Source organism: Notamacropus eugenii, chromosome X, assembly GCF_028372415.1.
Source record: "Notamacropus eugenii isolate mMacEug1 chromosome X, mMacEug1.pri_v2, whole genome shotgun sequence".
In the NCBI taxonomy this organism is placed as follows: Eukaryota; Metazoa; Chordata; class Mammalia; order Diprotodontia; family Macropodidae; genus Notamacropus; species Notamacropus eugenii.
The window spans coordinates 65,384,189-65,456,070 of NC_092879.1; the positions used below are offsets into that span (position 1 = coordinate 65,384,189).

At 48.4% G+C, this 71,882-nt stretch overlaps 3 long non-coding RNA genes and 2 pseudogenes across 5 annotated transcripts in view; 3 read left to right on the top strand and 2 right to left on the bottom strand.

Moving 5' to 3' along the window:
- Positions 1-2,956, top strand: part of LOC140515464 (uncharacterized) — a 4,122-nt gene extending 1,166 nt beyond the window's left edge. The window contains exons 3-5 of one of the 3 annotated variants that reach the window (XR_011971040.1): positions 804-885; positions 1,935-2,471; positions 2,718-2,955. This is a non-coding gene — a long non-coding RNA (uncharacterized lncRNA). Of the gene's footprint in view, positions 1-803; positions 886-1,934 lie in introns of all 3 variants that reach the window. The other 2 variants (XR_011971039.1, XR_011971038.1) reach the window with 2 other exon arrangements.
- Positions 2,957-27,994: 25,038 nt separating this feature from the next.
- On the bottom strand, positions 27,995-29,047 carry LOC140516352 (gamma-soluble NSF attachment protein pseudogene; annotated as a pseudogene).
- Positions 29,048-32,145: 3,098 nt separating this feature from the next.
- Positions 32,146-33,123, top strand: LOC140515171 (uncharacterized). The gene is made up of 3 exons (XR_011970865.1): positions 32,146-32,345; positions 32,443-32,535; positions 32,798-33,123. It is a non-coding gene; the product is annotated as an uncharacterized lncRNA (long non-coding RNA).
- A 4,770-nt stretch (positions 33,124-37,893) lies between these two features.
- On the bottom strand, positions 37,894-38,742 carry LOC140516354 (gamma-soluble NSF attachment protein pseudogene; annotated as a pseudogene).
- A 150-nt stretch (positions 38,743-38,892) lies between these two features.
- On the top strand, positions 38,893-42,968 carry LOC140515505 (uncharacterized). Its single transcript, XR_011971057.1, has 5 exons — positions 38,893-39,053; positions 39,389-39,471; positions 40,847-40,928; positions 41,978-42,246; positions 42,761-42,968. It is a non-coding gene; the product is annotated as an uncharacterized lncRNA (long non-coding RNA).
- Positions 42,969-71,882: the final 28,914 nt, after the last annotated feature.

Sequence of the window (71,882 nt, forward strand, 5' to 3'; positions counted from 1 at the left end):
GTCATCTTTGAATTGCTCCTAGAGGAATGTACCACCCAACAGTCTGAGAATTAGCCACATAGGATTTCTCTAGAAGAAAGGCTGTAGAAAGAGAAGCCCAACGGGCTTACTGCATAGTTGGAACAGTTCTTTATCTTTTCTCTGTAAATTTCTACATTACCCAATATCCATTTCAATTCATACAGATGTTTGGTTACCAGGTACAATCCTGGTCCAATTTGGAGGCAGTTTTCCTCCAAAATGTCTCCTCTCTGAGCTTCTGAAAAGCGGAATGCTCACCTATTCTTATAGGACTACCAAAACTCTTTGGAAACTAGTGGCTCAGAAATCATTTTTAATTCACTTATTACCTGTGCACAAGAGAAACAGCTGATAAACCCAAAAGAAAGTTTAATGTGCCCATGTTGGTTAAAAGTAATTGAAATCTCAGGACCCTTTCAGTGAAAGTAACATTTCTAATTACCAATCACTGGGCATGTTAGAATCGCTATAGTAAAGCTCAAAAGCCTTGGGCAAGAGCGCTTTCTGCAAATAATACACCACTTCTTCAGTCTGCACAAAGACTGCAAGGTAATTGACAGCTGCTCTGTGAATGTTGAGAAAATGTTACAATGTAGCTTTCTGTACAATGAAATGTACACTTAAGGGCTAATCAGGATCAGCATTTTGACTATACTTTAAATGAAGTTCCCTAAACAGCACTTCTGCTGAGAGATGTGTATCCAAGTTGCCTTAAGATTCTACATAACTAGAGAAGAATCTGCTTTCATATTTAATTGTTCTCTGTCCTTTTTTGTTACAAGGGTCCCGCTTAGATGATTCTCTTGCAATGGACAGCTTCAGATGTGCATACTCTATGGTATACCAGAGGGGCACAAATGTTCAGTAAGTGTATGAATAACACATCACACCCCTATGGGGTGGTGAGGGCATGCCAGTGAACCAGGACCGCGGTCCTTTGCAACAGCAAAGAGGTCACCAGGGACCACAAAAGGTCATGCGGGAGGGAGTCTGCTGGCCAAGCTGTTAGCCTGGCCAGGCACTACCCTCTATCACCACTGGCTCAGCTCTGCCAGCCTTCATAAATGGCTTTTAAATGGCAGGGAAATTTTTAAACATTAATTGTTTTAAAAAAGAGAGAGGAAAAAAATGACTCAAGGGTGTGCTTGGGGGAGGGAAGCCCCCAAATGCCCTGTGGAAACAGCATCACAGTCCTAGGATCACAGGTGTGGAGCTGGGAAGGGACAGCACAGGCCATTAAACTCCTCACAGGAGAAAATGCAGGCACAGAGGTTAAATGACTTGCCCAGGGTGACACAGCTACTAAGGGAGGCCCAATTCACACCCAGGTCCCCTGGTTCCACAAGTCCAGAATTTTGTCCACTGCACTGTGATGATATATAATGATTTTTAATAAAGCAAACTTTCCTGTAGGAGGTATATCCAACAACTTTTAAACTTTGTTGTTTTGCTAAGGCCTACCAGATCCCATTGAGAAAAACCTGAAAGATGGTTCAGAATCTCCCAAGCTTCTTTGGATGGGATTTAATCTGAATTCCAGGCAAAGGACTCAGAGAGCCATGAGCAAGAGGAGCTGATTATGGGAGAGGGATGTCTACCTGAGACAGATTTCTGTGTCTGGGCTGGAAGTTGGGGAAAAGATTGGGAAAGGAATCACACAAATGGTAGCGCCTGGGCCAGAAAGGCTTGGCTGGGTCAAGTCAAGGCTTGAAGGAAGAAGGAAGCTTTCAGGGAATATTGGTCAAAAACCAAGGGCAGGCACAGGATGGCAGGAAGAACAAAGAACTGCGCAGTAAGGCAGAAGCACATAATCCCTGAAGGAGACGAGTGGGGCTTTAGGCTGGAAAGATAGTATAAAGGCAGGCTACAGAGGCCACAAAAGCAAAGCTAAGCATTTCTATCCTGTGCTGCAGGTTCTAGGGAGGCACCCCAGAAATCTATCCACACATGGCCAGTCAGCCAGATCAAGTGTATACATGGAAAGCAGCAGAGGGGCCTGAATGACCTGAAATCCAGACCCAGGCAAACAGAAGAGGAATCTTCAACACAAAACGATAAGAGGGAAGTGATGTTTCACAGCAGGGGGTCCTACCCTAGGGCCCAGCAGCAACCTGCTGTAGTGATCCATGCACAATGACTGGCCAACAGACAGCCCCTGGTCTAAGAGGGACGTGACTACTAGGTCAGAATCCCCCAAATAACCTCCTCAGCTAAACAGAGAAGAATGTTCAAAAGCAAACCCAACCCAGGAACAAAGTGGTTAAAAAAATACGTCCAGAGAGTCTTTGGATGCAGGGCCACTGATCCTATGTCAGGGCCTATAGGTGAACCACCACGGAAGCGTTCTGCTCAACTATACATAAGTAGTGAGCCTGATTGCCTAGTAAGGGGGACACAGGAAACATCCAAGGTGCCAGCAGCCACAACAGGATGTCCTCCAAGGGGCTCTGGTGAGGGAACCCCAGAGAAATTGATCTGGGCACATGGTGGTTACTCAGAAAAGTCACCTGGGTTAGAGGGGGCATCTGTGGAATGGCCAGTTCCCTGCTAAGTATACCTTGGAACAAAAGGCGATGAATCTAAAGTTAGAGTTAGTCCATACAGCACAAAGGTTAACTTGCCCAGGGTAAGAGTTCTTCATAGCCTGACTGTCACTTGCTTTCTATTTCTGTCATCCTTGATTCTCTGTGTCTCAGGCAACATCTGAGGACATATCCAGTTACGTTTCACACTCAGACTTCTGAACACGGAGCGCATCACAGGTTATTCACATATATGTACCCATCAACACTTGGGCAAAGTTTGGGCAGCCAAGGTCAGATCCATCCCCAAGCTGGTGCAGTAACAACTTCTCATGCCCAGGAGACTGGATATTTGTCACCCTGATCATTAAAATTAAACATTTCTGTGCAACTGAGAGTGCTGAATTTCATTAGGAATCATTTCTAAAGAGGTAAGACTAGTGATAAGAACTCGAAAGAATTTCACAGTAAATAAACTAAGGAAAACTCTGAGTACTACACCTGCGTCTCCCCACCACCACCAAACAAGCTCTGTGAAATCCAGTCCCTCACAGTGGGGATGGGAGTCAAGATGAGCTGCAGCAGGCGCACCACAAATCTCTGTAGACTGTGTGTTGGCTCCAGACAGTTCCAGTGTAGACATGGAATGCATCAAAGCAGCCAGAATGGAATGAAATCCAGACCTAGGGGAAGAGAAGAGGAATCTGCCACACAAAAGGCTGAGGAAATTCATGCTTCACAGCAGGGGTTCCCAACCTGAGGTTCCAACACCAACCCAGTAAAGTGATCCTTGAACAAAGACTGTAGAGGAGACAACCTGTGACTCAAGAAGCACCCGAGTACTTGGCCAGATTCCCCCCCCCACACACACACACACCCCCCAAAGACAGGTATAACAGAACTTTTTTCGTATTTGATTAGCTTTAATTATATCATTGTTCTAGGAAGGATAGGTTAACAGATGGTACATTCCATGTAGAGAGAGAACACGTTCCTCTTCCTCCTCCTTTTCCTGCAATTTCTGCTCCCCCTCCTTAGTGTCCTCCTCCACCTTCTCCATCTTCTTCTCCTCGCCCTCCACCTTCTTTGTTATTGGGGCTGTTTTCTTGTGGCTGTCAGACATGGGCATGCATGTAGATGGAGGTGGCAAAACCCTGGTCCTCATGTTCTTGAGGTCAGGTACCTTCAGCATCACGGTCATCTTCTCATACTCCTTGTCAAGATGTTTGAAGACAGAAGAACCGCAGACCTCATCCACTCCGTCTTGGTTCTGAACTTCATAGAAATTCAGCAAAGTTACCATCGCCACATATTGGCTCCTGCTTTGGAAACTGGGAAAGTAGATACAGCTGTCTCCCAGGCAGTTGTAGGCAGCAGAGAAATCCAGGTCACACAGATGGGCTAGACATTGTGCTAGGGCTCTCTGGTGGCACATGGAGATGCTCTCTACCTCCACATACAAGGGTCTCCATTCCCCCCATGCCACCTTGCTGCCTGTTGTATAAGGGGAAGACAGCAGGCACTTATTCTACCACCTCAGCTGGTCCTCACAACAACCCTGGGAGGTGCATTCATTATCTCCAATTTGCAGATGGTGAACTTGAGGAAGTTTTTTAAAAATGATCTGACTAGGGTCACAGAGCTATGAATTATCTGAGACAGAACCTGAACTCAAATCTTCTTGATCCCAGGGCTGGCTCTCTATCTACTGTGTCTGCTGCCTAAAGCCAATATGTCCACGTAGAGGTACATGCAAGAGACATACAAGGTAGTTGGGAGGTGGCTTTGGAAGGGGAGGTTCTAGTGGCCAGGAAACTGGCCAGGGCCCCTTACAGAATGAGATGCTTGAATTGTTCCTGAGAGAACCCAGGAATGCTGAGAAGTAAAGGAGGAACAGGAAAGCACTTTGGGGCCTGGTGGGGTACAGTTGGTGTAAAGATAGGGATGGGAGATGATTTGAATTGAGAAGCTCCTTGCACTGGTTTAATCCAGGTGAATCCATGATGTTTTGGACCAAGACAGCCAAGATGTATTGGAAAGGTAGTCTGGGTTTCTGCAGCAGTCTCTTCTGCCTCCTCCAAATTGGGCACTCCACCTGTCTATCTAGGACTGAGTGCTGAGGGAACTGGAGATTCAGAAGAGGTCTCATGGAAAGTGAGCTTTTTCTTCCTGCTTAGTGATTTACCTGACTGAAGGAAGCTTCTGCATCCTGACTAAAGCCACAGATGATTTTCCCGCAGACAAAGGAATAGGTCTGCCTTTGGGATTGGAAAGGCATCTCTAGTCTTACTCCTCTCCAACTTGATTTCACTTCTTGATTGTATTTGGAATTGAAAGACCCAGAGGACCCATCATGCCTGTCCCTGTTCCCTGTGGCCTGTCCCCGTTCCCTGTGGCCTGTCCCCGTTCCCTGTGACCTGTCCCCAGTGTGTTCCTGAGCAAGTTAACTTCTTTGGGGCCCAGAACTACCTCTTATGTAAAATGAGGGGATTAGACTGGGTGGACCTATTCAAGTCCCATCCAGGTTGACAACTGATCCTGTTCCTTATCCTACACCTTAGCCTCAAGCTCAAACTGATTGAAAGAAGTTCATTTCAGTTTTCCAGGGAAAAGGCTAATTCATTTGCAGACTTCAAGGTCTGGGCACTAGGTCTTAGAATGGTAAGCACAGGGGAGGCATGAACAAAATCTAAGAATTTTTAGGTGTTCTATAATCTGACCCTGAGGAGTTTTGGCAGTTAAAAAGTCTATAAGTATAAGAAGTAGTTCTTGATGATCATTGGGAAAGGTTGGGGGGGGTGGTCTGGCAAAGCAGAGAGTAACCTCGTTGATAATTTTCTCCTGGAACCCATGCCCTGAGCCAGGAATTACCAGTCAGTAAAGGGAAAATATTTCACCTTGGAAGGAATGTGTATCTACTCTGGGAGGATGGCCCAGAGGGGTCATTGGGAAGGGGGAGGAATGCAAAGGCCTCCATTCAAGTTTGAAAAAAAAGGGTGAGAAAAGGTATGATGGGAGAAAGCACACCCACACACACACAGATACAAGACTGGTATAACAGAACGTTTATTTTTTTAACTAATTAGCTTTAATTATATCATTGTTCTGGGAAGCAGAGGTTAGCAGATGGTACATTCCATGGAGAGAGAGATCCTAACTTCCTCTTCCTTCTCCTTCTCTTCCAATTTCTCCTCCTCCTCCTTAATGTCCTCCTCCGGGTTCTCCACCATCTTCTCCTTCCCCCCGTCCTCCTTCTTTGTTGCTGAGGCTGCTTGCTTTTCGATGTTGGAAGGGGACATGCATGTGGATGAAGGTGGCAAAAGACTGGTCTTCAGGTTCTCGACGCCAGGTACCTTCAGGAATGGGGTCATCTTCCTGTATTCCTTGTCCAGGTGTTTGAAGACAAGAAACCTGCAGACCCAGTTCACTCCTTCTTGGTCCTTGTCTTCGTAGCAATTCAGCAAAGTTACCATCGCCATGAACTCAGCAGTGCTTGTGAAATTGGGAAAATATATACAGCAATCTTCCAGGCAGGTGGAGGCAGCAGCGAAATCCAGGTCACACAGGTGGGCTAGGCACTGCGCCAGGGCTCTCCAGTGGCACACAGGGAAGCCCTCCGCCTTCACATACAAGCGCTTCTCCTGGCCGAGGGAGATAGCAGCGTCCCCGTAGCGCTTGTGCCTCACCAGCACCTTGGAGGCTCAGCCAGTGAAGTCCAGGGCCTTCAGGAAGCAGGATTCCTCCTCAAATACCTGGGATGCCCTCTGGTAGAGGCACACCACCTGGTGAGGGATCTGGCTCTCCAGTAGCTCACTGAAGCTCCTCAAGATCCAGGCTGCGATGTTTGCCTCTCCACACTGCAGGTAGCAGGAGACAGCCTGTTTCAGAGCCTGGGCCATCTCCTGCAGGTGGTTGGACGTGCTCAGGTACAGGCCAGCTTGCTCATAGGCCATTGCCGCACAGAGGGGCGCTCTGTTTTTCTCATGGGACTCAGCTTCCTTGAGGAAGGCTTCTGCAGCCTCCTCCAGCCTCTTGGCCCTGGGGAAGGCTAAGGTGGCCTGCTTATACTTGCTGGCAGCCTTCCCGTAGTTGGGCTTCCTTCTCCACAGCCCAAAGCACATGTATCGGGTGGCCTGGGCCATATGCCCCAAGGCCTCCCTGGTTTCTTGTTCTTCCATGTCCCGCGGCTGCCAGCTGCAGGGGAGGAGGACCTGGGCCAACAGGGAACTGCCTGGAGAGAGAGAGAGGGAAAGCCACAGCTCACCCCAGCAACAGAACCCAACAGAGTGAGGAGATGAGCATTGTGGGGGGGGGAGGGGTTCAAATGGAACCACCCATTGATTGCATAAGCATCCCGACAGAGGTCCCTGGAGTCAGAGCCATAGTGGAAGTGGGGCTGGGGATATAGGGACTTCTGGGTCCTTGCAGAGCAAGAAGGACATCTCGCAAGCAATCTATCCAGGCAAGGAGGTGGCCAAACCAACAAGGAGGGAGTCTGGACAGCATTCAGCACTGGGTAGCCAAAGACCTGGGCCAGACTGGGGCCACAGAGAAGGGCCAATGGAGAGGCAGAGGGGAACACAGGGTGGGGGAGGGAAGGAAGGGGATCATTCCCAGGGAGAGCCACAGGGCTCAGGCCTGGTAACTAACACATCACACCCCTCTGGGACGCTGAGAACGTGCCAAAGAAATGGAGGGGAGGGGATCCTTTGGAAGAGCAAAGAGGTTGCTGGGAACCACAAAGGACCCCGGGAGAGCGCAGGTGCTGGGCAAACTTTTAGCCAGGCCCAGGGTTACCATCCATCACTCGATTCATCTCTGCAGTCTTTATAAGTGGATTTTAAATTTCAGGGGAATTTTTTAATCCTAATTGCTGAAAGAAAAGAGAGACAAAAAGAAAACACAATTCAAAGGTGTGCTTTATTGGGGAGGGAAACCCGGACATTTCCTATGGAAACAACGTCACAGTCATAGGATCACAGGTGTGAAGTCAGGATGGGACATCACAGTCCATGAAATTCAACGAAGGAGGAAACAGAGGCACAGAGGTTACATGACTTGCCCAGTGAGATACAGCTACTAAGGGAGGCTCAATTCAAACCCAGGTCCTCTGACTTCCAAGTCCCGAACTTGGCCCACTACAGGATACTGCCTATGATGATATATAATGATGTTGAATAAAAGAAACTTTTCTGTAGGAGGTTTATCCAATAACTTTCAAACTTCTATTTGGTTTGGACCTACCAGATCCCATTGAGAAAAACCCGAAAGATGGTTCACAATCTGCAAAGCGTCTTTGTCTGGGATCTAAGCTGAGTTCCAGGGAAAGGACTCAGAGAGCCATGAGCAGGAGGAACTGATTATTGGAGAGAGAGTGTCTAACTGAGTCAGATTTTTGTTTGGGGGCTGGAAGGTGGGGAAAGATTGGGAAAGGTAAGTGGTCAATGCAAGTGGTAGCAACTTGGCCAGAAAGGCTCAGCTGGGTCAGCCCAGGGCACTGGTGCTGTGCCCCTGCCTCGAGAGGGAACACACACTAAGGGTCATGCTGAAAGGATCACAAGCAAAGGGCCTCAGTGCCCTGAGAGGGAAAATACAGAAACCATCCAAGGTGCAAGCAACCATAGCTAGAGCTCTACCAAGAGCTTCTAGGAAGGGACAGATGGGGACACACAAACAGACAGACGGGGACACATACACAAACAGAGAGGGGACACACGGACCGATGGAAACACAGGGACAGACAGAGTGGAACACAGCACAGATAGGAGACACAAAGACATATGGGGACACAGGGAGAGATGGGGAAACGTGAACAGACAGATGGGGCACAAGGACAGAGAGATGGGCATGCATGGACAGACAGAGGAGGATGCAAAGATTGGTGGGGAAACATGGACAGACAGGTGGGGGATACACCAAGAGAAAAGGAAACACGGACAGACACATGGGGACACAGAGACAGATGGGGACACAAGGATGGGCAGATGGGGACACACAGACAGATGAGGACAGACTGATTGGGGAACAAAGTTGGAGAAACAGTGACAAACAGATGGGGACACATTCACAGACTGATGGAGACACTTGGAAAAACAGATGGGGACACACAGACAAATGGGAACACAAGAAGAGATATGAGAGACATGGACAGATAGGGACACAGAGCTAGATGGGACACACGGAGAGACAAATGAGGACACAGAGACAGATGGAAACAAGCAGACAGACACTTGAGGGACACACAGACAGGCAGATGGGGATACAAAATCAAGACGTTGGGGACACACAGAGGGGAACACTGGGACAGAGAGGAGACACGGACAGATGGGGACTCAACAGATGAGGATGCACGGATAAGCAGATGGGGACACACAGAGAGATAGGAGATACACAGATGGATTGATGGGGACACCCAGAAAGAAGGGGACTCGTGGAACAGATGGGGACACACAGAAAGATACATAATGCTTGAGGGAAAGCAAGAAGAGGACCAGAAGCTCCTGAAATGGGGACACCAGGATAGAGAAAGAGAATCTCCCACAAAATTTCATACGTGACAACGTCCTTCACAGCAGGGGGACACACAATACACTCTTGGCCACATTCCCTTACAACCATCCACCAACAGTGTGCAAAACTTAGAAAGTGCAATGGAGGAAAAGCACAGCCAGTACGAGGCTCAAGCAGCCAAAAAGTGTGTCCCTGGTCAAGGAAGGGAATGGACAGCCCCAATCCAGCCAGGATTCAATCATTCACAGTAGGGAATCTGTAGGTGTGCTCTGGCAAACAAAACAGAAATCTATCCACAGACAGTGTGTATGTCGAGCACAATTGCACAGAGTACATAGAAAGGACAGAGTCACCAATAGGGGCTGAAATGTAGGTCCAGGCAGAGAGGAGAGGAATCTTCCCCAAAGTCTCATCCCCATCTAGGTTCTTTACTACTCCTTCCAGACTTTCTGAGTGAAAATCTCAGTCCCTCTACAAAGACTGTGAACACAGAGCATATCACAGGTTATTGACATACATGTACCTGTCAATCCTTAGGCAAAGACTGGAAAACCAAATTCAGACCCATCCCCAAGCCAGTGTAGCTACAAACCTAGGAGACTGGATCTTTGTCACCCTGATCATTCACATTAAGGATTTCTTTGGAAATGAGAGTGCAGAATTTCGTTAGGAATCATTTCTAAAGAGGCAGGCTAGTGATAAGAACTCAAAAGAATTTCACAAGAAATAATCTAAGGAAAACTCTGAGTACTCCTCCTGTGTCTTCCCCCCCACCATAAACAACCTGCATGAAAACTTGGGGCCATGCCACATGATATCACTTTACAGCATGACCTGATTATACAGGGGTGTACCAGAGAATAGAAGACTACCAAGATGGTAAAACAGGTCCTTCTTCATTAGGTGAGCTGAGGCTGGCATAAGCATGACAGACTGGGTTTCTTCTGACTCGTGCTGCCTTCAAACCCAGAGTTCAGAGGCTTTTTGACGTCCTGACAGGGGTGGATGGCACTGGTGTACTCAGTGACGTTCATGAGCATGGCCTGGATTCTGATTCTAGGGGAATCTCTGAGGCCCAAGGTGGATAGCTACAGCTATCTCCAGGAAGTTCTGTGTCATGGGGACACTACTGTTGGGAGGATGGAGATGGAAAAGTCACCATTGGCCTTAGTGGGTTCCAGACTCCCCTGGTTCCTGCCCTGCTCCTGTTTCTGGAGGCCCTGAACAGTTCCACTGGAGGCATAGAAAGGAGCAGAGGGGCCTGAAAGGCTTGAATCCCAGAACCAGGCAAAAGAGAAGAGGAATCTGCAACACAAAGGGCTAAAAGGGAATTATGCATTCACAGCAGGGGGACCCAACCCAACTGCAGGCAGCCACCCCCTATAGTGATCTATGAACTGGAGAGTGGAAAGGCCCTGGTTCACAGGGGACCCAAAGACTTGACCAGAATCCCTGAAATGACCTCCTCAGTGAAAAGGAGAAGAATGGTCAGAAACAAGCCCAACAAATTGGTGAAGAGAAAATGAGCCCAGAGAGACTGTCAATGGAGGGACACTGATGCTGCATCACAGCCTGTAGGTGGACCACAGAGGAAGTGTACTGCTGAAGTGAACGCAAACGATGGGCCTGAGTGATCAGGTGGTGGAACCCAGGAACTATCCAAGACGCCAGCAGACAAAGCAGGACGTCCTCCAAGGGGCTCCTTTGAGGGAATACTGCAGAAAATGATCCAAGGCAATGGTGGTTACTGGGAAAGTCTCCTGAGTTAGAGGGAGCATTGGTGGAAGGGCCCATTCCCAGCTAGGAATGCCATAGAGCAAGAAATTATGAAAATGAGACAAAACCCTCCAGACAGAGCAGGCAGTCATTGTGGGGGCCCTTCTATGGACCACAGAACAGATCCTTCCAAAATTGTGGAAGGATATCCTGGTGACCTTCAGTATTCCCCGAGTCGTTCCTGTCAGGAGGATCTTGAACCAGATCCCCTTAATCAGCTTTCCAGGGAAAAGAAGTTTCCCAATGCTCAACAAGAAAATCTGTGTACAGAGAGAAGAGCAGGACAGGGATGGGTATGAAAGATGCTAGATTCCTTCTGCACAAGGCACTTCTGTCCCCTCTGGGGGAGGTTAGGCAAAGCTTGCATTACCATGTCAGTGGTGTTCCATGCCTCCCTGGTCACATGTCTTTCTCCCTTGTCTGCTCCCATTTCCTCACCAACTTGGTTTCACTTCTTCCTTGAATTTGGAATTGGAAGACCCAGAGGGCCCATCCTGCCTGTGCCTGTTCCCTGTGGCCTGTCTCCAGTGGGTTCCTGAGTAAGTTATCTTCTTTGGGCCCCAAGGCTACCTCCTATGTAAAATGAGGGGATTAGACTGGGTGGACCTGCTCAAGTCCCATACAGATTGACAACTGATCCTGTTCCTTATCCCCCACCTGAGCCTCAAGCTCAAGCTGAATGAATGAAGTTCATTTCCATTTTCCAGGGAAAAGGCTAAGTCATTTGCACACTTCAGAGTCTGGGCAGTAAATCTTAAAATACTAACCATGGGGGAGGCGTGAAGAAAATCTCAGAAGTTTTCCGTGCTCTACAATCTCATCCTGAGGAGTTTGGGCACTCAGAATGTCAATTAATGTAAGAAGTAGGTCTTGATGATCACTGGGAAAGGAGAGGGAGAGGGGTGGGAAAGCAGAGAGCAACCTAATTGATGGTTTTCCACTGGAACCAATGCGTCAAGGGAAAACATTTACCCATGGAAGGAACGATTCTTCTCTGGAAGGATGGGGCAGAGTCATTGGGAAAGGGGGAGGAAGCCAAAGGCTTCCATGCTCGTTTGAAATAAAGAGGCTGAGAACAGGTAAGATGGGAGAAAGCACACCCACGCAAACACACACACACACACACACACACACACACACACACACACACACACACACACACACACACACACACACACACACACACCCCAGGGGTAAGCGAACTTTTATTTTTTCACTAATTAGCTTTAATTAAGTCATTGTTCTAGGAAGCACAGGTTCTCCCACCAGGTACCTTCAGCAATGTGGTCATCTCCCTGTAGCCCTGGTCCAGGTCTTAAGAGACAGGGGAGGTGCAGACCTGGTACACTGCATCTTGGTCCTGGTCTTCATAGAAGCTCAGCAAAGTTACCATCCCATCATACTGGGGGCTGAACTTGAAAGTGGGCAAATAGGGACAAGTGCCTTCCAGGCACTTGCAGGCAGCAGGGAAATCCAGGTCACAAAGCGGGGCTAGACACTGCGCTAGGGCTCTCTGGTGGCACAAGCAGGAGCACATTTCCTTCACATACAAGTGCTTCTCCTGGCCAAGGGAGATCACAGCATCCCCGTAGCACTTCTGCCGTAGCAGCAACCTGGAGGCTTCCTCAGTCCAGTCCAGGGCCTTCCAGAAGGGGTCCTCCCCCTGAAATAGCTGGGATGCCCACTGGTAGAAGCACACCAACTGGTGCGGGATCTGGCTCTCAAGCAAGTAGGTGAAGTGTCTCAAGGTACAGGATGCCATCTCTGCCTCTCCACACTCCAAGTACCAGGAGACAGCCTGCTTCATGGCCTGGGTGGCCTCCTGCAGGTGGTCGGACCTGCTCAGGTACAGGCCAGCTTGCTCGTAGGCCATGGCCGCAGGAAGGGGCACCCGGCTTTTTTCGTGGGCCTCGGCTTCCTTGAGGAAGGCTTCCATGGCCTGGTCGAGCCTCTTAGCTCTGCAGAAGGCTAAGGTGGACTTTGCATACTCGCTCGCAGCCTTCTCGTAGTCCAGCTTCCATCTGAACAGCCCGATGCACCTGCGTTGGGTGGCCTGGGCCATATGCAACAGGCCCTCCCTGGTTTCTTGTTCTTCCATGTCTGGGACTGACCAGGGTCAAGGGGGAAGGGCTTGGGGAGAGGGAGAGGGAGAGCCACAGCTCACCCCAGCAACAGAACCCAATGGAGTGTGGGGGGCAGAGTGTGGGGGGGAGGAATGCCAATGGAACACTGCATCGATTCCAGAAGAACCCTGACAGAGGTCCCCGTAGTCGGAGCCACGGTGGAGGTGGGGCTGGAGATAGAGGGCCTCCTGGGTCCAGGGAGAGCAAGACGGGCCTCTCGCAAGCTATCCTTATGGGCAGGGAGGTGGCTGAACCAACAAGGAGGGAGTCTGTAGAGCATTCAGAGCTGGGTAGCCAAAGACCTGAGCCAGACTGGGGGAGATAAAAAGGAGAGGCTGGACAGAAACGGGCCAATGGAGAGGTGGAGGGGAACACAGAGTGGTGGGAAGGGACGGGGGTCAGTCCCAGGGAGAACCACAGGGTTCAGACCTAGGAACTGGGAGGGAGGCTGCTGGTCAAGCTGTTAGCCTGTCCAGGTGTTACTCTCTTTCACCAGGGGTTCACCTCTGCCAGTCTTTATAACACCTTTTAAATCTCCAGGAAAACTTTGAATGCTAATTGCTGACAGAAAAGGGAGGAAAGCAAACATGACTCAAGGGTGTGCTTTATGGGGGAGGGAAACCCTGAGATGTCCTCTGGAAACAACCTCACAGTCATGGGATCACAGGTGTGGAGGTGGGAAGGGACATCACAGGTCATTCAAGTCACCAGAGCAGGAAATGGAGACATGGAAGTTAGAAGACTTGCCCCATGTGACACAGCTACTAAGGCAAGCTCAATTCACACCCAGGTCCCCTGACTCCCCAAGTCCAGAATTTTATCCACTACACTATAATCCCTCTGATGATACAGAATCATTTTTTATTTTTTAGGTGTAAAAGCTACAGATTGATTATCATTTTGTGATTAAGATTAGCAATCCTAATTAACTAATTAATTAAGAAAGCCCACATGGAAACAATCATTGAACCAGTTCCTTGGGCTTTAGAAGTGACCCTGGACACATCTCCTCTGATTACACTGGGTCCCAAGGAAATCCTTCAGTCTAGAGGGAGAGCAGGAAGTGAACCTGAAGCAACTGAAATGGAGGCCCAGGTACAGAGAAAGGGAATCTTCCACCAAATCCCATCCTAGCCAAAGTCCTTCACAGCAAGGCAACCCACATTACACCCTTGGTAAGATTCTTTCACATCCATCCACCACGCAATGCAAAGACCATAAAAAGTCCCACAGAGGAAAAGCACGTCCAGAACCTTGGCAAAGTACCCATTAAGCATGCCCCGATCCAGAAAATGGAATGGACACTGGGAATCCAACCAGAATTCAAGCACTCACATTGGTCGGGGGGCTGATGATCAACTCTAACAGACACCCCAGAAATCCACGCACAGACTGCCTTTTGGCCCAGGACAGCTCCAGCATATACATGGAAAGCAGCAGAGGGGCCAGAATGGGCTGAAATCCTGACACAGGCAAACAGAAGAGGAATCGGGAAAACAACAAGCTTACAGGGAAGTAGTAATTCACAGAGGGGGTCCCACCTGAGGTTCTAGTAGCAACCCTCTAAAATGATCCTTTCAAAACCACTGGAGAGTAGACAGCCCCTTGGTCAAGAGGGAACACAGGAACTGGAGAAGAAAGTGCAGGAAGAAATACCAAATAGGTGAAAATAAAATAGGCCCAGAGAGACTTTGGATACAGGGACACTTAGACTGTGTCAGTGCCTACACCTTGAGCCCAGAAGAATCACAAAGACGCCAAAGTGTTTCACAGCAGGGGACATACATTACACTCATGGCCATATTCCCTCACATCCATTCACCAACAGTCTGCAGACCTTGGTAAGGTCAATGGGCCAACAGAAGCGGCAGAACCTTGCCAAAGGACCCGATATGTGTGCCCCTGGTAAAGAAAGGAGAATCGATGGCCAGAATACATCCAGGATTCAATCACTCACAGTGGGGTAGGGGTGAGGATGGGCTCCAGCACACTCCCAGAAGTCTATGCAGACTGCCAGAAGGGAACTCGTGGAAGAGATGGGGACACACAGACAGATGCATCAGGCTGTAGGGAAAGCGGGAAGAGGACCAGAAGCTCCTGAAATGGGGACCTCGGGAAAGAGAAAGAGAATCTCCCACAAAATCTCATACATGATAAAGTCCTTCCCAGCAGAGGGACATACAATACACTCTTAGCCACATTCCCTCACATCCATCCACCAACAGGGTGCAAACCTTAGAAAGTGCAATGGAGGAAAAGCCCAGCCAGTACGAGGCTCAAGCAGCCAAAAAGTGTGTCCCTTATCAAGGAATGGAATGGACAGCCCAAATCCAGCCAGGATTCAATCATTCACAGTGGGGAGTCTGTAGGTGCACTCGGGCAAACATAGCAGAAATCTATTCACAGACAGTGTGTATGTCGAGCACAATAGCACAGAGTACATAGAAAGGACAGAGGCACCAACAAGGGCTGAAATGTAGGCCCAGGCAGAGAGGAGAGGAATCTTCCCCAAAGTCTCATCCCCATCTAGGTTCTTTACTACTCCTTCCAAACTTTCTGAGTGAAAATCTCAGTCCCTCTACAAAGATTGTGAACACAGAGCATGTCACAGTTTACTGACATATATGTACCCGTCAATCCTTGGGCAAAGATTGGAAAACCAAATTCAGACCCATCCCCAAGCCAGTGCAGCTCCAAATTCTCATGCCTAGCAGACTGGATGTTTGTCACGCGGCTCATTCACATTAAGCATTTCTTTGGAAGTGAGAGTGCTGAATTTCATCAGGAATGGTTTCTAAAGAAGTAAAGCTAGGGATGCGAACTCAGAAGAATTTCACAATAAATAATCTAAGGAAAGCTCTGGTTACTACTCCTGTGTCCTCCCCCCCCAGAACTAGCTTTGTGAAATCTTGGGGCCATGGCACCTCGCGTCCTTTTACATCATGACCTGAATATACAGGGATGTACCAGAAACATAGATGACTAGCATGATGGTAATACAGGTCCTTCTTCATTTGCTGAGCTGAGTCTGGCATAAGCAGGAGAGACTGGCTTTCTTCTTCCTCGTGCTGCCCTCAAACCCAGCCTTCAGAGGCTTTCTTACATCCCCTAGGGGTGAATGACACTGGTCTGCTCAGTGATGCTCACAAGCATGTCCTGGATTCTGCCACTGGGGGAATCTCTACCCAGGGTGGATAGCTACAGCCATCTCCAGGAAGTTTTGTGTCCGGGGGACACTAGTGCTAGGGAGAATGGAGATGGGAAAGTCACCATTGGCCTTGGTGGGTTCCAGACTCACCTGGAGCCTGCCCTGCTCCTCTTTCTGGAGGCCCTGGACAGTTCCACTGGAGGCATAGAAAGGAGCAGAGGGGCCTGAAAGGCTTGAATCCCAGAAGCAGGCAAAAGAGAAGAGGAACTTGCAACACAAGAGGCTAAGAGGGAATTATGCATTCACAGCAGGAGTCCCACCTCAGATTTCCCCAGGATCACATGAGTGATCCATGAACAATGACTGGAGAGTAGAAACCCCTGGTTCAAGAGGGATGGGAATACTTGTCCAGAGTCCCCCAAATGAACTCCTCAGCAAAAAGGAGAAGAATGGTCTGAAACAAACCCCACCCAGGAACAAAGTGGTTAAAAAAAATGAGCCCAGAGAGACTTGGCATGGAGGGACACTGATGCGATGTCACAGCCTATAGGAAGACCACAGGAGAAGTGTTCTGCTGAAGTGAACGCAAACAATGGGCCTGAGCGGCCAGATATTGGTACGTAAGAATTTTCCAAGATGCCAGCAGACAAAGCAACAGGTCCTCCAAAGGGCTCCTTTAAGGGAATACTACAGAAAATGATCCAAGGACATGGTGATTACTGCGAAAATCTCTTGAGTTAGAGGGAGCATCGGTGAAAGGGCACATTCACCGCTAGGAATATCACAGAGAAAGAGATTATGACAATGAAACACAGCCCTCTTCTTCGAGCAGGCTGTCACAGTGGGGGCCCTTCCAGAGACCACAAAACAGATCCTCTCAAATCTGTCAAAGAAGTTCTTGTGACCTTGAATATTCCTGGAACTGTGACTGACAATAGGACCTCATGCAGAATCCCCTCCATGATCTGCTCAGAGAAAACAAATGAGAGAGCTCACCAAGAAAGCCCATGTGGAAGCAGTCCTTGAACCAGTTATTTGGACTTTAGAAGTCACCCTAGAAACATCTCCACCGATTAGACGTTCTCCAAAGGCAATCCTTCAGTGCAGAGGAAACGCAGAAAACGGGCCAGAAGCAACTGCAATGAGGCCCCGACAGAGAGAAAGAGAATCTCCCCCAAAATCCCATGCCTGCCAACGTCGTTCACAGCGGGGGCACGTACATTTCACTCTTGGAAATATTCCCTCACATCCATTCACCAATCGTCTGTGGACCTTAAAAAGGCCAATGGAGCCATAGCAGTGCCAGAACCTTGCCAAAGCACCAGATATCTGTACCACTGGTAAAGAAATGGAATTGGCAGCCAGAATATACCCAGGATTGAATCGCTCCCAATGAGGTATGGGTGAGGACAGACATTAGCAGATACCCCAGGGGTCTGTGCATACTGCCTGTTGGCACTGTACAGTTTCAGTGCAGACATGGAAATCAGCAAAGGGGCCTAAATGGCCTGAAATCCAAACCCAGGCAAAGAGAAGAAGAAGCTGCCACACAAAAGGCTAAGAGGGAAGAGAAGATTCACCTCAGGGGGTCCCAACACTGGTCAGGGGGGCACTCTACTGTGGTGATCTATGGACAATGAATGGAGTGTAGCCAGACCCTGGTTCAAGAGGGACTGAGCACTTGGCCAGAATTCTCCAAATGAACTCCTCAGGGAAGAGGAGATGAGTGGTCAAAAAACACCCCATCCCAGGACAAACTGGAGAAAAAAATGAGCTCAGAGTAATTTTGGATGGAGGGACACGGATACTATGTCCCAGCCTGCAGGAGGACCACAGAAGAAGTGTTCTGCTCAACTCAACGTAAGCAACAGGCCTCAGTGCCCCTTATGGGGGACGCAGGAAGCGTCCACCTGTGCCAGATGCCACAGCAGGAGGTCCTCCAAGGGGCTCAGTGGAGAGAACCCCACAGACATTGATCTGGGGAAAGGGTGGTTTTTCAGAAAAGTCTGCTGAGTGGGAGGGAGCATCTGTGGATGGGTCAAATCCCCATAAACTGTGTGATAGAGCCAAAGAGGATGAATCTGAAAGAAAGTCCCCAATTTAGAACTGGCTCTCACTGTGTGATTACGCCATGGAGTGCAGAACAGATCCCCTCCCATCTGTCAAAAGACATTCTGGTGACCATCCATATTCCCTCAGTCCTGACTGACAGTAGGATCACATCCAGAATCCCCTTATTCAGCTGCCCAGTGAAAATGAGTAAAAGAGGACAATTATGCCCATGCAGAAACATCAGTGAACCAGCCTCTTGGGCTACAGAATGACCCTACAAGCTTCCACTATGACAATACCTGGCCCCAAGGCAATCCTTCAGTCTAGAGGGAAAGCAAGAAGTGGATGCAAAGCTCCTGAAATGGATACCGGGATACGGAGGAAGGTAATCTTACACAAAATCACATCCATGGGCCAGTCCTTCACAGCAGGGGGGCCAACGTTGACCTCTGGCTCAGAATTCATCTGGATGCACCAAGAGGTTTCAGACTTGATAAAGTAGAATGGTGGAAGGGCACAGCTAGAAGGAGGCCAAAATGTTCCCGGAGTATGTCCCTGATCAAGAATAGGGAATAGACAGTCAGAATTCTCCCAGAGAGCAATCACTAACAATGGGAATGGGGGTGAGGATGGCCTCCAGGGGACACCCCAGAAGTATGTCCACAGTCTGTCTATTGGCCATGCACAGTTTCTGTGTAGATGTGGAAACCAGCAGAGGGGCCTGAACGACCGGAAATCCAGACACAGGCAAAGAGCAGAGGAACCTGCCACAAAAAAGGTAAGGTGGGGTGGGGTGGGACTAATGATCCACAGCAGGGAGTCCAACCCCAGGGTCCAACAGCAGCTCACTGTAGTGATCCATGAACAACGGTGGCCTGTCTAAGGTCTTGTTTTGGAATTGCCTGGCTACTAACATCCTTTTGTCATCAATGATAAATTTTAATGTGATGTCGTCATCCCTTTGTTTCTGTCCTTTCACGTTTTATAAGTTGAATTCAGCTTCATTAAGTTTGGAAGCCACCACTGCTGTTTTTATGAGCTTATAAATCTGCATAGGAACATCACAGTCCACGTCTTCCATGCTCTCCTTTGAAATCTGTAGGTCACTTGCCCACTTAGCTGTGCTGACTACTGGCACAATTTTCATAGATTTGGAGTGAGAAGGCACCTTAAAACTCAGGTAGTTCTAAGCCTCTCATTCGTGCCATTACCTTCCCAATAGAAAATCACCTTATTACTTTATCCTAGGAGAGCAAAAGCTGGAGGCAGCACAGCTCCCTCACTTGTAAATCTGTACTTCCACTCACGAACCAACCAGAAGTACAGCTTGACTGCTTGATTATCAAGGGCATACCCGATTGCAGAGTGTCATGCATGAAGAACACTAAAGGTGTGCGAGATTTTAAAGTCAGTAATACCTTTTGTGGTGAAAAACAGTCAGTGTCACCACTGTTGGTTTTCAAAACCCAGTAGGACTAATTTTGGTTAAAAAAGGCAATTTACCATTTTTATTCAAACTAGGACATTACAACCATATTTGGTAAAAAGGCCTCTGCTGTGACCAGTTGTTGAGGTGTCAAGCATTGTAGGGTCAAAGGGAGTGTCACCCCTACTGTGGGCATAAATAGAGGGCCAGAGCTCCGAGGAAAGCCTAAACCTGGTCCAACAAGTCTAAGAGGGAGGGTATCAACGTCCCTCCCCTGGGAAAGTGAGTGATAACCCAAGAGTCCCGACCTAACTGCAAGTTGAGGCTCAAGGTTGTGTACTGGTCATTCTAGGTATTCTGAGTTAAAATCTCAGTCCCTCTACAAAGATTTTCACATTGGAACTCAAGGTAGTTTACTGCTCTTTCTAGACTGTTGAGTAAAAATCTCAGTCCTTCTATCTACAAAGGTTTTCAAGTTGGAACTCAAGGTGGTTTACTGCTCATTCCAGATATTCTGAGGGAAAATCTCAGTCCCTCTACAAAGATTTTCAAAAACAAGGCTTGGCTTCCAGACTCGTAGAAGCATGACATTCTCTAGTCAGGTAAGCACCCTTGGCTCATTGATCCTCACCCCAAACCTTAAGATGTTAAGGTCATGCGTATCCTACACATTCAAAATGACGATACAAGTACACACGTATGGAGCAAGCAAGTTCCAACTTAATGTAGTTTCTTACGCTTCATGAATTGAACTTGTAACAGGGTGTTTTTTGATGGAGCGCCTCACATTTCCAGGGGTCAGGAGGTAGTTTTCAATCTATTCATTTTGCAGCAGCAGCAGCAGCACCACCACCACCACCAAGTCTCTCTAACCAAGATCCTTGTAAGACAAGATCTTCCTCAGCGTCAGGTTCCTGTCAGACAATGTCGCTGTCCTGGGGCTGCAGGTGTCCTCTGGATTCCAGGAAGCAAGATAGCATGACACCAGTGAGGAATATCTTCCTGCAGCCTGTTTCCAGCCAGTTGAGGACACCTCTGTGACGTGACGCTGATCATCCTAGATGCGCCCTGCATCTTCTGCATCGTGCACTCAGTCCTCCGTCTTTTCTTGGCTTTCCTCTGTGTTGGTCACTAAATAAAGTGATTGATTATGAACAACTCGAGATTTCTTGTGTCTTCAATAATCTTCATTTGTCAGTGCAACTGAACTATCGAAAATTCTGAATTAACTGACATTGTATATAAGAGTAACTCTAGACATGTTCACAGCAAAATTCAGAATAAAGCCACTCTGATAATGCCCATTGGGCTTCGCTTAATTGAGATTAGAAACTGAGGCATAACAAACACAAACGGACAAAATTGTCTCTGCAGAGAAAATGGTGTATTTGTAACTGTCAAGGGTCAATGATCATTAACAAAAAAAGCGATCTCATGTCACAAAAGAAGGAGGAGTAAGGGACATGTCATTCGAAACAACAAAATGGTTCAAAATTCAGTCAAGACTTACTAGAAATCGAAAGCCTTTAGAAAAAAATAAATGAGTGGCCACATGAGTTTATAGATCAAGTATCACTGAGGGATTATGCCCCAGGATTTTTCAACAGCAGAATTCAGCTGGCAGAAAGTTTGGAATTTCAAGGAAATAAAGAAATGCTGTGTTGTCCAAGGTTCTAAAGGAGGGAAGGGTGTGGCAGCATTTACTATGAAAGGTCCAAGTGGTGCCAGGAGGTATGTGTCAAGTGCCTGTTACTTACAGACCAGCCAAACTAAGGACAGCAGGCTGGCCACCAGTTGGTTTGTCCACCACAAATGAATATTGGATACAGGGAAGGAACGCAGGTTCATTAAAGGACTGCCTTGGAAGAAGTGCATAATTCAGAAAACTCAGGTATGATAATAGAAGAATCTGGGATATACTAATGTTGAGTGCTCCCAGCACAGAAGTTCCCTTCATAACTGCACATGCCATCCCCTATCTGTGAGTTTTAATGAGTCCCTACAGCACAAAGGTTACCTTGCCAAGGTTAAGGGTTCTTCGTATCCTACCCCTGATGCCTCCATGATATTTCGGTCATCTCTGATTCTCCGTGTCCCAGACAACATCCTAGGATTTACGAAGCTAATTTGCACACTCCAACTTCTGAACATGGAGAGAATCACAGGCAATACCGATACATATGTACCAAGAAAAAGTGGGCAAAGTTTGGGCAGCCAAGTTCAGACCCATCCCCAAGCCAGTGCAGCTACAATTTCTCATGCTGAAGAGACAAGTGGTACTGAGAGTGCTGAATTTCCTTAGCAAACATTTCTAAAGAGGTCAGACTAGTGATAACAACTCAAAAGAATTTCACAACAAATAATCTAAGGAAAACTCTGAGTCCTACTCCTGTGTCTCCCCCCCCACCCCCGACCCACCCAATGAAGCTCTGTGAAATCTTGGGGCCATGTCATGTGATGTCATTCTATAGCATGGTCTGACTATAGAGGGATGTACCAGAGACGTAGAAGACTAGCAAGATGGTAAAACAGGTTCTTCTTCATTTGCTGAGCTGGGGCTGGCATAAGCATGACAGACTGGCTTTCTTCTTCCTCGTGCTCCCTTCACACCCAACCTTCAGAGGCTTTCTTACATCCCCTAGGGGTGAATGACACTGGTCTACTCAGTGATGCTCACAAGCATGTCCTGGATTCTGCCACTGGGGGAATCTCTGCCCAGGATGGATAGCTACAGCCATCTCCAGGAAGTTCTGTGTCCTGGGGACACTAGTGCTAGGCAGGATGGAGATGGAAAAGTCACCATTGGCCTTGGTGGGTTCCAGACTCACCTGGAGCCTGCCCTGCTCCTCTTTCTGAAGGCCCTGTACAGTTCCACTGCAGACATGGCAAGCAGCAGAGGGGCCTGAATGGCCTGAAATCCAGACTCAGGCGAAAGAGAAGAGGAATTTGCAACCCAAAAGGCTAAGAGGGATTTCAACATTCACAGCAGGGGGTCCCAACCCAAGTTCGACCAGCAAACCACTGTAGTGATCCATGAGCGCTGACTGGAGAGAAGAAAGCCCCTGGTCCAAGAGGGACCCCAGTACTTGGCCAGAATTCCGCAAATGAGCTCCTCAGCAACAAGGAGAAGAATGGTCCAAAACAAACCCAACCCGGGAACAAATGGGTTAACACAAAAGGAGCCCGGAGAGATAGATGGAGGGACACTGATGCTACCTCTGGGCCTACAGGTGGAATACAGAGGAATGATTTGCTGAAGTAAGCAGCAGCAATGTCCCTAAATGCTGAGCAAGGGGAACACAGGAAGTACCTGAGGTGCCAGCTGACAAAGCAGCAGGTCCTCCAAAGGGCTCCTTTAAGGGAACACTACAACCATTGATCCAAGGACATGGTAGTTACTGGGAAAATCTCCTGAGGATTCTGAAGCAAAACCCAAAACATTTAGTCCACGCGCACAGCAGGGGGCCCTTCAGAGGCCCACAGAACAGATCCCCTGAAATCTGTCAAAAGAAGTTCTTGGGACCTTCAACATTTCCTCAGTCATGACCGATAATGGGATCTCAACCAGAATCACCAAAATCAACTGCTCAGTGCAAAAGACTGTCAGAAAGCACAACAAGAGAGTCCATGCAGAGGAAGTCAGTGTGCCAGCTACTTGGACCTTACCAATGATCCTAGAGATGTCTCCACTTATGACACTTGATCCCAAGGCCATCCTTCAGTCTACAGGGAAAGCGGGAAGTGGAGCAAAAATGCAGCCCGAACACTGCCAAAATACCTGAAAAATGCCCCCCTGCTGAAGAAAAGGGAAGAGTCAGCCAGTATCCACGCAGAAATCCATCACTCACAGTGGGGGACTGAGGATGGGTTTTAGCAGACACTACAGAAATCTATCTACAGAATGTCGATTGACCCAAGATCGTTCCAGTGTATACACAGAAATGACCAGAGTACCTACAATGGTCTGAAATCAAGACCCAGGACACAGAAGAGGAGTCTGCACAAATAAATCTAAGGTCTATGGAATGATTCACAGCGTAGGATCCCAACTGAGGTGCCAGTAGCAAGCCACTAAAATGATCCCTGAACAGGTACTAAAGAGGAAACAGCCCCTTTATCAAGAGGGACCCCAGGAACTAGGCCACAATCCCCCAAATGAACTCATCAGGGAAAGAGGAGAAGAATGTGCAAAAAAAAAAAACCCTCAATCTGATAACAAATTACTTAAAAGAAATAGGCCCAGAGAGATTTTAAATGCAGGGACCCTGGCCTTATCCCTCGGCCTAGAGAGGGACCACAGACATGCTGAAAGGAACACAAGCAACGGACCTCAGTGCCCTCCAAGGAACAGTACAGGAACCAACCAAGGGAGCAACAACCACAGCAGGAGGTCTTTCAAAAGTGTCTAGTGAAGGACAGATGGGGAGACACGGACAGATGGGGACACTAACAAATGGGCACACATAGATGGGGAGACTCGGACAAATGGGGACACAAAGACAGAGAGGTGGGAATACAAGGACAGAGAGAGACACAGGCATATGGGCACACACAAACAGATGGGGAGACATGGACAGATGAGGACACAAGCACAGGTGGGGAAACATGGAGAGACTGATGGCAGACACGCAGACTGATGGGAGTACATGGACAGATACATGGGGACACAAGGACTGATGGGAACAAGGCTCCATACCCCCCATGCCACCTGGCTATCTGTTGTGTAAGGGAAAGAGAGCAGGCGCTTATTCTACCACCTCAGCTGGTCCTCACCACAACCCTGGGAGGTATATTCATTATCTCCAGTTTGCAGATGGTGAACTTGAGGCAGTTTTTAAACAATGATCTGACTAGGGTCACAGAGCTCTGCATTATCTGAGACAGAACCTGAACTCCAATCTTCTTGATCCCAGGGCTGGCTCCCTATCTACTGTGTCTGCTAGCTAAAGCCAATATGTCCACGTAGAGCAACATGCAAGACACATACAAAGTAGATGGGAGGTTCCTTTGGAAGGAGAGGTCCTAGTGGCCCGGAAACTGGCCAAGGCCCTGTATAGAAGGGGATGCTTGAAATGATCCTGAGAGAACCCGGGAATGCTGAGAAGTGAAGGAGGAACAGGAAAGCACTTTTGGGCCTGGGGGCAGTTGGTATAGACCTAGAGATAGGAGATGATTTGAATTGAGAAGCTCCTTGCACTCGTTTAATCCAGTTGAATCCATGATGTTTTGGACCAAGACAGCAAAGATGTATTGGAAACTTAGTCTGGGTTTCTGCAGCAGTGTTCTGCCTCCTCCAAATTGGGCACTCCACTGGTCTATCTAGGAATGAGTATTGAGGGAACGGGAGATTCAGAAGAGGTCTCATGGAAAGTGAACTTTTATCTTCCTGCTTAGTGATTTACCTGACTGAAGGAAGCTTCTGCTTCCTGACTGAAGCCACGGATGATTTTCCTGCAGACAAAGGAATAGGTCTGCCTTAGGCATTAGAAAGTCATCTCTAGCCTTACTCCTAGAGAAGGGAACTGAACACTTTCTGCTCTATCACTAGTGGCGCTCCTTTTGCCTGCTGCCGGGAGTTTCCTTCACATTTTGTTTGCTACTTATCTTACTCCACTTTCTGACAATATTAATTACATCCCGCCATTTGCAGTGACTTCCTTTTAAACTTTCAGCTTTCTTGGCATAGCTGTCAAGCCTGGAGTTTCTTTGCCATGGAATTCTACGTTCCATGGAATGGTATATCGAATGACAAGTTTCCAGCAGATCCATTGAAATTAGCAGCCCATGCATCTTGTCCCCATTAAATCATGAAAAGAGAGACAAAATTGGGAAACAGTGACATAATTCAACACGGAGAACAGGTTTTCTCGAGATCCAGTTTCATCCCCGTAATAAAACATCACCGTTTTCGACTTTGTGCTTTGTTCTCCTAGGTCACCATCTTAAAATGAGTCAAGTGCAACTGAGGGTAAAAGGGTCATTTTGGCATAGATGGTGTATTTTGTTTTCTTTCAAATACATGCTCTAAGAAAAGACAATAGGAACATGGGCTGGTTGATAGAGGGGTCAGGCTGGCAATCAGAAAAGTGACTTCAGCTCTGGTTGGGAAGTCCCACCTGGAACAGCCAAGTCTCTCACCAAGAACCTCCCGAAGTCCTGTGAAGTGAGGTTCATCTGTGGAGTAAGTTTTCATCCTGAGAGTTCTCCACATCAGTGACATCACAGATCCAAAGGAGAAAAAGACAAAAAAAGCACTATCCAAGAAACACTCACCTTGAAGGCTTAGTATGCTGCTCTCAGTAAACTAATTCATGATTGTGGTGTTCCTTTTTGGTCAGTAGAAGGGAGAGCAGAGGTGGATTTCCACTGCTGTGAAAATCAGTACTCTGGTGCACAGTGACATGGACTCATAGGTCTTTAAAGGACTGGTAGACCCTGGCAGGGGTGGAGAGAGGGGGCAGAAGGGACGATGGATAAGAATGCTTCTGGTGGGCGTTCTACAGGGGCATGCACATCCACACCATAATAACATCTGTGACTGGAAGTGAACGTGAAAGCAGCACTAAGGAAATCTGTCTTTATGACCTCATTTACCTTGCAACACTCTTTCCTAGGGCAGCATCATTCTGATGCATTTCAGGACATCCATTACATATGCTGGAGAAAAAGAAAATACATCTTTATTTCAACATAATTAGTCCCCCTTGTAAGCCTATATATTTTTTGCATTGAAGGATATTTTTCTGAAAGTGTTCTGAGTCTTCACCAAGCTGCCAGAGGGGTCCAGGATACTCAAAGCAAGCTTAAGAGGACCACCCCTCCATGGAAGGAATCAGCATTTGTGTATTGCTGGAGAGGCGGTCATATTGATGGGAACTTGTTCTACTTTCAGTGTTCTTTTGGGAAGGAATAGAAAAGGTTTTTCCCTGATTCACATTAACATGAGAGCCAACACAATCCTGGAGGCAATTTTATTTTAGGGGCTATACATATAGTCATATCGTGTCATGCAGGGAACACTCTAGAGATGTCCAGGGGAGTTCCATGACTTCTCTCCCAGTTTTGCAAACAGTCTGCATGTCTAATGGGCTCCAAGTGAAACAGAATTAGACAGGTGCAGGGGCATTCCGAGGCCATTTCAGTCCAACTCCTGGACAAGGACCTCCCTTGCAGGAAACCAGCAAGAATTCAGCTGGTCTTTGCTGCCCAAGTTCCTCGGCCTGGGGATCCATTTTGTCTTGAGACGATTCATTCCACTTTGGGATATTTCTGATTATTAGCATGTGTTTCCTAAGTGAAGCTTCAAGTTCTACCTTCTTTCCAAACTCCCTTGGGAATTTCAGATGTGTCAAGAAATTTAGGTGGTTGTTCTGTTGGACCCTCCTCAATCTGGCTCCAATTAATTTTTGGTAATTTAAATACTGTTGAATGATTTTGAAAAAGAAAATGTGCACAGGGAGAAAAGCAGGACAGGGATGGATCTGAAAGCTGCTATGGATTCCTGCTGTAAAAGGCACTTCTGTCCCTTCTGGGAGAGGTTAGGGAAAGCTTGCATTACCATGTCAGTGGTGTTCCATGCCTCCCTGGTCACTTGTCTTTCTCTCTTCTCTGGTCCCATTTCCTGACCAACTTGAGTTCACTTCTTCATTGTGTTTGGAACTGAAAGACCCAGAAGGCCCGTCCTGCCTGTGCCTGTTTCCTCTGGCCTGTCCCCAGCGGGTTGCTGAGTAAGTTATCTTCTTTGGGGCCCAGGGCTAGCTCCGATGTAAAATGAGGGGATTACACTGGGTGGACCTGCTCAAGTCCCCTCCAGGTTGACAACTGATCCTGTTCCTTATCCTATACCTGAGCCTCAAGCTCAAGCTGATTGAATGAAGTTCACTTCCACTTTCCAGGGAAATGGCTAAGTCATTTGCAGTTTTCAAGGTCTGGGCAATGTGTCTTAGAATGTTAACCATGGGGGAGGCATATACAATGTCTCAGAAGTTTTAGGTGTTCTATAATCTCATGCTGAGGAGTTTCAGCAGTCAAAATGTCTATTAATGTGAGAAGTATGTCGGTGATGATCATTGGGAAAGGAGAGGGTGAAGAGTGGGAAAGCTGAGACTAACCTATTTGATTGTTTTCCACTGGATCCCATTACTGACAGTAATTACCAGTCAGTAAAGAGAAAATATTTCACCATGCATGGAATGAATCTACTCTGAGAGGAGGGAACAGAGGGGTCATTGGGAAGGGGGAGGATCCCCAGGGGTTGCATGCACGTTTGAAATAAGGAGGGTGAGAATAGGTATGTCGGGACAGAGGACACACACACACACGCACACACACACACACACACCCCAAAGACAGGTATAACAGAACTTTTTTCTTATTTCATTAGCTTTAATTTATTCGTTGTTCTAGGAAGGATAAGTTAACAGATGGGACTTTCCATAGACAGACCGAACACGTAATCGTCTTCCTCCTCCTTGTCCTCCAATTTTTCCTCCCCCTCCTTAGTGTCCTCCTCAACCATCTCCAACTTCTTTTCCTCGCTCTCCACCTTCTTTGTTGTTGGGGCTGTTTTCTTCTGGCTGTCAGAGCTGGGCATGCATTTAGATGGAGGTGGCAAAATCCTAGTCCTCAGGTTCTCGAGGTCAGGTACCTTGAGAATCACGGTCATCTCCCCATACTCCTTGTCAAGATGTTTGAAGACAGAACTGCAGACCTCATCCACTCCGTCTTGGTCCTCATCTAAATAGTAATTCAGCAAAGTTACCATCGCCACATATTCGCTGCTGCTTTGAAAACTGGGGAAGCATATACAGCTGTGTTCCAGGCACTTGCAGGCAGCAGGGAAATCCAGGTCACACAGGTAGGCTAGACATTGTGCCAGGGCTGTCTGGTGGCACATGGAGAAGCTCTCTACCTCCATATACAAGTGTTTCTCCTGGCCGAGGGAGAACGCAGCGTCCCTGTAGCGCTTGTGCCTCACTAGCACCTTGGAGGCTCGGCCAGTGAATTCCAGGGCCAGCGAGAAGCAGTTCTCCCCCTCAAATAGCTGGGATGCCTGCTGGTAGAGACACACCACCTGGTGCGGAATGTGGCTCTCCAGCAGCTGTCTGAAGCGCCTCAAGGTCCAGGCTGCGGTGTCTGCTTCTCCACACTCCAGGTACCAGGAGACAGCCTGCTTCACGGCCTGGGCGGCCTTCTCCAGGTGGTTGGACTTGCTCAGGTACAGGCCAGCTTGCTCATAGGCCATTGCGGCACACAGGGGTGCTCTGTTTCTCTCGTGGGACTCAGCTTCCTTGAGGAAGGCTTCTGAGGCCTCCTCCAGCCTCTTGGCCCTGAGGAAGGCTAAGGCGGCCTGCTCATACTCGCTCGCAGCCTTCCCGTAGTCGGGCTTCCATCTCAACAGTCCAATGCACTTGTATTGGGTGGCCTGGGCCATATGCCCCAAGGCCTCCCTGGTTTTTTGTTCTTCCATGTCCCGTGGCTGCCAGCTGTAAGGGAGGAGGACCTGGGTCAACCGGGAACTGCCTGGAGAGAGAGCGAGGGAAAGCCACAGCTCACCCCAGCAACAGAACCCAACAGAGAGAGGGGATGAGCATTGTGGGGGGGAGGGGTTCAAATGGAACACCCCATTGATTGCATAAGCATCTCGACAGAGGTCCCTGGAGTCAGAGCCATAGTGGAAGTGGGGCTGGGGAGATAGGGACTCCTGGGTCCTTGGAGAGCGAGAAGGACATCTCGCAAGCAATCGATCCAGGCAAGGAGGTGGCCAAACCAACAAGGAGGGAGTCTGGACAGCATTCAGCACTGGGTAGCCAAAGACCTGGGCCAGACTGGGGCCACAGAGAAGGGCCAATGGAGAGGCAGAGGGGAACACAGGGTGGGGGAGGGGAGGAAGGGGATGCTTCGAGGGAGAGCCACAGGGCTCAGACCTAGTAACTAACTCATCACACCCCTCTGTGATGCTGAGAACGTGCCAAAGAACTGGAGGGGTGGGAACCTTTGGAACAGCAAAAAGGTTGCTGGGAACCACAAAGGACCCCGGGGGAGAGCGGCTGCTGGGCAAGCTGTTAGCCTGGCCATGGCTTAGCATCTATATCTTGATTCCTCTCTGCAGTCTTTATAAGTGGCTTTTAAATTTCAGGGGAAGTTTTTCATCCTAATTGCTGAAAGAAAAGAGAGAAAAAAAAGACATGACTCAAGGGTGTGCTTTGCGAGGGAGGGAAACCCCACAATGTCCATGGAAAGAGCATCCCAGTCACAGGATCACAGGTTTGGAGCTGGGAAGGGACATCACACTCCATTAAACTCAACAGAGGAGGAAATGGAGACACAGAGGTTAAAGGCCTTGCCCAGGGTGACACAGCTACTAGGGGAGGCTCAATTCAATCCCAGGTCCCCTGACTCCCCCAGTCCAGAGTTGTGTCCTCCACACTATGCTCCCTCAGATGACATATAATGATTTTAAGAAAACAAACTTTTCTGTAGGAGGTTTATCCAAAAACTTTCAAAGTTTTTTTTTTTTTCCTAAGGCCTACCAGATCCCACTGAGAAAAACCAGAAAGGTGGTTCAGAATCTTCAGAGTTTCTTTGGATGGGATCTAAGCTGAGTTTCAGGCAAAGGACTCAGAGACCATGAGCAAGAGGAGCTGATTATTGGATGGAGAGAGTCTAACTGAGTCAGAATTCTGTGTAGGAATTGAAAGTTGGGGAAAAAATCGGAAAGGTATCATGCAAGTTGTATCACCTCTGTCAGAAAGGCTTGGCTGGGTCAATGCAAGCCTTGAAGGAAGAAGGAAGCTTTCAGACCATATTGGTCAAACCTAAAGGGTGGGCAAAGGGTGACAGGACTTACAAAGAACTGCCCAGTAAGGCAGAAGCCCTGAAGGAAAATAGTGGTGCTTTAGGCTGGAAAGATAATGTAATGGCAGGTTACAGAGGTTTCAACTGCAAAGTTAAGCATTTGTATCCTGTCCTGCAGGCTCTAGGGAGGCACCCCAGAAATCTTTCCACAGCCTTTCTGTTGGCCATGCACTTTTCCCCTCATATCTGTAAATATTTGTTCTTGTGACCATCCATACTTCATCAGTCTTGACTGACAACAGGATCTCAACCAGAATCCTATTAATCAGTTGCCTGGAGAAAATGAGTCAAAGAGAGTAAGAAGGAAACCCATGCACAAGCATTCATCGAACCAGTTCCTTGGACTTTAGAAGTAACCCTAGAAACATCTCCATTGATTAGACATGGTCTCAGGCAATCCTTCAGTCTAGAGGGAAAGCAGGAGGTGGACCTGAAGCTCTTGAAAAGGAGACCCCAGCATAGACGAAGGGAATCTTACACAAAATTGCATCCTTGGGCCAGGCATTCACAGCAGGGGGGGCAATGTTGGATGCTGGGTCAGAATCCTTCATTTGGATCCACCAACAGTGACCAGACTTGATAAAGTAGAATGGTAGAACACCCCAGTTAGAAGAAGGCCAGAATTTTCCCAAAGTATGCCCCTGATCAAGAATAGGTAATGGAAAGGGAGAATTTGCCCAGAACTCAATCACTAACAGCTGAAATGTGGGTGAGAATGGCCTCTAGGAGACACCCCAGAACTCTATACACAGACTGCCTTTTAGCCATGGACAGTTCCAGTGCAGATATGGAAAGCAGCAGAGGGGTCTGAATGACCTGAAATCCAGAGCAGACAAACAGCAGAGGAACCTGCAACACAAAAGGTAAGAGGAAAGTAATGATTCACAGCAGGGAGTCAAAGCCCAGGGTCCAACAGCAACTCATTGTAGTCATCCATGAACAAAGGTGATCTGTCTAAGTCTTGTTTTGAATTGCCTTACTATTACTACCCTTTTGTCAGCAGTGGTAAATTTGAATGTAACATAATCATGCCTTGGTTTCTGTCCCTTCAGGTTTTACAATTTTCATTCACCTTCCAAAGGTGGGGAAGCCACAGCTGTTGTTCTTCTGAGCTCGTAATTTCCATAGGAACAGCACAGTCCACGTCTTCCATGCTCTCCTTTCAAATGTGTACGTGACTTTCCCACTTACCTGTGCTGACTACCGGCACAATTGTCATAGATTTGGAGAGAGAAGGTACCTTAAAACTCATCTAGTTCTTAAAGTCGCGTTTGTGCCATTACCTTCCCAATAGAAAATCAGCTTATTACCTTATCCTAGCAGAGCAAAAGCTGGAGGCAGCACAGCTCCCTCACTTTCAAATATGTATTTCCAAACACTAAGCAATCAAAAGTACAGCTTGATTGATTGACTGACAAGAGTACACCCCATTGCAGAGTGTCATGCATGAAGAAAATTAAAGGCATGTCAGATTTTAAAGTTGGTATTACCATTTATGGTGAAAAAAAGTCAGTGTCACCACTGTTGGGTTTCAAAACCCATAGGACTAATTTTGGTTAAAAAAGGCAATTTAGCCTTTTTATGCCAAGTAGGACAGTACAACCATATTTGGTAAAAATGCCTCTACTGTGAGCAGTTGTTGAGATGTCAAGCATTGTTGGGTCAATGGGAGTGTCACCCCTACTGTGGGTATAAATAGAGGGCCAGAGCTCCGTGGAAAGCCTAAATCTGGGCCAACAAGTCTAAGAGGGAGGGTATCAACTTCCCTCCCCTGGGAAAGTGAGTGATAACCCAAGAGTCCCGACCTAACTGAAAGTAGAGGCTCAAGGTTTTGTACTGGTCATTCTAGATATTCTGAGTTAAAATAAAATCTCAGTCCCTCTACAAAGATTTTCACGTTGGAACTCAAGGTAGTTTACTGCTCTTTCTAGACTGTTGAGTAAAAATCTCAGTCCCTCTACAAAGGTTTTCAAGTTGGAACTCAAGGTTGTTTACTGCTCATTCCAGATATTCTGAGGGAAAATCTTGGCACCTCTACAAAGATTTTCAAAAACAAGACTTGGCTTCCAGACTCTTAGAAGCATGACATTCTCCAGTCAGGTAAGCACCCTTGGCTCATTGATCCTCACCCCCAAACGTTAAGATCTTAAGGTCATGCGGACGTATCCTACACGTTCAAAATGACGATAAAACTAGACACGTACGGAGTAAGCAAGTTCCAACTTAATGTAGTTTCTTACTCTTCATGAATTGAACTTGTAACATGGTGTTTTTGATGGAGGAACGTATAGTAACCTCCAGCTTTGGAGAGCCTCACATTTCCAGGGGTCAGGAGGTATTTTTTAATCTATTCATTTTGCAGCAACAGCAGCAGCAGCAGTAGCACCACCAAGTCTATCTAACCAAGATCCTTGTAAGACAAGATCTTCCTCAGTGTCAGGTTCCTGTCAGACAATGTCACTGTCCTGGGGCTGCAGGTGTGCTCTGGATTACAGCACGCAAGACAGCATGGCGCCAGTGAGGAATAACATCCTGCAGCCTCTTTCCAGCCAGTTAAGGACACCTCTGTGACGTGACGCTGATCATCCTAGACGCGCTCTGCATCTTCTGCATCGTGCACTCAGTCTTCTGTCTTTTCCTGGCTTTCCTCTGTGTTGGTCACTAAATAAAGTGATTGATTACGAACAACTCGAGATTTCTCGTGTCTTTAATAATCTTCATTTGTCGGTGCAACTGAACTATCTAAAACTCTGAATTAACTGGCATTGTATATAAGAGTAACTCTAGACTCATTCACAGTAAAATTCAGAATAAAACACTGATAATGCCCATTGGGCTTCACTTCATTGGGACTAGAAATCGAGGCATAACGTAGACAAAGGGACAAAATTATCTCTGCAGGGAAAATGGTCTATTTGTAACTGTCAATACCCAAAGATAATTAATAAAAATAAGACCTCATGTCACAAAAGGGAGGGATAAGAGACATGTCATTCTAAGCAACAAGATGGTTTAAAACTCAGTCAAGATTTACCAGAAATCACAACACTTTAGGAAAAATATTGATGAGAAGCCACATTACTTTGTGGATCGAGGGCAACGAACGACGGATTATGCCCCCAACTTTTTCCACAGCAAAAATCAGTTGACAGAAATAAAGAATTTCAAGGAAATAAAGAATGCCCTGTTCTACAAGATTCTCAAGAGCTGGAGGGTGTGGCAGCACGTAGTGGAAGGTCCACGTGGTGCCAGGAGGTATGTGTCAGGTGCCTGTTCCTTACAGACCAGCCAAACTAAGGACAGCAGGCTGGCCACCAGTTGGTTTGTCCACCACAAATCAATATTGGATACAGGGAAGGAATGTAGGTTCACTAAAGGACTGGTTTGGAAGAAGTGCATAATTCAGAAAACTCAGGTATGATAATAGAAGAATCTGGGATATACTAATGTTGATATACTGTGCTTCCAGCACAGAAGTTCCCTTCATAACTGCACATGCCATCCCCTATCTGTGAGTTTTAATGAGTCCCTACAGCACAAAGGTTACCTTGCCAAGGGTAAGGGTTCTTCCTATCCTACCTCTGATGCCTCCATGCTATTTCGGTCATCTCTGATTCTCTGTGTCCCAGACAACATCCTAGGATTTACCAAGCTAATTTGCACACTCCAACTTCTGAACATGGAGAGTATCACAGGGAATACTGGCACATATGCACCATGAAAAAGTGGGCAAAGTTTGGCAGCCAAGGTCAGACCCATCCCCAAGCCAGTGCAGCTACAATTTCTCATGCTGAGGAGATGAGATCTTTGTCACACTGATCATTAAAATTAAGCATTTCTGTGGTACTGAGAGTGCTGAATTTCCTTAGCAAACATTTCTCAAGAGGTCAGACTAGAGAGAACAACTCAAAAGGATTTCACAACAAATAATCTAAGGAAAACTCTTGAGTACTATTCTCTGTCTCTCCCCCCAAACAAGCTCTGTGAAATCTTGGGGCCATGTCATGTGATGTAATTTTATAACATGGTCTGACTATAGAGGGATGTACCAGAGATGTAGAAGACTATCAAGATGGTAAAACAGGTTCTTCTTCATTTGCTGAGCTGGGGCTGGCATAAGCATGACAGATTAGCTTTCTTCTTCCTCGTGCTGCCTTCAAACCCAGCCTTTAGAGGCTTTCTTACATCCCCTAGGGGTGAATGACACTGGTCTACTCAGTGAAGCTCAGGAGCATGGCCTGGATTCTGATACTGGGGGAGTCTCTGCCCAGGGTGGATAGCTACAGCCATCTCCAGGAAGTTCTGTGTCCTGGGGACACTACTGCTAGGCAGGATGGAGATGGACAAGTCACCATTGGCCTTGGTGGGTTCCAGACTCACCTGCAGCCTGCCCTGCTCCTTTTTCTGGAGGGTCTGGACAGTTCCACTGTAGACATGGAAAGCAGGAGAGGGGCCTGAATGGCCTGAAATCCAGACTCAGGCAAAAGAGAAGAGGAACTTGCAGCACAAAAGGCTAAGAGGAAATTCAGCATCACAGCAAGGGCTCTCAACCCAAGTTCTACTAGCAAAGCACTGTAGTGATCCAGGAGCGCTGACTGCACATAAGAAAGCCCCTGCTTCAAGAGGGACCCCAGTACTTGGCCAGAATTCAACAAATGAACTCCTCAGCGAAAAGGAACCCAACCCAGGAACAAATGGGTTAACACAAAAGGAGCCCAGAGATATAGACGGAGGGACACTGATGGTATGTCTTCGGCTACAGGTGGAATACAGAGGAAGTGTTCTTCTCAAGTGAATGGAAGCAACGATCCTCAGTGCCCCTTATGGGGGACCCAGGAACCTTGCAGGGTACCAGGTGTCTCAGCAGGAGGCCCTCCAAAGGGCTTTGTGGAGAGAACCCCACAGAAAGTAATCTGGGCACATGGTGGTTTCTGAGAAAACCTTCTAGGCTGCAGGGAACATCTGTGGATGGGCCAAAAGCCAGCAAATTTTGTGATAGAGCAAAAGAGAATGAATATGAAAAAAATCCCTCAACTTCGATCTGGCTGTCACCATGGCATCACAGCACAGAGTACTGAACAGATTCCCTCATATCTGCAAAAAGTTGTTCTTGTGACCTTCAATATTCCTTCAGTCCTGACAAACAATAGGATCTCAACCAGAATCCCATTAATCAGCTGCCTAGCGAAAATGAGTCAAAGAGAGCAACAGGAAAGCCCAAGCAGAAGCATTCAGTGAACCAGCTCCTTGGACAGCAGAATGAACCAAGAAGAATTTAAAATGAATACACATGGTCCAAAGGCAATCCATCAGTCTAGAGGAAAAGCAGCAAGTCACCTCATAGCTCCTGAAATGGAGACCCTGGTATAGAGGAAGATAATCTTATAGAAAGTCCAATGCCTGGGTCAGGCCTTCACCTCAGGGGGGCCTACGGTGTGATATGGGCCAGAATCCTAAAGTTGCACCTGCCAAGAATTTGTAGAACACATAAAACAGAATAATGGAAAACCACAGGTGGAGGTAGGCTAAAATTTCCCTGAAGTATGTCCAGGGTCAAGAAAAGGGAACAGGTTGCCCAAATCCACACAGAATGATATCTCTCACTGTGGGGCTAAGGGTGAACTCTAGGAGATACCCCAGAAATCTTTCCTCAGACTGCTTGTTGTCCCTGCACAGTTCCAGTGTAGACACTGCAAGGAGTGTAGGGTCCAGAATGGCCTGAAATCCAGATCCAGGAAACAGAAGAGGAATCTGCAGGACAAAAGGTCAGAAGAAATTAAGGATTCATAGCAGGGGTTCCTAACCTAGGTTCCAGGACCACCCCACTGTAGTGATCTGTGAACAATAACTGGAGAGCAGACCGTACAAGAAGGACCCGAGTACTTGGTCAAAATCTCCCACATGAACTTCCCAGGGAAAAAGAGAAGAATGGTAAAAAAATACAAATCCAATCCAGGAACAAATTGGTCTAAAAAGTGAGCCCAGACAGACCTTCGTTGGAGGAACACTGATGTTATGTCACAGCCTATAGGCGGAACGCAGAGGAAGTGTTCTGCTCAGCTGAACATAAGTACTGGGCCTGAGTGTCCAGTAAATTGTCCAATGTGCCAGCAGGCACAGCAGGAGGCACAGCAGGAGGCCCTCCAAGGGCCTCTTAGGAGGGAACACCACGGAAATTGATCCAAGCACATTGTGGTGACTGGGATAATCTCTTGAGGTAGAGAGAGTATTGGTGGAAGGGCCCATTCGCAGCTAGGAACGCCATAGAGAGCCAGATTATGAAAATGAAACAAAGCCCTCAACTTAGAGCGAGTCATCACAGCAGGGGGCCCTGCCATGGACCACGGAACATATCCTGTCACATCTATGGAATGATGTCCTGGTGACCTTTAATATTCCCCCAGTTCTTACTGACAATAGCATCTCAAACCAGAATCCCCTTAATCCCAGTGAGAAGAAGTGTCAGAACACTCAACAAGAAAGTCCACGTGTACAGAGAGAAGAGCAGGACAGGGCTGGGTCTGAAAGATGCTAGATTCTTCCTGCACAAGGCACTTCTGTCCCCTCTGGGCGAGGTTAGGCAAAGCTTACATTACCATGTCAGTGGTGTTCCATGCCTCCCTGGTCACATGTCTTTCTCTCATGTCTGCTCCCATTTCCTCACCACCTTGGTTTCACTTCTTCATTGTATTTGGAATCAGAAGACCCAGAGGGCCCATCCTGCCTGTCCCTGTTCCCTGTGGCCTTTCCCCAGTGGGTTCCTGAGCAAACTAACTTCCTTGGGCCCCAGGGCTACCTCCTATGTAAAATGGGGGGAGCAGACTGGGTGGACCTGCTCAAGTCCCATAGAGATTGACAACTGATCCTGTTCCTTACCCCACACCTGAGCCTCAAGCGCAAGCTGACTGAATGAAGTCCAGTTCCATTTTCCAGGGAAAAGGCTAAGTCATGTGTAGACTTCAAGTTCTGGCAGAATGTCTTAGAAGGGTAAGCGTGGGAGAGGCAGGAAGAAAGTCTCAGCAGTTTTCGGTGTTCTAAAATCTCATCCTGAGGGGTCTGGGCAGCCAAATGTCTACGAATGTAGGAAGTAGGTCCTGAGGATCATGGGGAAAGGGGACAAAGAGGGGAATGGGGGTGGGAAAGCAGAGAGTAACCTAATTGATGGCTTTCCACTGGAACCCATCACTTTGAGCAGGGAATTACCAATCCGTCAAGGGAAAATATTTAATCATGGAAGGAACGCATCTACTCTGGAAGGACGGGACAGGATGGACAGTGGGAAAGCAGAGGAAGCCAAAGGCTTCCATGCACGTTTCAAGGAAAGAGGTTGAGAATAGGCATGATGGGAGAAAGCACGCTAACACACATGGCAGGTATAGTAGAACTTTTATTTTTTTTTAACTAACTAGCTTTTATTTTTTTAACTAACTAGCTTTAATCAGTTCATTGTTGAAGGAATCACAAGTCCTCGACGTCAGGTACCTTCAGCATTTTCATCATCTTCTTGTACTCGTTGTCGAGGTGACGGAAGAGAGGACAGCCGCAGATCAGGTCCACTGCATCTTGGTCCCGGTCTTGATAGCAAGTCATCAAAGTTACCAACAAACCATACTCGCCGCTGAATGGGAAAGTTGGAAAACAGACACAAGTTTCCTTCAGGCACTTGGAGGCTGCAGGGAAATCCAGGTCACACAGATGGGCTAGACACTCCAACAGGGCTCTCTGGCGGCCCAAAGAGAAGCGCGCTACCTTCATACACAAGTGTTTCTCCTGGCCTAGGGACATCGCAGCGTCCCTGTAGTTCTTGTGCCTCACCAGCACCTTGGAGGCTCGGCCAGTGAAGTCCAGGGCCAGCAGGAAACGGTCATCCCCTTCAAGGAGCTGGGATGCCTGCTGGTAGAGATACACCACGTGGTGCGGGATGTGGCTCTCCAGCAGGTGGCTGAAGCGCCTTAAGGTCCAGGCTGCGATGTCTACCTCTCCACACTCCAGGTACCAGGAGATAGCCTGCTTCACGGCTTCAGCGGCATCCTCCACGTGGTCGGACGTGCTCAGGTACAGGCCGGCTTGCTCGTAGGCCATGGCGGCACGGAGGGGCACTTGGTTTTTCTCGTGGGACTCGGCTTCCTTGAGGAAGGCTTCTGTGGCCTTCTCCACCCTCTTAGCTCTGCAGAAGGCTAAGGCAGCCTGTGCATATTCGCTAGCAGCCTTGCCATAGTCTGGCTTCCATCTCAACAGCCCGACGTGTGTGTGTTGGATGGCCTTGGCCATATGCCGCAGGCCCTCCCTGCTTTGTTGTCCTGCCATGTCCGGGGCTGAGCAGGCGCAAAGGGGAACGATGAGGAGAGAGAGAGAGGGAGAGCCACAGCTCACCCCAGTCACAGAACCGAACAGAGTGTGCAGTGGAGCATTGTGGGGGAGGGGTGCCAATGGAACATCCCATAGATTCCAGAAGAATCCTGACAGAGGGCCCCCTAGTCAGAGCCACAGGGCAAGCTAGGCCCGGGGACAGAGGGCCTCCTGGACCTGTGCAGAGGAAGAAGGAGCTCTCACAAGTGATCCATGTGGGCAAGGAGGTGGCGGAACTAACAAGGAGGGAGTGCGTAGAGCATTCAGAGGTGGGTAGCTAAAGACCAGGGCCAGACTGGGGAGGACAGAAAAGGGCCAATGGAGAGGTAGAGGGGAACACAGGGTGGGGGGAGGGGAAGGGGGTCTGTCCCAGGGGAGTCACAGGGATCAGACCTTGTAACCGGGAGAGCAGCTGCTGCTGGCCAAGCTGTTCACCTGGCCAGGGCTTACCCTCTATCACCAGTGATTCAGCTCTGTCAGTGTTTATAAAAGCCTTTTAAATTTTGGGAGAATTTATTTTCATACTAATCGCTGAAAGAAAAGAGAGGGGGGGAAAGTCATGACTCAAGGGTCTGATCCTATGACCGTGATGTTGTTTCCACAGGACCACAAATGTGGAGCTGGGAAGGGACATCACAGGCCCTTAAACTCAACAGAGGAGGAAACTGCGACACAGAGTTTAGAGAGGTGACTTGCCCAGGGTGACACAGCTACCAAGGGAGGCTCAATTCAAACGCAGGTCCCCTGACTCCCCAAATCCAGAATTTTATACACTACACTATACTCCCTCTCATGATATAGAATGATTTGTTTTTTTAAGTATAAAAGCTAGAGATTTATTGTAATTTTCTCGATAATAAATTATCCAATTGGCTATGACGCTTTCCCACAACTGAACACCACCTTTCCCATTGACTAGTACCGAAGTTGGCACTTAACCAGATTGAGGAACAAGGCAGAAAGAGCAGACGTGAATATCATGGGAACTCAACTTACACTCCTTGTGCCTGTGTACTGCACATTATTCTTGCCAAGGAACAGTGTCTGAACAGATTAGGGGGGCAATATGGCCTCCACAACCATGTCTGAGGCACGCAGTTACAGAAGTAACAGAACTGAAATTCAGTATTTCCCTTGAAATATCGGTCTGCACTCATGTTACTTGAACACCTTTCAGTTTTTTAAAACTGTACACAAGGGAAACAAACTGACCTAAGTGAATACTGGACCAGGCAATCAAATACATGGCTAAGTTCTAGGTCATCTTTGAATTGCTCCTAGAGGAATGTACCACCCAACAGTCTGAGAATTAGCCACATAGGATTTCTCTAGAAGAAAGGCTGTAGAAAGAGAAGCCCAACGGGCTTACTGCATAGTTGGAACAGTTCTTTATCTTTTCTCTGTAAATTTCTACATTACCCAATATCCATTTCAATTCATATAGATGCTTGGTTATCAGGTACAATCCTGGTCCAATTTGGAGGCAGTTTTCCTACGAAATGTCTCCTCTCTGAGCTTCTGAAAAGCGGAATGCTCACCTATTCTTATAGGACTACCAAAACTCTTTGGAAACTAGTGGCTCAGAAATCATTTTTAATTCACTTATTACCTGTGCACAAGAGAAACAGCTGATAAACCCAAAAGAAAGTTTAATGTGCCCATGTTGGTTAAAAGTAATTGAAATCTCAGGACCCTTTCAGTGAAAGTAACATTTCTAATTACCAATCACTGGGCATGTTAGAATCGCTATGGTAAAACTCAAAAGCCTTGGGCAAGAGCGCTTTCTGCAAATAATACACCACTTCTTCAGTCTGCACAAAGACTACAAGGTAATTGACAGCTGCTCTGTGAATGTCGAGAGAGTGTTACAATGTAGCTTTCTGTACAATGAAATGTACACTTAAGGGCTAATCAGGATCAGCATTTTGACTATACTTTAAATGAAGTTCCCTAAACAGCACTTCTGCTGAGAGATGTGTATCCAAGTTGCCTTAAGATTCTACATAACTAGAGAAGAATCTGCTTTCATATTTAATTGTTCTCTGTCCTTTTTTGTTACAAGGGTCCCGCTTAGATGATTCTCTTGCAATGGACAGCTTCAGATGTGCATACTCTATGGTATACCAGAGGGGCACAAATGTTCAGTAAGTGTATGAATAACACATCACACCCCTATGGGGTGGTGAGGGCATGCCAGTGAACCAGGACCGCGGTCCTTTGCAACAGCAAAGAGGTCACCAGGAACCACAAAAGGTCATGCGGGAGGGAGTCTGCTGGCCAAGCTGTTAGCCTGGCCAGGCACTACCCTCTATCACCACTGGCTCAGCTCTGCCAGCCTTCATAAATGGCTTTTAAATGGCAGGGAAATTTTTAAACATTAATTGTTTTAAAAAAGAGAGAGGAAAAAAATGACTCAAGGGTGTGCTTGGGGGAGGGAAGCCCCCAAATGCCCTGTGGAAACAGCATCACAGTCCTAGGATCACAGGTGTGGAGCTGGGAAGGGACAGCACAGGCCATTAAACTCCTCACAGGAGAAAATGCAGGCACAGAGGTTAAATGACTTGCCCAGGGTGACACAGCTACTAAGGGAGGCCCAATTCACACCCAGGTCCCCTGGTTCCACAAGTCCAGAATTTTGTCCACTGCACTGTGATGATATATAATGATTTTTAATAAAGCAAACTTTCCTGTAGGAGGTATATCCAACAACTTTTAAACTTTGTTGTTTTGCTAAGGCCTACCAGATCCCATTGAGAAAAACCTGAAAGATGGTTCAGAATCTCCCAAGCTTCTTTGGATGGGATTTAATCTGAATTCCAGGCAAAGGACTCAGAGAGCCATGAGCAAGAGGAGCTGATTATGGGAGAGGGATGTCTACCTGAGACAGATTTCTGTGTCTGGGCTGGAAGTTGGGGAAAAGATTGGGAAAGGAATCACACAAATGGTAGCGCCTGGGCCAGAAAGGCTTGGCTGGGTCAAGTCAAGGCTTGAAGGAAGAAGGAAGCTTTCAGGGAATATTGGTCAAAAACCAAGGGCAGGCACAGGATGGCAGGAAGAACAAAGAACTGCGCAGTAAGGCAGAAGCACATAATCCCTGAAGGAGAAGAGTGGGGCTTTAGGCTGGAAAGATAGTATAAAGGCAGGCTACAGAGGCCACAAAAGCAAAGCTAAGCATTTCTATCCTGTGCTGCAGGTTCTAGGGAGGCACCCCAGAAATCTATCCACAGATGGCCAGTCAGCCAGATCAAGTGTATACATGGAAAGCAGCAGAGGGGCCTGAATGACCTGAAATCCAGACCCAGGCAAACAGAAGAGGAATCTTCAACACAAAACGATAAGAGGGAAGTGATGTTTCACAGCAGGGGGTCCTACCCTAGGGCCCAGCAGCAACCTGCTGTAGTGATCCATGCACAATGACTGGCCAACAGACAGCCCCTGGTCTAAGAGGGACGTGACTACTAGGTCAGAATCCCCCAAATAACCTCCTCAGCTAAACAGAGAAGAATGTTCAAAAGCAAACCCAACCCAGGAACAAAGTGGTTAAAAAAATACGTCCAGAGAGTCTTTGGATGCAGGGCCACTGATCCTATGTCAGGGCCTATAGGTGAACCACCACGGAAGCGTTCTGCTCAACTATACATAAGTAGTGAGCCTGATTGCCCAGTAAGGGGGACACAGGAAACATCCAAGGTGCCAGCAGCCACAACAGGAGGTCCTCCAAGGGGCTCTGGTGAGGGAACCCCAGAGAAATTGATCTGGGCACATGGTGGTTACTCAGAAAAGTCACCTGGGTTAGAGGGGGCATCTGTGGAATGGCCAGTTCCCTGCTAAGTATACCTTGGAACAAAAGGCGATGAATCTAAAGTTAGAGTTAGTCCATACAGCACAAAGGTTAACTTGCCCAGGGTAAGAGTTCTTCATAGCCTGACTGTCACTTACTTTCTATTTCTGTCATCCTTGATTCTCTGTGTCTCAGGCAACATCTGAGGACATATCCAGTTACGTTTCACACTCAGACTTCTGAACACGGAGCGCATCACAGGTTATTCACATATATGTACCCATCAACACTTGGGCAAAGTTTGGGCAGCCAAGGTCAGACCCATCCCCAAGCTGGTGCAGTAACAACTTCTCATGTCCAGGAGACTGGATATTTGTCACCCTGATCATTAAAATTAAGCATTTCTGTGCAACTGAGAGTGCTGAATTTCATTAGGAATCATTTCTAAAGAGGTAAGACTAGTGATAAGAACTCGAAAGAATTTCACAGTAAATAAACTAAGGAAAACTCTGAGTACTGCACCTGCGTCTCCCCACCACCACCAAACAAGCTCTGTGAAATGCAGTCCCTCACAGTGGGGATGGGAGTCAAGATGAGCTGCAGCAGGCGCACCACAAATCTCTGTAGACTGTGTGTTGGCTCCAGACAGTTCCAGTGTAGACATGGAATGCATCAAAGCAGCCAGAATGGAATGAAATCCAGACCTAGGGGAAGAGAAGAGGAATCTGCCACACAAAAGGCTGAGGAAATTCATGCTTCACAGCAGGGGTTCCCAACCTGAGGTTCCAACACCAACCCAGTAAAGTGATCCTTGAACAAAGACTGTAGAGGAGACAACCTGTGACTCAAGAAGCACCCGAGTACTTGGCCAGATTCCCCCCCCACACACACACACCCCAAAGACAGGTATAACAGAACTTTTTTCTTATTTGATTAGCTTTAATTTATTCGTTGTTCTAGGAAGGATAGGTTAACAGATGGTACATTCCATGTAGAGAGAGAACACGTTCCTCTTCCTCCTCCTTTTCCTCCAATTTCTGCTCCCCCTCCTTAGTGTCCTACTCTACCTTCTCCATCTTCTTCTCCTCGCCCTCCACCTTCTTTGTTATTGGGGCTGTTTTCTTGTGGCTGTCAGAGATGGGCATGCATGTAGATGGAGGTGGCAAAACCCTGGTCCTCATGTTCTTGAAGTCAGGTACCTTCAGCATCACGGTCATCTTCCCATACTCCTTGTCAAGATGTTTGAAGACAGAAGAACCGCAGACCTCATCCACTCCGTCTTGGTCCTGAACTTCATAGAAATTCAGCAAAGTTACCATCGCCACATATTGGCTCCTGCTTTGGAAACTGGGAAAGTAGATACAGCTGTCTCCCAGGCAGTTGTAGGCGGCAGGGAAATCCAGGTCACACAGATGGGCTAGACATTGTGCTAGGGCTCTCTGGTGGCACATGGAGATGCTCTCTACCTCCACATACAAGGGTCTCCATTCCCCCCATGCCACCTTGCTGCCTGTTGTATAAGGGGAAGACAGCAGGCACTTATTCTACCACCTCAGCTGGTCCTCACAACAACCCTGGGAGGTGCATTCATTATCTCCAATTTGCAGATGGTGAACTTGAGGAAGTTTTTTAAAAATGATCTGACTAGGGTCACAGACCTATGAATTATCTGAGACAGAAGCTGAACTCAAATCTTCTTCATCCCAGGGCTGGCTCCCTATCTACTGTGTCTGCTAGCTAAAGCCAATATGTCCATGTAGAGCAACATGCAAGACACATACAAAGTAGATGGGAGGTTCCTTTGGAAGGGGAAGTCCTAGTGGCCAGGAAAATGGCCAAGGCCCTGTATAGAAGAGGATGCTTGAAATGATCCTGAGAGAACCCAGGAATGCTGAGAAGTGAAGGAGGAACAGGAAAGCACTTTTGGGCCTGGGGGCAGTTGGTACAGACCTAGAGATAGGAGATGATTTGAATTGAGAAGCTCCTTGCACTGGTTTAATCCAGTTGAATCCATGATGTTTTGGACCAAGACAGCAAAGACGTATTGGAAAGGTAGTCTGGGTTTCTGCAGCAGTCTCTTCTGCCTCCTCCAAATTGGGCACTCCACCTGTCTATCTAGGACTGAGTGCTGAAGGAAATGGAGATTCAGAAGAGGTCTCATGGAGAGTGAGCTTTTTCTTCCTGCTTAGTGATTTACCTGACTGAAGGAAGCTTCTGCATCCTGACTAAAGCCACAGATGATTTTCCTGCAGACAAAGGAATAGGTCTGCCTTTGGGATTAGAAAGGCATCTCTAGTCTTACTCCTCTCCAACTTGATTTCACTTCTTGATTGTATTTGGAATAGAAAGACCCAGAGGACCCATCATGCCTGTCCCTGTTCCCTGTGGCCTGTCCCCATCCCCTGTGGCCTGTCCCCAGTGGGTTCCTGAGCAAGTTAACTTCTTTGGGGCCCAGAACTACCTCTTATGTAAAATGAGGGGATTAGACTGGGTGGACCTATTCAAGTCCCCTCCAGGTTGACAACTGATCCTGTTCCTTATCCTACACCTTAGCCTCAAGCTCAAACTGATTGAAAGAAGATCATTTCAGTTTTCCAGGGAAAAGGCTAATTCATTTGCAGACTTCAAGGTCTGGGCACTAGGTCTTAGAATGGTTAGCACAGGGGAGGCATGAACAAAATCTAAGAATTTTTAGGTGTTCTATAATCTGACCCTGAGGAGTTTTGGCAGTTAAAAAATCTATAAATATAAGAAGTAGTTCTTGATGATCAATGGGAAAGGTTGGGGGGGGGGGTGTGGCAAAGCAGAGAGTAACCTCGTTGATAATTTTCTCCTGGAACCCATGCCTGAGCCAGGAATTACCAGTCAGTAAAGGGAAAATATTTCACCTTGGAAGGAATGTATATCTACACTGGGAGGATGGCCCAGAGGGGTCATTGGGAAGGGGGAGGAATGCAAAGGCCTCCATTCAAGTTTGAAAAAAAAGGGTGAGAAAAGGTATGATGGGAGAAAGCACACCCACACACACACAGATACAAGACTGGTATAACAGAACGTTTATTTTTGTAACTAATTAGCTTTAATTAAATCATTGTTCTGGGAAGCAGCGGTTAGCAGATGGTACATTCCATGGAGAGAGAGATCCTATCTTCCTCTTCCTTCTCCTTCTCTTCCAATTTCTCCTCCTCCTCCTTAATGTCCTCCTCCGGGTTCTCCACCATCTTCTCCTCGCCCCCGTCCTCCTTCTTTGTTGCTGAGGCTGCTTGCTTTTCGATGTTGGAAGGGGACATGCATGTGGATGAAGGTGGCAAAAGACTGGTCTTCAGGTTCTCGACGCCAGGTACCTTCAGGAATGTGGTCATCTTCCTGTATTCCTTGTCCAGGTGTTTGAAGACAGGAAACCTGCAGACCCAGTTCACTCCTTCTTGGTCCTTGTCTTCGTAGCAATTCAGCAAAGTTACCATCGCCATGAACTCAGCAGTGCTTGTGAAATTGGGAAAATATATACAGCTATCTTCCAGGCAGGTGGAGGCAGCAGCGAAATCCCGGTCACACAGGTGGGCTAGGCACTGCGCCAGGGCTCTCCAGTGGCACACAGGGAAGCCCTCCGCCTTCACATACAAGCGCTTCTCCTGGCCGAGGGAGATAGCAGCGTCCCCGTAGCGCTTGTGCCTCACCAGCACCTTGGAGGCTCGGCCAGTGAAGTCCAGGGCCTTCAGGAAGCGGGACTCCTCCTCAAATAACTGGGATGCCCTCTGGTAGAGGCACACCACCTGGTGAGGGATCTGGCTCTCCAGTAGCTCACTGGAGCTCCTCAAGATCCAGGCTGCGATGTTTGCCTCTCCACACTGCAGGTAGCAGGAGACAGCCTGTTTCAGAGCCTGGGCCGTCTCCTGCAGGTGATTGGACTTGCTCAGGTACAGGCCAGCTTGCTCATAGGCCATTGCCGCACAGAGGGGCGCTCTGTTTTTCTCATGGGACTCAGCTTCCTTGAGGAAGGCTTCTGCAGCCTCCTCCAGCCTCTTGGCCCTGAGGAAGGCTAAGGCGGCCTGCTTATACTTGCTGGCAGCCTTCCCGTAGTTGGGCTTCCATCTCCACAGCCCAATGCGCATGTATCGGGTGGCCTGGGCCATATGCCCCAAGGCCTCCCTGGTTTCTTGTTCTTCCATGTCCCGCGGCTGCCAGCTGCAGGGGAGGAGGACCTGGGCCAACAGGGAACTGCCTGGAGAGAGAGAGAGGGAAAGCCACAGCTCACCCCAGCAACAGAACCCAACAGAGTGAGGAGATGAGCATTGTGGGGGGGGGGAGGGGTTCAAATGGAACACCCCATTGATTGCATAAGCATCCCGACAGAGGTCCCTGGAGTCAGAGCCATAGTGGAAGTGGGGCTGGGGATATAGGGACTCCTGGGTCCTTGCAGAGCAAGAAGGACATCTCGCAAGCAATCTATCCAGGCAAGGAGGTGGCCAAACCAACAAGGAGGGAGTCTGGACAGCATTCAGCACTGGGTAGCCAAAGACCTGCGCCAGACTGGGGCCACAGAGAAGGGCCAATGGAGAGGCAGAGGGGAACACAGGGTCGGGGAGGGAAGGAAGGGGATCATTCCCAGGGAGAGCCACAGGGCTCAGGCTTGGTAACTAACACATCACACCCCTCTGGGACGCTGAGAACGTGCCAAAGAACTGGAGGGGAGGGGATCCTTTGGAAGAGCAAAAAGGTTGCTGGGACCACAAAGGACCCCGGGAGAGCGCAGGTGCTGGGCAAACTGTTAGCCAGGCCCAGGGTTACCATCCATCACTCGATTCATCTCTGCAGTCTTTATAAGTGGATTTTAAATTTCAGGGGAATTTTTTAATCCTAATTGCTGAAAGAAAAGAGAGACAAAAATAAAACACAATTGAAAGGTGTGCTTTATTGGGGAGGGAAACCCTGATATTTCCTATGGAAACAAGGTCACAGTCATAGGATCACAGGTGTGAAGTCAGGAAGGGACATCACAGTCCATGAAATTCAACGAAGGAGGAAACAGAGGCACAGAGGTTACATGACTTGCCCAGTGAGACACAGCTACTAAGGGAGGCTCAGTTCAAACCCAGGTCCTCTGACTTCCCAAGTCCCGAACTTGGCCCACTGCAGGATACTGCCTATGATGATATATAATGATGTTGAATAAAAGAAACTTTTCTGTAGGAGGTTTATCCAATAACTTTCAAACTTCTATTTGGTTCGGCCCTACCAGATCCCATTGAGAAAAACCAGAAAGATGGTTCACAATCTGCAAAGCGTCTTTGTCTGGGATCTAAGCTGAGTTCCAGGGAAAGGACTCAGAGAGCCATGAGCAGGAGGAACTGATTATTGGAGAGAGAGTGTCTAACTGAGTCAGATTTTTGTTTGGGGGCTGGAAGGTGGGGAAAGATTGGGAAAGGTAAGTGGTCAATGCAAGTGGTAGCAGCTTGGCCAGAAAGGCTCAGCTGGGTCAGCCCAGAGAGCTTTAAGATGCAGGGGCACTGGTGCTCTGCCCCTGCCTCGACAGGGAACACACACTAAGGGTCATGCTGAAAGGATCACAAGCAATGGGCCTCAGTGCCCTGAGAGGGAAAATACAGAAACCATCCAAGGCGCAAGCAACCATAGCTAGAGCTCTACCAAGAGCCTCTAGGAAGGGACAGATGGGGACACACAAACAGACAGACGGGGACACACACACAGACAGAGAGGGGACACACGGACCGATGGAGACACAGGGACAGACAGAGTGGAACACAGCACAGATAGGAGACACAAAGACATATGGGGACACAGGGAGAGATGAGGAAACGTGAACAGACAGATGGGGCACAAGGACAGAGAGATGGGCATGCATGGACAGACAGAGGAGGATGCAAAGACTGGTGGGGAAACATGGACAGACAGGTGGGGGATACACCAAGAGAAAAGGAAACACGGACAGACACATGGGGACACAGAGACAGATGGGGACACAAGGATGGGCAGATGGGGACACACAGACAATTGAGGACAGACTGATTGGGGAACAAAGATAGAGAAACAGTGACAAACAGATGGGGACACATTCACAGACTGATGGAGACACTTGGAAAAGCAGATGGGGACACACAGATAGATGGGGACACAAGAAGAGATATGAGAGACATGGACAGATAGGGACACAGAGCTAGATGGGACACACGGAGAGACAAATGAGGACACAGAGACAGATGGAAACAAGCAGACAGACACTTGAGGGACACACAGACAGGCAGATGGGGATACAAAATCAAGACGTTGGGGACACACAGAGGGGAACACTGGGACAGAGAGGAGACACGGACAGATGGGGACTCAACAGATGAGGATGCACGGATAAGCAGATGGGGACACACAGAGAGATAGGAGATACACAGACGGATTGATGGGGACACCCAGAAAGAAGGGGACTCGTGGAACAGATGGGGACACACAGAAAGATAAATCATGCTGGAGGGAAAGCAAGAAGAGGACCAGAAGCTCCTGAAATGGGGACACCAGGATAGAGAAAGAGAATCTCCCACAAAATTTCATACGTGACAACATCCTTCACAGCAGGGGGACATACAATACACTCTTGGCCACATTCCCTCACAACCATCCACCAACAGTGTGCAAAACTTAGAAAGTGCAATGGAGGAAAAGCACAGCCAGTACGAGGCTCAAGCATCCAAAAAGTGTGTCCCTGGTCAAGGAAGGGAATGGACAGCCCCAATCCAGCCAGGATTCAATCATTCACAGTAGGGAATCTGTAGGTGCGCTCTGGCGAACAAAGCAGAAATCTATCCACAGACAGTGTGTATGTCGAGCACAATTGCACAGAGTACATAGAAAGGACAGAGGCACCAATAGGGGCTGAAATGTAGGTCCAGGCAGAGAGGAGAGGAATCTTCCCCAAAGTCTCATCCCCATCTAGGTTCTTTACTACTCCTTCCAGACTTTCTGAGTGAAAATCTCAGTCCCTCTATACAAAGATTGTGAACACAGAGCATGTCACAGTTTATAGATATATATGGACCCTACAGGTCTTGAGCAAAGAATGGAAAACCAAATTCAGATCCATCCTGAAGCCAGTGCAGCTATAAACCCTCATGCCTAAGGGACTGAATTTTTGTCGCCGTGATCATTCACATCAAGCATTTCTTTGGAAGTGAGAGTCCTGGAACACGAAGCAGATCACCTGAAATCTATCAGAGATGTTCTCTTGACCTTGAATATTCCCTGAATCCTGACGGACAACCGGATCTCAACCCGGATCCCCTTAGGCTGCTGCCCAGCACAAAAGAGTCAGAGAAGTCACCAAGAAAGCCCTTACTGAAGCACTCATTGAGCCAGTTACTTGGGCGTCAGAAGTCACCCTAGGAACCTCTCCACTGACTACATTGGTCCCAAGGCAATCCTTCACTCTACAAGGAAAGCAGGAAGGGGAACCGAAGCACCTGACATGGAGACCCAAGAAGAGAGAAAAGGAATCTTCCACAAAATCCAATCCATACTGCCGTCCTTCACCACAGAGGTTGCCCATGGAATCTAAGCCATATTCCCTAACCTGGATCCACCAACAGTTTCAAGACGTGCCAATGCAGAATGGAGGAAAAACAAAGCTAAAACGAAGCCACAATTTCCCCCAACGGTGCCCCTGGTTAGGAAGAGGGTTTGGATGGCCAGAATGCCCCCAGAATTCTGTCACTCAAGGTGGGTGGTTGAGGCTGGGCTACAGCAGGCACTAAAGAAATCACACAGAGAGACAGACAGACAGATGGAGACACAGAGAGTAGCCAAGGGCAATGGTGAGGGAACCCCAAAGAAATGGATCCAGGGACATTCTGGGTACTGGGAACAGCCTCCTGGATGAGGAGGTGCATCGGTGTGGGGGCAAATTCCCTGCTAAGTGTGCCGTACCACAAAGAGAAGGTTTGGGAAAGAAAGCCCCAGACTTGGAGACGCTGGCACAGCAGGGGTCCTAGCAAGGACCACAGAGCAGATCCCCTCAGATCTGTCAAAAGAAGTCCTTGTGACCTTTTATATTCCCTCAGTCATGACTGACAATGGCATCTCAAACAGAATCCCCTCAACCAGCTGCCCAGGGAATGAGTCAGAAAGCAACAAGGAAGCCCATGCAGAAGCAGTCAGCAATCCAGCTTCTTGGGCTTTAAATGTGACCCTAGAAAGGACCCCACTGACTACATGTGGTACCAAGGCAATCCTTCAGGCTTCAGGAAAAGCAGGACATGGACAAGAAGCACCTGAAATGGAAACCCAGGGAAAGAGAAAGGGGATCTTCCACAAAATCCCAATCAAAACACAGGCCTTCACCCCAGGGCGGAGGTCTACATTACACTCTGGTTCACATTCCTTCACATTCCTTAGCCAACACGGTGCAAATTGCAGAAAGTCCAATGGAAGCAAAGCAAAGCCACTCCTAAGCCAACGTACACCCAAAGCGTACTCCTGCTCAAGGAAGGGAATGGACAGCCCAAATCCAGCCAGAATTCAGTCGTTCACAGTAGGGAGCCTGTGGGTGTGCTCTGGCAAACGTATCAGAAATCTGTCCACAGGCTGTATGTCTGCCAAAGACAATAGCACAGCGTACATATAAAGGACAGAGGCACCAGAAAGGGCCAACATCAAGACCCAGGCAGACAGTAAAGAATCTTCCCCAAAATCCCATCCAGGGGCCAGGCCCTCACACAGTGGCTCCTTGTTTGCACTCTGGTCTACATTCCATAAAGGGGATCCACCAGATGTATGCAGCCCTGATAAAGAACAGTGGTGCAAAAGCACAGCAAGAACTAGGCCAAAATTCCCCCAAAGCATGTCCCTGGTCAGGAAAAGGGAATGCACAGCCAGGATCCACCCTGAATTCAGTCTTTCAGTGGGGGCAGAGGATGACCTGTAGCAGACAATCAAGAAATCCATCCACAGACTGCCTATGGGCCCAGGAGGGTTCCAGTGTATACATGAAAATGACCAGAATACCTACAATGGTCTGAAATCGAGACTCAGGACATAGGAGAGGAATGTGCACAAAAATACCGTAATATCTAGGGAATGATTCACAGCATAGGGTCCCAACTGTGGTGCCTGTATCAACCACTAAAATGATATCTCGAGAGTACATAGCCCATTTTTTCAAGAACGACCCCAAGACGTCGGCCACAATCCCCCAAATGAACTCCTCAGGGAAAGAGGAGAAGAATGTGCAAGAAAAAAATTCAGCCCTATGAGGTTGCTTACAACAAGTTGCTTCAAAGAAATAGGCCCAGAGAGCTTTTGGATGCAGGGACAATGGTGCTCTGCCTCAGCCTCGAGAGGGAACACAGGGGAAGGGTCATGCTGAAAGGAACACAAGCAATGGGCCTCAGTGCCCTGAGAGGGAAAATACAAGAACCATGCTAGGTGCCAGCAACCATAGTAGATGTCTACCAAAAGCCTGTAGGGAGGTGTTTGGCCTAGAGGCCGAAGGGCTACCCGAGCCTTTCGAGCCTTTCTTACCTGTCGCAGGTCTTCGGAGATCAGCCAGATAAACGTGTTGAGAGAAGAGACTTTCCAGAGTCGAACAAGGGTTAGGCTTTCTTCAGGGTCTTGGTTACATGGGCAGGGTGAATTCTTCCTCAGGAGAGAGGAATTCTCCTCCTCCCAAGGGGCAAGGATCGTACAGCAAGAGGATGGGAGCGGGAGAGGGGAGAGACCCTCTGCCCTCTAAGGGCCCCTCAGCATGAAGAGCGCCTTCAGGCTTTCCTGACCCTACTTAAGCTCTCCAGCCGCAGAGTTTGCACGTGAATGCCGTGCGTGCGCTCAGCCCCTACCTAGTCAACAACAGGTGTGCTCAGACCACAAGCCAATCTCAAGGGTGGGATGCTCTCCCCAGCACGTTTCCCACTGAGAAGAGGTGGAAATGCACGAGATAGCCCGTGTTTCACGACTCAATTCCCAGCTGTTCCCTGGGGGGCCTCATGAGAACTCTGAGGTTTAGAAGTCCTCGCCTTTACCTGCCCGAGACTGTCCACGTGAAAACTGAGCTTACACCCCCAACAGTGAGGGACAGATGGGGACACGCACAAAGACAGAGAGGGGACACACAGGCTGATGGGGACACATGGACACACAGAGGAGAGCACATGGACGGATGGGAGATACAAAGACAGATGGGAAAACTCGGACAGACAGATGGGGGCACAATGACAAGTGGGGAAACATGGACTGATAGATGGGGGATACACAGACAGAGCAGACACGCAGACAATACTGAGACATATGGGGAAACACAGAGAGATGCGAACGCAGAGACTGAACAGGGCACAGAGACAGATCAAGAGGGACAGAAGCGCAGGTGGTGACACATGCACAGACAGATAGGGACACATGGGGAGAGAGAGTAGAACACATGGCCAGACAGGAGACACACAGACTCACGGGGACACAAAGACACACATATGGGGACACATAGACAGATGGCGACACATGAACAGGCATCTAGAAACACACATAGCGATAGAAACACACAGACACACATGGGGACAAATATACAGAGAGATGGGGACACAGACAGATGGGGCCAAAAAATCAGAACATGGGGACACACAGAGGGGAAGACAAGGACAGATAGGAGACACAAGGACAGATGGGATACAACAGATGAGGATGCACAGGCAAAGAGATGGGGACACATGGAGAGATAGGAGATATGCAGACTGATGAGGACACCCAGAAAGAAGGGGACTCGTGGAACAGATGGGGAAACAGGGACAGACACCTCAGGCTGTAGGGAAAGCAGCAAGAGAATCACAAGCTCCTGAAATGGGGACCCCGGGATAGAGAAAGAGAATCTCCCACAAAACCTCATGCATGTCAAAGTCCTTCACAGCAGCGGGGCATAAAATACACTCTTGGCCACATTTCCTCACACCCATCTACCCCTAGTGTGCAAACCTTAGAAAGTGCAATGGAGGAAAAGCACAGCCAGTACGGGGCTCAAGCAGCCAAAAAGTGTGTCCCGGGTCAAGGAAGGGAGCGGACAGCCCAAATCTAGCCAGAATCTAATCGTTCACAGTAGGGAGCCTGTAGGTGCGCTCTGGCAAACAATAGAAATCTATCCACAGACAGTATATGTGCAGAACACGATTGCACAGAGTACATAGAAAGGACAGAGGCACCAGAAGGGTCTGAAACGTAGGCACAGGCAGAGAGGACAGGAATCTTCCCCAAGTCTCATCCACATCTAAGTTATTTACTACTCCTTCCAGACTTTCTGTGTGAAAATCTCAGTCCTTCCACAAAGACTGTGAACACAGAGCATATCACAGGTTATTGACATATATGTACCCATCAATCTTTGGGCAAAGATTGGAAAACCAAATTCAGACTCATCCCCAAGCTAGTGCAGCTACCAATGCTCGTGCCTGGGAGACTGGATCTTTGTCACCCTGATCATTCACATTAAGGATTTCTTTGGAACTGAGAGTGCAGAATTTCGTTAGGAATCATTTCTAAACAGGCAAGACTAGTGATAAGAACTCAAAAGAATTTCACAATAAATAATCTGAGGAAAACTCTGAGTACTCCTCCTGTGTCTTCCCCCCCCCCACACACACACACACGCAAAAAAAACCTGCATGAAAACTTGGGGCCATGCCACATGATATCACTTTACAGCATGACCTGAATATACAGGGATGTACCAGAGAATAGAAGACTACCAAGACGGTAATACAGGTCCTTCTTCATTTGGTGAGCTGAGGCTGGCATAAGCATGACAGACTGGCTTTCTTCTGCCTCGTGCTGCCTTCAAACCCAGCCTTCAGAGGCTTTTTGACATCCCCTAGGGGTGGATGGCACTGGTGTGCTCAGTGACGTTGATGAGCATGGCCTGTATTCTGATACTACGGGAATCTCTGAGGCCCCAGGTGGATAGCTACAGCCATCTCCAGGAAGTTCTGTGTCACAGGGACACTACTGTTGGGAGGATGGAGATGGACAAGTCACCATTGGCCTTGGTGGGTTCCAGACTCCCCTGGAGCCTGCCCTGCTCCTCTTTCTGGAGGCCCTGGACAGTTGCACTGTAGACATGGGAAGCAGCAGAGGGGCCTGAATGGGCTGAAATCCAGACTCAGGAGAAAGAGAAGAGGAATTTGCAACCCAAAAGGCTAAGAGGGAATTCAGCCTTCACAGCAGGGGTCACACCTCAGGTTTCCCCAGCTACCCACCGTAGAGATCCATGAACGATGACTGGAGAGTAGAAACCCCTGGTTCAAGAGGGGTGGGAATACTTGTTCAGAATCCCCCAAATGAACTCCTCAGAGAGAAGGAGAAGGAGGGTCTAAAACAAGCACAACCCAGGAACAAACTGGTTAAAAAAATGAGTCCAGAGAGACTTTGGATGGAGGGACACTGATGCAGTGTCACAGCCTATAGGAGGAACAGAGAGGAAGTGTACACAAACGATGGGCCTGAGTGACCAGGTAGTGGAAGACAGGAACTATCCAAGATGCCAGCAGACAAAGGAACAGGTCCTCCAAGGGGCAACTTTGAGGGAGTACTACTGAAAATCACTGAGGGAACTTAGAGCAGGCAGTCACGGTGGGGGCCCTTCCAGGGACCACAAAACAGATCCACTCATGTCTGTGAAAAGTTGTTCCTGAGAACATCAACATTCCCTCCATCGTGACTGACGATAGCATCTCCACCAGAATCCGATTCATCAGCTACCCAGGGAAAAGGAGTTAAAGAGAGCAGGAAGAAAGCCCATGCAGAAGCTGTTGGTGAACCAGCTCCTTGGACTTCAGAAGGACCTGAGAAGCATCTGCAATGAGTACACGTGGTCACAAGGCAATTCATCAGTCTAGAAGGAAAGAAGGAAATGGACCTGAAGCTCCTGAAGTGGAGACCCTGGTAGAGAGGAAGGTAATCTTATACAAAATCCCATCCGTGGGACAGGCCTCCAAAGCAGAGGGTGCCTACGGTGGAAGTTGGGCCAGAATGCTTATTCTGCATCCAACCAGAGTTTGCAGACCTGAAAAAGTAGAATGGTGAAAAAGCACAGAACGAAGGAGGCCAGATTTTCCCAAATGATGCCCAGGACAAGATAAGGGAATGGAGTGTTGGAAGCCACCAAGAATTCACTTGCTAAGGATGGGGATGAGGATGGACTCCAGCAGGCACCCCAGAAATCTGTCCTCAGAATGCTTGTTGCCCTTGGACAGTTCCAGTGCAGACCTGGTAAGCAGCAGATGATCCTGAATGCCCTGAAATCTGGACCCAGCAAAGAGAAGAGGAATCTGCAGGTGAAAAGGTAAGGGAAAAGTAAGCATTCACAGCAGGGGCTCCGAACCCAAGTTCCAGCAGCCACCCATGGTAGTGATCCCTGAATAGTGACTGGAGAGTAGACAGCCCATGGTTCAAGAAGGACCCGAGTACGTGGCCAGAATCCCCGAAATAAACTCCTCAGTGAAAAGGAGAAGAGTGGTCAAAAACAAACCCAACCCAGGAACAAATTGGTAAAAAACTTAAAAAATGAGCCCAGAGAGCCTTTGGGTGGAGGGACACTGATGCTGTGTCACAGCTTATAGGTGGACCACAGAGGGAGTGTTCTGCTGAAGTGAACACAAACGATGGGCCTGAGTGGCCAGGTGGTAGAACCCAGAACTATCCAAGATGCCAGCAGACAAAGCAGGAGGTCCTCCAAGCGGCTCTGTGGAGGGAATACTGCATAAACGGATCCAAGGACATTGTGGTTACTGGGAAAATATCTTGGGTTAGAGGGAGCATCGGTGGAAGGGCCCATTGGCCTCTAGGAATGCCATGCAGCAACAGATTATGAAAATGAAACAAAACCCGCAAGTTAGACCAGGCAGTCACAGTGGGGGCAGTTACCGTGCAGACATGGAAAGTAGCAGTGGGGAAAATGAGTCAGAGAGCAGCAACAAAGCCCATGCAGAAGCCGTCGGTGAAACAGCTCCTTGGACTTCAGAAGGACCTGGAAGCATCTACAATGACTACTCGTCATCCCAAGGCAATCCCTCAGTCTAGAGAGAAAGCACGAAGGAGACCTGAAGCTCCTGAAATGGAGACCCCGGTATGGAGGAAAGTAACCTTATCCAAAATCCCATCCTTGCTCCAGGCCTTCACATCAGGGCCTGCAATACAGTGGAATCTGAGCCAGAATGCTTCATCTGAATCCAGCAAGAGTTTGGAGCCCGCATAAAGTAGAATGGAAAAGCACAGCTACAAGTAGGTCAGAATTTCCCCAAATTATGCCCCTGGACAAGACAAGGGAAGGGACAGCCTGAATCTACCCAGAATTCAATCACTAGCCAAGGGAATGGGGGTGAGGAGGGCCTCTAGGAGACACCCCAGAAATCTATCCAGAAACTGCCTGTTGGCCATGGACAGTTCCAGTGTAGACATGGAAAGCAGTAGAGGGGTCTGAATGGCCTGAAATCCAGACTCAGGCAAAAGAGAAGAGGAATTTGTAACCCAAAAGGCTAAGAGGGAATTCAACATTGACAGCAGGGGTCCCAACCCAAGTTCTACCAGCAAACCACTGTAGTGATCCATGAGCGCTGACTGGAGAGAAGAAAGCCCCTGGTCCAAGAGGGACCCCAGTACTTGGCCAGAATTCCGCAAATGAGCTCTTCAGCAACAAGGAGAACAATGGTCCAAAACAAACCCAACCCGGGAACAAATGGATTAACACAAAAGGAACCCAGAGAGAATTTAGATGGAGGGACACTAATGCTACCTCTTGGCCTACAGGTGGAATACAGAGGAATGATTTGCTGAAGTGAGCAGCAGCAATGTCCCTAAATGCTGAGCAAGGGGAACACAGGAACTACCTGAGGTGCCAGCTGACAAAGCAGCAGGTCCTCCAAAGGGCTCCTTTGACGGAAGACTACAACCATTGATCCAAGGACATGGTAGTTACTGGGAAAATCTCCTGATGATTCTGAAGCAAAGCCCAAAACATTTAGACCACAGGCACAGCAGGGGGCCCGTCAGAGGACCACAGAACAGATCCCCTCAAATCTGTCAAAAGACGTTCTTGGGACCTTCAACATTTCCTCAGTCATGACCGATAATGGGATCTCAACCAGAATCACCTAAATCAACTGCTCAGTGCGAAAGACTGTCAGAAAGCACAACAAGAAAGTCCATGCAGAGGAAGTCAGTGTGCCAGCTACTTGGACCTTATCAATGATCCTAGAGATGTCTCCACTTATTACACTTGATCCCAAGGCCATCGTTCAGTCTACAGGGAAAGCAGGAAGTGAAGCAAAAAGGCAGCCTGAACGTTGCCAAAATACATGAAAAGTGCCCCCCTGGGGAACAAAAGGAAATAGTCAGCCAGTATCCACCCAGAAATCCATCACTCACAGTGGGAGACTGAGGATGGGTTTTAGCAGACGCTACAGAAATCTATCTACAGAATGTCGATTGACCCAAAATCATTCCAGTGTATACACAGAAATGACCAGAGTACCTACAATGGTCTGAAATCAAGACCCAGGACACAGAAGAGGAGTCTGCACAAATAAATGTAAGATCTACGGAATGATTCACAGCATAGGATCCCAACTGAGGTGCCAGTAGCAAGCCACTAAAATGATCCATGAACAGGTACAAAAGAGGAAACAGCCCCTTTATCAAGAGGGACCCCAGGAACTAGGCCACAATCCCCCAAATGAACTCTTCAGGGAAAGAGGAGAAGAATGTGCAAAAAAAAAAACCCTCAATCGGATAACAAATTACTTAAAAGAAATAGGCCCAGAGAGATTTTGAATGCAGGGAGCCTGGCCCTATCCCTCGGCCTAGAGAGGGACCACAGACATGCTGAAAGGAACACAAGCAACGGACATCAGTGCCCTCCAAGGAACAGTACAGGAACCAACCAAGGGAGCAACAACCACAGCAGGAGGTCTGTCAAAAGTGTCTAGTGAAGGACAGATGGGGAGACACGGACAGATGGGGACACTAACAACTGGGTACACATAGATGGGGAGACTCGGACAAATGGGGACACAAAGACAGAGAGGTGGGAATACAAGGACAGAGAGAGACACAGGCATATGGGCACACACAAACAGATGGGAAGACGTGGACAGATGAGGACACAAGCACAGGTGGGGAAACATGGACAGACTGATGGCAGACACACAGACTGATGGGAATACATGAACAGATACATGGGGACACAAGGACTGATGGGAACAAGGCTCCATACCCCCCATGCCACCTGGCTATCTGTTGTGTAAGGGAAAGAGAGCAGGCACTTATTCTATCACCTCAGCTGGTCCTCACCACAACCCTGGGAGGTGCATTCATTATCTCGAGTTTACAGATTGTGAACTTGAGGCAGTTTTTAAACAATGATCTGACTAGGGTCACAGAGCTCTGCATTATCTGAGACAGAGCCTGAACTCCAATCTTCTTGATCCCAGGGCTGGCTCCCTATCTACTGTGTCTGCTAGCTAAAGCCAATATGTCCATGTAGAGCAACATGCAAGACACATACAAAGTAGATGGGAGGTTCCTTTGGAAGGGGAGGTCCTAGTGGCCAGGAAAATGGCCAAGGCCCTGTATAGAAGAGGATGCTTGAAATGATCCTGAGAGAACCCAGGAATGCTGAGAAGTGAAGGAGGAACAGGAAAGCACTTTTGGGCCTGGGGGCAGTTGGTACAGACCTAGAGATAGGAGATGATTTGAATTGAGAAGCTCCTTGCACTGGTTTAATCCAGTTGAATCCATGATGTTTTGGACCAAGACAGCAAAGACGTATTGGAAAGGTAGTCTGGGTTTCTGCAGCAGTCTCTTCTGCCTCCTCCAAATTGGGCACTCCACCTGTCTATCTAGGACTGAGTGCTGAAGGAAATGGAGATTCAGAAGAGGTCTCATGGAGAGTGAGCTTTTTCTTCCTGCTTAGTGATTTACCTGACTGAAGGAAGCTTCTGCATCCTGACTAAAGCCACAGATGATTTTCCTGCAGACAAAGGAATAGGTCTGCCTTTGGGATTAGAAAGGCATCTCTAGTCTTACTCCTCTCCAACTTGATTTCACTTCTTGATTGTATTTGGAATAGAAAGACCCAGAGGACCCATCATGCCTGTCCCTGTTCCCTGTGGCCTGTCCCCATCCCCTGTGGCCTGTCCCCAGTGGGTTCCTGAGCAAGTTAACTTCTTTGGGGCCCAGAACTACCTCTTATGTAAAATGAGGGGATTAGACTGGGTGGACCTATTCAAGTCCCCTCCAGGTTGACAACTGATCCTGTTCCTTATCCTACACCTTAGCCTCAAGCTCAAACTGATTGAAAGAAGATCATTTCAGTTTTCCAGGGAAAAGGCTAATTCATTTGCAGACTTCAAGGTCTGGGCACTAGGTCTTAGAATGGTTAGCACAGGGGAGGCATGAACAAAATCTAAGAATTTTTAGGTGTTCTATAATCTGACCCTGAGGAGTTTTGGCAGTTAAAAAATCTATAAATATAAGAAGTAGTTCTTGATGATCAATGGGAAAGGTTGGGGGGGTGGGTGTGGCAAAGCAGAGAGTAACCTCGTTGATAATTTTCTCCTGGAACCCATGCCTGAGCCAGGAATTACCAGTCAGTAAAGGGAAAATATTTCACCTTGGAAGGAATGTATATCTACACTGGGAGGATGGCCCAGAGGGGTCATTGGGAAGGGGGAGGAATGCAAAGGCCTCCATTCAAGTTTGAAAAAAAAGGGTGAGAAAAGGTATGATGGGAGAAAGCACACCCACACACACACAGATACAAGACTGGTATAACAGAACGTTTATTTTTGTAACTAATTAGCTTTAATTAAATCATTGTTCTGGGAAGCAGCGGTTAGCAGATGGTACATTCCATGGAGAGAGAGATCCTATCTTCCTCTTCCTTCTCCTTCTCTTCCAATTTCTCCTCCTCCTCCTTAATGTCCTCCTCCGGGTTCTCCACCATCTTCTCCTCGCCCCCGTCCTCCTTCTTTGTTGCTGAGGCTGCTTGCTTTTCGATGTTGGAAGGGGACATGCATGTGGATGAAGGTGGCAAAAGACTGGTCTTCAGGTTCTCGACGCCAGGTACCTTCAGGAATGTGGTCATCTTCCTGTATTCCTTGTCCAGGTGTTTGAAGACAGGAAACCTGCAGACCCAGTTCACTCCTTCTTGGTCCTTGTCTTCGTAGCAATTCAGCAAAGTTACCATCGCCATGAACTCAGCAGTGCTTGTGAAATTGGGAAAATATATACAGCTATCTTCCAGGCAGGTGGAGGCAGCAGCGAAATCCCGGTCACACAGGTGGGCTAGGCACTGCGCCAGGGCTCTCCAGTGGCACACAGGGAAGCCCTCCGCCTTCACATACAAGCGCTTCTCCTGGCCGAGGGAGATAGCAGCGTCCCCGTAGCGCTTGTGCCTCACCAGCACCTTGGAGGCTCGGCCAGTGAAGTCCAGGGCCTTCAGGAAGCGGGACTCCTCCTCAAATAACTGGGATGCCCTCTGGTAGAGGCACACCACCTGGTGAGGGATCTGGCTCTCCAGTAGCTCACTGGAGCTCCTCAAGATCCAGGCTGCGATGTTTGCCTCTCCACACTGCAGGTAGCAGGAGACAGCCTGTTTCAGAGCCTGGGCCGTCTCCTGCAGGTGATTGGACTTGCTCAGGTACAGGCCAGCTTGCTCATAGGCCATTGCCGCACAGAGGGGCGCTCTGTTTTTCTCATGGGACTCAGCTTCCTTGAGGAAGGCTTCTGCAGCCTCCTCCAGCCTCTTGGCCCTGAGGAAGGCTAAGGCGGCCTGCTTATACTTGCTGGCAGCCTTCCCGTAGTTGGGCTTCCATCTCCACAGCCCAATGCGCATGTATCGGGTGGCCTGGGCCATATGCCCCAAGGCCTCCCTGGTTTCTTGTTCTTCCATGTCCCGCGGCTGCCAGCTGCAGGGGAGGAGGACCTGGGCCAACAGGGAACTGCCTGGAGAGAGAGAGAGGGAAAGCCACAGCTCACCCCAGCAACAGAACCCAACAGAGTGAGGAGATGAGCATTGTGGGGGGGGGAGGGGTTCAAATGGAACACCCCATTGATTGCATAAGCATCCCGACAGAGGTCCCTGGAGTCAGAGCCATAGTGGAAGTGGGGCTGGGGATATAGGGACTCCTGGGTCCTTGCAGAGCAAGAAGGACATCTCGCAAGCAATCTATCCAGGCAAGGAGGTGGCCAAACCAACAAGGAGGGAGTCTGGACAGCATTCAGCACTGGATAGCCAAAGACCTGGGCCAGACTGGGGAGACAGACAAGGGCCAATGGAGAGGAAGAGGGGAACACAGGGTGGTAGAGGGAAGGAAGGGGATCAGTCCCTGGGAGAGCCACAGGGCTCAGGCCTGGTAACTAACACATCACACCCCTCTGGGACGCTGAGAACATGCCAAAGAACTGGAGGGGAGGGGATCCTTTGGAAGAGCAAAAAGGTTGCTGGGAACCACAAAGGACCCCAGGAGAGCGCAGGTGCTGGGCAAACTGTTAGCCAGGCCCAGGGTTACCATCCATCACTCGATTCATCTCTGCAGTCTTTATAAGTGGATTTTAAATTTCAGGGGAATTTTTTAATCCTAATTGCTGAAAGTAAAGAGAGACAAAAATAAAACATAATTCAAAGGTGTGCTTTATTGGGGAGGGAAACACTGACATTTCCTATGGAAACAAGGTCACAGTCATAGGATCACAGGTGTGAAGTCAGGAAGGGACATCACAGTCCATGAAATTCAACGAAGGAGGAAACAGAGGCACAGAGGTTACATGACTTGCCCAGTGAGACACAGCTACTACAGGAGGCTCAATTCAAACCCAGGTCCTCTGACTTCCCAAGTCCCGAACTTGGCCCACTACAGGATACTGCCTATGATGATATACAATGATTTTTAATAAAAGAAACTTTTCTGTAGGAGGTTTATCCAATAACTTTCCAACTTCTATTTGGTTCGGCCCTGCCAGATCCCATTGAGAAAAACCAGAAAGATGGTTCACAATCTGCAAAGCTTCTTTGTCTGGGATCTAAGCTGAGTTCCAGGGAAAGGACTCAGAGAGCCATGAGCAGGAGGAACTGATTATTGGAGAGAGAGTGTCTAACTGAGTCAGATTTTTGTTTGGGGGCTGGAAGGTGGAGAAAGATTGGGAAAGGTAAGTGGTCAATGCAAGTGGTAGCATCTTGGCCAGAAAGGCTCAGCTGGGTCAGCCCAGAGAGCTTTTGAATACAGGGACACTATTGCTCTGCCCCGGCCTCGAGAGGGACCACAGACTAAGGGTCATGCTGAAAGGATCACAAGCAATGGGCCTCAGTGCCCTGAGAGGGAAAATACAGGAACCATCCAAGGTGCAAGCAACCCTAAGTAGAGGTCTACTAAGAGCCTCTGGGAAGGGACAGATGGGGAGACACAAACAGATAGACAGTGACACACACACAGACAGAGAGGGGACACACAGACCTATGGGGACACATGTACAGACAGAGTAGAACACACTGACAGATAGGAGACACAAGGACAGATGGGGATAGAGGGACAGATGGGGAAACACATAGATGGGTACACAAGGACAGGTGGGGAAACATGGACCCATAGATGGGAGACACACAGACAGAGCAGGCACACAGACAGTACTGAGACATATGAGGAAACACAGAGAGATGTCAACGGAGAGTTTGAAAGGGGCACACAAAAGGGAGAGAAGTGCAAATGGCAACACACACACAGACAGATGGGAACACATGGACATATTGAAGACTCACGGGCAAATGAGGCCACACTGACCAATGGGGACACACAGACAGACATATGGGGACCTACAGACAGATGGCGACACATGAACAGGCAGATGGGGACACACGGACAGACAGAGGAGTAGACATGGACAGTTGGGGATACATGGAGAGACAGATGACGAAAAACGGAATAGATGGGGAAACACGGAGAGATACATGGGGACACATGGAGAGATGAGGACATACACACAGATGGAGAAAGATGGACAGAAAGAATAGGGTAATACAGACAGAGTGGACACAAAGACAGATAGAAGACACATGGACAAATGGGAACACTCATAAGGATGGTAACACACAACAGACACATGGGGACAGAAGAACAGAGAGATGGGAATACAGACAGATGCATGGACAGACAGATGAGGATGCAAAGACTGGTGGGGAAACATGGGCAGACAGGTGGGGGATACACCAACAGAAAAGGAAACACGGACAGACACATAGGGACACAGAGACAGATGGGGACACACAGACAGATGAGGACAGACAAATTGGGAAACAAAGATTTGGAAAAAAGGACAACCAGATGGGGAACAATGCACAGACTGATGGACACACTCAGAAAAACAAATGGGGACACAGATAGATGGGGACACACGAACAGATATGAGAGACATGGACAGATAGGGACACACAGCTAGATGGGACACATGGAGAGACCAATGGGGACGCAGAGACAGATGGAAACAGGCAGACAGACACATGGGGGACACAGAGAGAGGCAGGTGGGGACACAATACCAGAACATTGGGGACACGCAGAGGGGAACACAAGGACAGAGAGGAGATACACGGATGCAACAGATGAGGATGCATGGACAAATAGATGGGGACACACGGAAAGATACATCAGGCTCGAGGGAAAGCAGGAAGAGGACCAGAAGCTCCTGAAATGGGGACCACGGGACAGAGAAAGAGAATCTCCCACAAAATCTCATACATGATAAAGTCCTTCACAGCAGGGGGACATACCATACACTCTTGGCCACATTCCCTCACATCCATCCACCAACAGTGTGCAAACCTTAGAAAGGGCAATGGAGGAAAAGCACAGCCAGTACGAGGCTCAAGCAGCCAAAATGTGTGTCCCTGGTCAAGGAAGGGAATGGACAGCCCCAATCCAGCCAGAATCCAATCTTTCACAGTAGGGAGTCTGTAGGAGCGCTCTGGCAAACATAGCAGAAATCTATCCACAGACAGTGTGTATGTCGAGCACAATTGCACAGAGTACATAGAAAGGACAGAGGCACCAATAGGGGCTGAAATGTAGGCCCAGGCAGAGAGGAGAGGAATCTTCCCCAAAGTCTTATCCCCATCTAGGTTCTTTACTACTCCTTCCAGACTTTCTGAGTGAAAATCTCAGTCCCTCTACAAAGATTGTGAACACAGAGCATATCACAGGTTATTGACATATACATATATATATATATACACTAGTCAATCCTTGAGCAAAGATTGGAAAACCAAATTCAGACCCATCCCCCCAAGCCAGTGCAGCTACAAATCCTCATGCCTAGGAGACTGCATCTTTGTCACCCTGATCATTCACATTAAGCATTTCTTTGGAAGTGAGAGTGCTGGATTTCCTTAGGAATGATTTTTAAAGTAAGGCTATAAGAATTCAAAATAATTTCACAACAAATAATCTAAGGAAAGCTCAGGGGCATATGGGAACACACAGACAGATGGGGCCACACGGACAGAAAGACAGATGGGGACAAAATGGATAGACAGATGGGGACACACAGGCAGATGGAGACACGGGCAGATGGGGACACAAGTACAGGTGGGGAAACATGGACAGACTGATGGCAGATGCAGACAGAGGAGAATACATGGACAGATACATGGGGACACAAGGACAGATGGGGACAGGGCTCTATCCCCCCCATGTCACCTTGCTGCTTATTGTTTAAGGGGAAGAGAGCAGGCACTTATTCTACCACCTCAGCTGGTCCTCACAACAACCCTGAAAGGTGCATTCATTATCTCCATTTTGCAGATGGTGAACTTTGGGCAGTTTTTAAAAAATGATTTGACCAGGGTCACACAGCTATGAAGTATTTGAGGTTGAATCTGAACTCAGATCTTCTTGATCCCAGGACTGGCTCTCTATCTACTGTGTCTGCTACCTAAAGCCAATATGTCCTTGTAGAGGTACATGCAAGAGACATACAAAGTAGGTGGGAGGTGGCTTTGGAAGCGGAGTTTCCATGACTCCCTGGTCACATGTCTTTCTCTCTTGTCTGGTCTCCTTTCCTCTCCAGCTTGATTTCACTTCTTCATTGTATTTGGAATTGAAATACCCAGTGGGCCCATCCTGCCTGTGCCTATTCCCTGTGGTCTGTCACCAGTGGGTTCCTGAGCAAGTTAACTTCTTTGGGCCACAGGGCTACCGCCTATGTAAAATGAGGGGATTAGACTGGGTGGAACAGCTCACGTCCCCTCCAGGTTGACAACTGATCCTGTTCCTTATCCCCCACCTGAGCCTCAAGCTCAAGCTGATTGAATGAAGTTCATTTCCATTTTCCAGGTAAAAGACTTAAGTCATTTGCACACTTCAAGGTCTGGGCAGTGTTGTCTTCAAATGGTAAACGTGGGAGACACAGGAAGAAAGTCTCACAATTTTCAGGTGTTCTATAATCTCAACCTAAGGAGTTTGGGTGGTCAAATGTCCAGGAATGCAGGAACTAGGTCCTGAGGATCATGGGGAAAGAAGACGAAGGCGGGCTGGGAAGGCAGAGAGTAACCTATTTGATGGTTTTCTACTGGAACCCATCATTTTGAGCCAGCATTGATCAATCAGTTACGGAAAAATATTTAACCATGGAAGGAATGGATATAGTCTGAGAGGCTGGTACACAGGGGTCATTAGGAAGGGGGAGGAACCCAAAGGCTTCCATGCCTGTTTGAAGTAAAGAGGCTGAGCATAGGTATGATGGGACAGAGGACACACACACAGGACAGGTATAACAGAACGTTTATTATTTTTAACTAATTAGCTTAAATCAATTCATTGTTCTAGGAAGCACAGATTAAGAGATGGTACATTCATTCCATGGATAGAGAGACAACACATTCCTCTTCGTCTTCCTCTTCCTCGTCTTCCTCCTCCTCCTCCTTCTCCTCCTCCTCCTCCTCCTCCTCCTCCTCCTCTTCCTCCTCCTCCTCCTCCTCCTCCTCCTCCTCCTCCTCCTCCTCCTCCTCCCTTGTTGCGGTGTCTCCATGATCTCCTTTGCCCGAGGGGGACATGCATGCAGGTGGAGGTGGGAAAACAGTGGCCCCCAGGTTCTCGATGTCAAGTCCCATCAGCATTGCGACACGAGAACTTCAGACGTGGTCCACTCTGCCTTGGTCCTGGTCTTCAAATGAATTCAGTCACTTTTCCATCACCACACCCTCGTCGCTGCTTTGGAAAGTCGGAATTAGGGCACGGCAGTCTTCCACGCAGTTGGAGGCGCCAGGGAATTCCAGGTGACACAGGTGGGCTAGACACTGCGCCACGGCTCTCTGGTGGCACAAGGTGAAGCCCTCTACCTCCATATCCATGTGCTTTCCCTGGTGCAGGCAGATCACAGCATCCCCGTAGCGCTTGCCCCTCACCAGCACCTTGGAGGCTGGGCCAGTGAAGTCCAGGGCAGGCAGGTAGCCGTCATCCACCTCCAATAGATTGGACGCCCACCAGTAGAGGTACACCCTCTGGTGTGAGACCTGGCTCTGGAGCAGCTGGCTGAAGCGCCTCAAGGTCGTGGCCGAGACGTCTACCTCGCTGCTCCCCAGGTACAAATAGACCAGGTCATTCAGCGTCTGGGCGGCGGCGTTCAGCTGCTCGGACTTGGTCAGGGACAGGCCACCTTGCTCGTAGGCCCTCGCAACACACAGAGGCACTCTGTTCCTCTCCTGAGCCTCTGCCTCTTGGAGGAAGACTTCCCCCTCGTCCTCCAGCCTCTTGGCGCTGCAGAAGGCTAAGGGTGCCTGTTGATAAACACTCCCAGCCTGCACGTGGTCTGGCTTCCAACTCAACAGCCCAGTGCACCTGTGGTGGGTGGCCTGGGACATAGGCAGCAGGCCCTCCTTGATTTCCTCTTCTTCTGGGTCCGGGAGCTGCCAGGCAAGAGGACTCAAATCGAATGGTAAAGACCTGGAGTGAGAGCTAGAGTGAGAGCAGGAGCACACTCCAGCCACAGAGCTGACCAGAGTGTGGGGCTGACTGCTGGGGCATGCTGGGCCAGAGGGGATGCCAGCAGAACATCCCATTGATTCCATAAGTACCCCGACAGAGGTCCCTTGTAGTCACAGCCAAGGAGGAGGTGGAGTTGGGGAAAGAGGGCCTCCTGGGTCTGTGGAAAGAAAGAAGTGACTTGTGCATGCGATCCCTGGGGGGAAGGAGGTGGCCCACCCAACAAAGAGGGAATGGATAGAGCATGTAGAGGTAGGTAGCCAAAGACCTGGGCCAGACAGGGGGAATCAAGGAGGGGACCTTGGAGAGCAAAGGACCAATGGAGAGGAGGAGGGCAACATGGTGCAGGGGAGGGAACGGGTTCTCTCCAAAGGGGAGCCACAGGGATAAGATCTAATAGCTCATGCATCACACCCCTACAGGTTGCTGAGGGAGTGCCAAAGAACCAGTGGGGGGCCTATGGTAAAACCAAGAGGTCACAGGGAACAGCCAAGGACCCCCCGGGAGGGGGACTGCTGGTCAAGCTGATGGCTTGGCCAGGGGTTACACTCTAACACAGATGATTCAGCTCTGCCAGTCTTTATAAATGACTTCTATTTTTGGTGGAATGTTTTCAATATGAATTTCTGAAAGGAAAGAGAGGAAAAAATACATGACTCCAAGGTGTGCTTGATGGGAGAGGGAAACCCCAAAATGTCCAATGGAAACCACATCCCAGTCATGGGAGCACAGGTATGGAGCTGGGAAGGGACATCACAGAGGAGGAAACAGGCACAAAGGTTAGATGCCTGGTGCAGTGTGACACAGCAACTAAGGGAGGCTAAATTCCCACCCAGGTCCCCTGACTCCCCAAGAACAGCTTGTTATCCACTACACAATATTCCATCTAATGATACGTAATGATTTTTAAGAAAACAAACTTTTCTGAAGGAGGCTTATTCTATCACTTTCAAACATTTTTTTTTTTTGGTAAGGTCTCCGGGATCCCATTGAGACAAAGCTGAAAGATGGTTCAGAAGTTTCCAAGCTTCTTTGGATGGGAACTAACCAGAAATCCAGGCACAGTCGTCAGAGTGCTCTGAGCAGGAGGAGCTGATGGCTGGTGAGAGAGTGTCTGACTGAGTGCGATTTCTGAGTCTAGGCTGGAAGTTGGGGAAAGATTGGGAAACGCATCATATAAGCAGGAGCAACTGGGACGCAAAGGCTTGGCTGGGTTAAGCCAAGGCTTGAAGGAAAAAGGAAACGTTCGGGAAACGTTGGTCTAAGCTAAAGGGCTGGCACAGGTTGGCAGGAAGAGCAAAGAACTGTCCAGTAAGGCAGAAGCACACCATCCCTTAAGGAAAATAATGATGAGTGCGTCTGGGAAGGCAATACAATGCCAGGTAACGGGGGCCACAATGGTAATGCCGAAGATTTCTATCCTACGCTGCAGGCTCTAGAAAGGCAACCCAGAAATCTTTCCACAGATGGCCTGTTAGCCCAGGACAGATCCAGTGTATCCATGGAAAGCAGCAGAGGGTTCAGAATGGCCTGAAATCCAGAGCCAGGCAAAGAGAAGAAGAATTTGCAACAGAAAAGGGTAAGAGGGAAGTCATTCTTCAGAGCAGGGGTTCCTACTTGTGCTTCCAAAAACAACCCATTGAAAGGATCCCTGAAAAGAAGAGAGACCCCCAGGACTACGCCAGAATGCCCAAAATGAACTTCCTAGGAGAAGAGGAGAAGAATGTGCAAGAAGAAATCCAACCTGGAAACAAACTGGTCAAAAATGAGCCCAGAGATTCTTTGGCTGAAGGGACACTGATGCTATGTCTCAGCCTATAGCTGGACCACAGAGGAAACGTTCTGCTCAAAAGAACACAAGCTATGGGCCTGAATGCCCAGTGAGGGCAAAGCAGGAGCTATCCAAGGTGCCAGCAGACACAGCAGGAGGTCCTCAAAGTGGCTCCTATGAGGGAGCACCAAAGAAATCGATCCAAGGACATTGTGGTTAATGTCAAAATGTGCTGAGTCACAGAGAGCATCGGTGGAATGGCCAATTCTCTGCTGAGAATACTATAGTGCAACAGATCGTTAATCTGAAGCAAAGCCCTCAACTTAGAGCAGGACATCACAGCGGGGGGCCCTATAGGGCCCACAAAACTGATCCCCTCAAATGTTCCAAAATATGTTCCAGTGACCTATAATATTCCCTCCCTCCTGACTGAAAATGGGACCCAACCAGAATCACCTCTACCAGCTACCAAGTGAGAAAGACTGTCAGAAAGCACAACCAGAAAGTCCATACAGAAGCAGTCAGTGAATCAGCTTCTTGGACCTTACCATTGACCCTAGAGATGTCTCCACTGATTACACTTGGTCCCAAGGCAATCCTGCAGTCTAGATGGAAAGCAGGAAGTGGATCAGAAGCACCTGAAATGGAGACCCCTTTAAAGGCAAAGGGAATTTTCCACAAAATGGCAGCCATGCCACAGGACTTGGAATGTCCATGACCCTCTAGGCCAGATGTCCTCACTTCCATCCAGCAACTGTTCACAGATCTTAGAAAGTGCAATGGAGCAGAAGCACAGCCAGAACATTGTCAAAGTACCCAAAATGTGTCCCCATGGGGAAGGAAAGGATTGGAAAGCCAGTATCCACACAGACCTCAATGACTCACAGTTCAGAGAATGAGGCTGGGCTCTAGCAGACACCGCAGAAATCTAACCTTCATCCACCAACAGTTGGAAGACCCGACCAAGGGAAATGGTGGAAAAACACAGCCACAGCTGGGCCAGAATTCCCCTAAAGTGTGTCCCTCTTCCGGAAACCACAATGGACAGCCAGAATCCACCCCAAACTGAGTCACTCACAGGTCAGGGGCTGAGGAAGAGCTCAGGGAGACAGCCCAAAAATCTATTCACAGACTGCCTGTCTGCCTAGGACAGTTCTAGTGCGTACATCGAAAGCAGCTGAGGGTCATGAATGTCCTGAAATCCAGACACAGGCCTGGAGAGAGGAGAGAGAGGGAGAGCCCCACCCAGAGCTCACCAAAGCAACAGAACCTAACAGAGTGTGGGGCTCAGCTTTGGCAGGGAGGGGTGTCAATGGAACATCCCATTGGTTCGAGAAGAACCTGACAGAGGTGCCCTATATTCACAGCCACGGTGGAGGTAGGGCCGAGGACAGAAGGCCTCCTGGCTCTGTGGAGAGCAAGGAGGGCCTCTCACACTCTATCCATAGGGGCCAGAGGTGGCTGAACCAGCAAGGAGGGAGTCTGTAGAGCATTCAGACCTGGGTAGCCAAAGACCTGGGCCAGACAGTGGGGAGACAAAGAGGGGAGGCTGGAGAGCAAAGGGCCAGTGGAGAGATGGAGGGGAACACAGGGTGCTGGAGGGAGGGAAGGAGGTGGGTTCCAGGGACAGCCACAGGGCTCACACCTAGTAACTAAGGCATGACACCCCTATGGGTCACTGAATGTATGTGAAAGAAACAGGGGAAAAGCAAAGAGGTCACCAGGAACCACAAAGGGCCAGGGGGAAGGAGAGATGTTGACCAATCTGTTAGCTTGGCCACCGGTTACCCTCTATTACCAGTGATTCACCTCTGCCAGTCTTTATAAATGACTTTTAAATTGCAGGAGAATGTTTTTTTAATACTAACTGCTGAAAGGAAAGAGAGCAAAAAAAGTATGACTCAAGGGTTTGCTTTATGAGGGAGGGAAACCTGGAAATGTCCTATCGAAACAACGTCACAGTCACAGATATAGGATCACAGGGGTGAAGCTGAGAAGGAACATCCCAGCCCATTCAACTCAACAGAGGATGAAACAGAGACAGAGAGGTGAAAGGACTTGCCCAGTGTGGTACAGCTACTAAGGGAAGCTCAATTCAAACCCAGCTCCCCATCCTCCTCTAATCCAGCTTTTTATCTACTACCCTCTACTCCCTCTGATGACATATAATGATTTTTAATAATACAAATATTTCCTCAGCAGCTCTATCCAATAACTTTCAAACACATTCTTTTCCTAAGACCTACAAGATTCCTTCGAGAGAAATCTGAAAGATGATTCAGAATCTTCAAAGTCTCTTAATCTGGAAGAGCCATGAGCAGGAGGAGCTGATTATTGGACAGAGAGTATCTAATTGAGTCAGATTTTTGTTTTGGAGCTGGAAGGTGGGGAAAGATTGGGAAAGGTAAGTGGTCAATGGAAGTGGTAGCAGCTTGGCCAGAAAGGCTGGGCTGGGTGAAGCCAAGCCTTGAAGCCAGAAGGAACCTTTCAGGAAACATAGGTCTAACCTAAAAGGCAGGCACAAGGTGGCAGGAAGAACAATC